The sequence below is a fragment of the Sus scrofa genome, unplaced genomic scaffold, assembly GCF_000003025.6.
Source record: "Sus scrofa isolate TJ Tabasco breed Duroc unplaced genomic scaffold, Sscrofa11.1 Contig26, whole genome shotgun sequence".
In the NCBI taxonomy this organism is placed as follows: Eukaryota; Metazoa; Chordata; class Mammalia; order Artiodactyla; family Suidae; genus Sus; species Sus scrofa.
The window spans coordinates 461,368-533,456 of NW_018085136.1; the positions used below are offsets into that span (position 1 = coordinate 461,368).

At 36.9% G+C, this 72,089-nt stretch overlaps 6 pseudogenes; 1 reads left to right on the plus strand and 5 right to left on the minus strand.

The window, feature by feature from the left end:
• Nucleotides 1-24,887: 24,887 nt before the first annotated feature.
• Nucleotides 24,888-25,877, minus strand: LOC106504621 (annotated as a pseudogene).
• Nucleotides 25,878-27,510: 1,633 nt separating this feature from the next.
• LOC102161499 lies at nucleotides 27,511-33,357 on the plus strand (annotated as a pseudogene).
• A 4,259-nt stretch (nucleotides 33,358-37,616) lies between these two features.
• LOC100512187 lies at nucleotides 37,617-47,170 on the minus strand (annotated as a pseudogene).
• A 2,042-nt stretch (nucleotides 47,171-49,212) lies between these two features.
• LOC100512010 lies at nucleotides 49,213-49,729 on the minus strand (annotated as a pseudogene).
• Nucleotides 49,730-59,552: 9,823 nt separating this feature from the next.
• Nucleotides 59,553-60,574, minus strand: LOC100737473 (annotated as a pseudogene).
• Nucleotides 60,575-68,849: 8,275 nt separating this feature from the next.
• On the minus strand, nucleotides 68,850-69,783 carry LOC106505231 (annotated as a pseudogene).
• Nucleotides 69,784-72,089: the final 2,306 nt, after the last annotated feature.

Here is a 72,089-nt window from a genome sequence, read left to right on the forward strand (position 1 = left end):
ACAGATCCTAAACCAACTGAGCAAGGCCAGGGAATGAACCCACAACCTCATGGTTCCTAGTCAGATTCGTTAATCGCTGCACTGCGATAGGACTTTTTTTTAAGTTTGGTAACCCCACATTTAAAAAAGGTATTATTTCTACATATTAAGAAAAAATTTTACATGAATCTGGGAGGAAATTTCTGAAAAAATAAAAATACATGACTATTTTCCTTTGAATGGTAGTTTTAAGCTGATTTGCTCATTTTCTGTTATTCAGAAGCCTCAAAATAACAAAAATATAAGTGTTTCATGGTAAGAAATCATTGGTAGGTCATTGGATTAAACTTAGTCCTATGCACAGTAGATTTTTCACTCTTTATTTTGATCTATAACACCCAAAGGAAAAACTAGAGTCACCATGCAGAAATCTTGCTTCTAAATATAATAAATATAATATTTAATTGTTTCAATGATAGAGGCTTAATATATAGATACTGGTGACTCTAACATTTTGATTGTTATGCACCTTTCTTTCTTCATACTCCACAAAATAAGCAACAATCTGAAGGCACAGGGGAAAAAAAGCAATAATTAAACACTATGTTTTGGCTTTTAGAGTGGTTTACTTCTTTAGAAATAGCTTCTATAAATAGTTTATCTATTGTCAAGAGTTATTAAGAGTCAGCCCTTTGGATACAAAAATTCTACTTCCTTTTGTTCAATCAATTGTAGAGCAAATGAACTGGAAAAACAGTAATTTCCAGATTTTCAAAAATTTTGATTTCAGTGAGTCAGCAACTATTTACATAGAATTTACACTGCATTGGTAATTTAAAGTAAGTGGGAAGAAGTGTATGTAGGTTATATATACCATTACCCTACTTTAATAAGAACCTTGAGCATCCTTTCATTTGGTTATGGGGGAGAGGGGTTCTGGAACCACCCCACCCCCCTGAGGGATAACTGTATTTTATAGTAATTACAGAAACTTCATAAGCAACTATGATATTTTAAAGGAATAACCATAAATAAATTTTGACATTATTATGTCTCAAATAATCCAAAAGATAATAATAATCCAAAATCCAAAGGATTTTGTAGGAATAGTGAGTACAATTATAGACAATAAATTTAATTAGCATTAGGTTAAAATTTAAAATGAATGACAGTAACATAACCTGCATTGGCAAAAAAATGTACAATTTGCTTTTATGTGTTTCAAGAAATAAAACTATGAAACGAAAAACAAAAAAAAAAACCCCAGTAATCTGTATTTTTTCCCAAAATTTGTGCATTTATCTCCAGAATAGTCTGTTCATTACAATCAGAAATATAATGAGATCACAACCAATAAAGAGAACATAAAATGATTTGGTTGGAAAAACCTGTCTCATATGACTAGTTGAAAAGTAAATCCCAACAATCTGGGACATTTTAAAGTAAAATAATTTTCACATTGATTATATTCAATACAATCTTGTGATGTAGGAGTATTTGTTCCCATTTTACCAATTGTAAACTTCCTGCATGTTGCAGAAAATCTAGGATTAGCATTCAAATATGTACTTTTGATTATAATATTTTGTATAAAAATTCCTATATTCATTTTTCTTTGTGAATTCTAAGATGATATGGCATGAAAATAAGAGGTGGTATATTTAACAGAAAATAAACTGGAAATTAAATCCAATGTACATAAATTGACACTATTTTAAATATGACATACTTAACCATAACAAAATTAAATAATGTCTTCAATTTATTTATACAAGGTAATACATCCACTTTGACTCGAATTTATCATTGGTGCCTGTTTCTTCAGTGCCTGAATCTCTTCTTACAAGGTCTTATATTGCATAAGACCCACCCCACCCCAAAGCCATAATTGTCAGTTAATTGCCTCTTCAAAACTCTATTTGCAAAAACAATTATATTCTGAGTTACTGGGGCTTAAGACTTCAGCCTGCAAGTATTGGATTTATTTGTATACAAGCACACACACAAACATGTTTGCATACATGCATGTGAACATGTGCATAGGCATATGTATGTTTAATCTTAACATTGAATGTATAGTGTTATCTTTCTTCTCCATATAACTCCAATTGGATAGGCTCCAATTGCAATTATAAGTTACCCTCCAATTATATCTGATGAGCCTGAGCAATTACCATCTCATGTATATCAAAATTACAGCTCACTTTGCATGGTGTCATTGGCATCTGACTCCAGATTAAATCACTTTGCTTCATCCATATATCTACACATTTACAGCAAATGAATCCCAGACTTTAATTCAGAGACCTCAGATTCTGTGTTCAAGTTCCTGGTGTCATGACCATGCTATCTGAGAGGATATATTTCTTTTGCTTTTATTTTTTCAATCAAAGCACAGACACTAAACCCATTCTGTATTTCTTCACAGCATACAGAGACTAGACATTAAGATTTATCAAGATCGTATTTAAATTTAAAAATGACAAGACCCGGAGTTCCTGTCGTGGCACAGTGGTTAACGAATCTGACTAGGAACCATGAGTTTGTGGGTTTGGTCCCTGCCCTTGCTCAATGGGTTAATGATCCGACGTTGCCGTGAGCTGTGGTGTAGGTTGCAGACACGGCTCAGATCCCGCATTGCTGTGGCTCTGGCCTGGGCCAGTGGCTAGAGCTCTAATTGGACTCCTAGCCTGGAAACCTCCATATGCCACAGGAGCGGCCCAAGAAACAGCAAAAAGTCAAAAAATAAATAAAATAAATAAAAAATAAAATAAAAATGACAAGACCTATCATCATGGGTTTTCCTGATGGTTCTGACTCATCTTTGGCTCTGGTCTATTGGTTCTGACTTTCTTGAGAACCCTGACTAATGCAGACTTTGCTACTGAGAATAGCTCTAGAGAATCAGAATTTTAAGGATTAATTACCTAAATGTGGTTGGCTGCCTAAGATGATTAAGCATTATTATTATCTAAAAACACTAATGATAATTTCTAGTGATATTCTACTTGTCTTCACTGATAGTCTATGGCATGGTCTGAAAATAGATATATGAAATTATTACAATTGAATATTTGTAATAAAGTAGAAGGAGCAAGGATCTGGGGGGGCTAGATGTCTGATATTTTCACACATTTTTAATCTGGCTAATGAATATAATGAAGTTGACTTCCTGATTCTGAAGTCATTGAGCAATTTAAAGGAATGGAAATGATAAGCACATGGATTCAATTTCCCAACTTAAGAGCCACATAAATAGCTTCAGTTTCAGTGCCTGCTCTTATCTTCAGTAGCTGCAGAAATGAGTTTTCTGAAAACACAACCCAGTATCACTCATCCTTGCAGACTATGTACTGTTAAAATGAGGGCAGGGAGTTCCCGTAGTGGCGCAGTGGTTAACGAATCCGACTAGGAACCATGAGGTTGCGGGTTCGGTCCCTGCCCTTGCTCAGTGGGTTAACGATCCGGCGTTGCCGTGAGCTGTGCTGTAGGTTGCAGACGAGGCTCGGATCCCGCGTTGCTGTGGCTCTGGCATAGGCCAGTGGCTACAGCTCCGATTCGACCCCTAGCCTGGGAACCTCCATATGCCGCGGGAGCGGCCCAAAGAAATAGCAAAAAGACAAAAAAAAAAAAAATGAGGGCAGTGATAGTAGGAAAAAAATGAAATCCTTAAAACTGTTACAAGAACATGTGAAAAGTCCCTGATGAAGTTAAGACATTGATCCTCTAAATTTTGATGTCTATATTTCCTACATAAGCAGTGTTACCATTCTGATTACTCTGTTGGAGATAACTGAAGATAAAGCAGATAACTCTGCAATGGCTGAGGGAAGTGTTATGACCTCTTCTGAGGCAGTCATTGTGCAAATTATTGCTGATTCTCATCAGAACCCACTCCCTCAACCTTTCTTTTCTTCTGGACCTATAACTAGACAGGAGTTCCACAAGCCCATAAAGGTGAGATAGGAAGTATGACCCATGTAGAGGTACACTACACTCTGAAAGAACTGATTTCTCTCATTTATATAGACAGTAATATGGGGAACATGGCTATTAAGGGTGAGGGAAAATGGTGGAAGGAACATAGTGTTAGATTAGACCAAATTTATTCTTTGGGGCCTACTAAGCCAAGATTTTTCTTTCACATTACAAAAGGCAGAATTAAAAATATTTCTAACTCCTGCTTTCCTATCTTATCCATTGGCATGACATATCTTTTCCCATCCCCTCATTTTCAATTTACATTTGTCCTTTGCCCTAAGGTGAGTCTCTTGTAGACAGCATATTGTAGGATCTTGCTGTTTTATCCAATCTGCCACTCTATGTCATTTGATTGGAGCATTCAGTCCAATGACATTTAAGGAAATTATTGATAAACATGTATTTATTGTCATTGTAAACCTTATTTTCCAGTTGATTCTATATTTCTCCTTTGTTCCTTACTTTCTTTGGTTGGTTGATTTCATTTTATTTTATGCTTGTGCTTTTTATTTTAGTTTTTGTGAATGTAATGTTTGGTTTTGATTTCTGATTGCCCTGTTTTTCAAGTATGTTAATGCTTTCCTATATCTACTTACTTTAGTCTGATAGTCACATAGGCTCAAACACATTCTAAAAAAAGTCTATATTTTCTTACTTCTTTCCTCATATTCCATTATTTTGAAGTCCTTTTTAAGCATCATGTGTGTCCGTTTGCTGTACTTTGTGTGTATCATCACTTTTACAACAGTTTTGTTTTCTTTTCTTTTATTTTATATCTATATACTGGCTCATTTAAATGTTTGCTTTCCCATTGCAATTTATCCCACCCTATTTCTTCTTCCTTTTTATTTAGAGAATCCCATTCAATATTTCTTTTAGAATGGGTTTAGTATTGCTCTATTCTTTTAATTTTTGTTTGTGGAGAAAATCTTTATTTCTCCTTCTATTTTAAATGATATTCTTGCCAGGTATAGTATTTCAGGCTGCAATTTTTTTCCACTTTTAGATATTTGAATATATCTTGCCACTCTCTTCTGGCCTGTAGTATTTCTGTAGAGAAGTCAGCTGATAGCTTTATGGTAGTTCAGTTATAATTAATTCCTTGTTTTTCTCTTGATGCATTTAGAATCCTCTCTTTTCTTTATTTTTGCCATTTTTATTATAATATGTCTTGGTGTGGGCCTGTTTGGATTCAATTTGTTTGAGACCCTCTGTGCTTCCTGAATCTTGATATCTGTTTTCTTTATATTTATAAACTTTTAAGACATAATTTCTACAAATATATATTCAGTCACCTTTTTTTCTCCCCTTTCTGGAATCCCTATTATGTGTAGATTGGTGCAATTTTTATTATGCCACAGATCTCTTATATTGCTTTCATGTTTTTTTCATTTAGTTTTCTATCTGTTGTTCTGATTGGGTGATTTCCATTATTCTGTCTTCCAAATCATAAATTCACTCATCTGCATTATTCATTCTGCTCTTTAGTGCTTTTAAGTCAGTTTGAATCTCTGCAAATGTATTTTCTATTTTTTCTATGTTCCTCCTTATATTTTCTAATTATTTCCTAAAGTAATCTGCCTTACTCTTTATATCCACTTTTAATTCCTTCATATTCATCCTTAATTACTATCTTCCTTTTTAACTCAGTGTCTATTAGACTGCAGAGGTCTGTTTTTTTGCTGCTTCAGTTGAATTCTTCTGTTCTTTTAGCTGGGAATGGTTCCAGAGTTTCTTTATTTTCTGTGAGTTTAGGGAAACCAACTATTATAGTCTGGGAGGGCTATTTCTATGGAAGAGCACCCCTTTGTATTTTATGGGTTAGGTTACTATTTATTTTGGGTGTGGTATTTTGGATATTTGTTGTCACTTTCTTCAGTGTGAGCAGTACATCCCCTTGATAGAGTGTTAAGTCTGTTTCCAGGGATAAGGAAACATAGGGCTAGGAAACATGGGTGGGGCTAGTAGTTAGTGCCTGGTTTCGGGGCTCTTGGCAGTAGCAAAGACCAGAAGAACTGTGTCACAGGCTACTCCTAGTTTCAGGACCCTGGGAAGTTGTAATGAACTCAGGAAGATTTGGGCAGTGCCTAGAGCATTTGGCAGTGGCAGTGGCATGGTGTGTAAGTTGCAGGTGAGTGAGAGCAACAAAGGGTGGTGCTTAGTCCTGATGCCCTCCTCTATGGTGCCCTCTGAAGTGATTGGGTCTGCAAGTGGTACCTTTTCACAGACCCTGAGTGGTGGCAGCCACACCTACCTCTAGAGTCAAGAGATAATTGCAGTGGTTTGCCCCTTCCACCTGTGGACCACTCAAAAAGCACCCTGTCCTACTTAGCCCAGGCTGGAGTTGCTGCACAAGCTGCTTCTAGTTTCAGGGTCCTGGGAAGTGACAGTGATCAAGCATGTTTGGGTGCTGCCAGGAGCATTTGGCAGTGGCAACAGCAGGGTGAGTGGGTTCAAGGGAAATGAGACCATCAATGGGTGGTGCTCAGCTGCATTACCCTCCTTTTTTGCCAAACTGTGAGGTGTCTTGGACTAGAGATGAAGCCTCTTCACAGACCCTTGGTGGTGGCAGGACATGCCCCTGCTCTGGTTTCTGGGATAACTGCTGTAGTTTCTTCTCACCAACTGTAGATCATGCAAAAGGCACCACATCATGCCTAGCCCCCTGTGGCCCTTAGCCCACATGAGACAGGAAATCAGGAGTTGAAATATTCATATTAGACAAAATAGACTTTAAAAAATACCATAAAGAAAGACTAAGAAGGACATTATTTAATGATAAAGGGATCAATTCAAGAAGAGTATGTTACAAGCATCAATATATATCCCTGTCATATAGGAGCACCTAGATGCATACAACAAATACTAACAGATATAAAAGGAGAAATTGATAGGAATACAATAATGGTAGGAGACTTTAACATCCTACTCACATCAATGGAGAGATCCTCTAGACAGAATATCAATAAGGCAACTGAGATCCTAAAGGACACAATAGAAAACTTAGAATTCACTACCATTTTTAGGACATTACATCCAAAAACCATCAGAATATTTATTCTTTTCAAGTGCACTTGGAACATTCTCAAGGATTGACCACATACTGGTACACAAAACTAACCACAAAAAATTTGAGAGTATAAGGATTATTTTAAGTGTCTTTTATGACCACAATGGCATGGCTAGAAGTCAACCACAGGAAAAGAAATGAGAAAAAACAACTACATAGAGATTAAAAACATGCTACCAAAAAACCAATGGGTCAAGGAGGAAATTAAAAAGGAATTTAAAAAATACCTTGAGACAATGATAATGAAGAAAAAATCATTCAAATCTATGGGCAGCCACAAAAGCAGTGCTTAGAGGAAAGTTCATAGCCATAAAGGCCTACCCGAGTAAAGGAGGAAAATCTCAAATTTCCAAATTAATCCACCATCTAAATAAATTAGAAAAAGAAGACTAAGATTTCCCATTGTGGTGAAAAGAAATGAATCTGACTAGTTGCCATGAAGTTTTGCTTAGATCCCAGACTTCTCTCAGTGGGATAAGGATCTAGCATTGCCATAAGCTGTGGTGTAGGCCACAGAAATGACTCAGATCCTGCATTGCTTTGGCTGTGGCATAGGCCAGCAGCTATGACACCAATTTTACCCCTAGCCTGGGAACCTACATGTGCTGTGGGTGCGGCCTTATAAAGAAAAGAAAGAAAAGAAAAGCAGAAAAAAAAAACCCTAAAGTCAGAAGGAGGAGTGAAATCATAAATATCAGAGAGGAAATCAATAAAATAGAGATTCAAAAGACAATAGAAAAAATCAATTAAAAAAAACAAAATTCACACTCCTCTGACCAGACTCACCAAGAAGAGAGAAAACCCAAATAAACAAAATAAGAAATGAAATAGGAAAAATCTCAACAGATACTACCAAAATACAAAAAAAGAGACAGAGAAAACTATGAACAAATATACCAATAAATTTGACAACCAGAAGTAACAGACAACTTTCTAGAGACTTACAGCCCACCAAAACTGAATCAAGAAAAATTAGATCAACTTAACAAACCAATCACTTGAAATGAAATTGAATTTATATTAAAAACAAACCCTCCAAACAAAAGTCCTGGGCCAGATAGTGTCACAGGTGATTTCTATCAAAAATACCAAGAAGATATTATACCCATTCTTCTTAAACTTTTCCAAAAGTTTGGAGAAGAAGGAACACTGCCAAAGACATTCTATGAAGCCACAATCACCCTTACACCAAAACCAGACAAAGATACTACCAAAAAAGGAAATTATAGACCAATATATTTCATTAATATAGACAAAAAAATTCTCAACAAAATTTTATCCAACTGAATCCAACAACATATAAAAAGGATTATACACCATGACTAAGTGGGATTCATCCCAGGTTCACAAGGATGGTTCAACATACACAAATCAAGCAATGTCATACACCACATTAACAAAAGAAAAGTCAAAAACAACACTATCATCTCAATAGATGCAGAAAAAGCATTTGACAAAATCCAAACTCGATTCATGATAAAAACTCTTACCAAACTGGGTATAGAAGGCACTTTAACATAATAAAAGCCATTTCTGACAAAACCACAGCAAATATAATACTCGATGGAGAAAAGCTGAAAGCCTTCTTGCTAAATCTGGAACAAGACAAGGATGCACACTCTCACCACTGTTATTCAACATAGTATTGGAAGTCCTAGCCACAGTGATCAGATGAATAAAATAAATAAAATGTATCAAAATTGGAAGAGAAGAGGTAAAGTTGTCAATGTATGCAGATGCCATGACTATATATAGAAAACCCTAAGCACTCCACACAAAAAACTACACAAACTGATCAATGAATTCTACAAAGTAGAAGCATACAAGATTAACATTCAGAAATTGGTTGTATTTCTATATACCAACAATGAAATATTATAAAAAGAATATAAAACCACAATAACTTTTAAAATAACACCCCACCAAATTCAAATAACTGGAAATAAACCTGACTAAGGAAAGTCTTATATGCTGAGAACTATAAAACATTGATCAAGAAAATTAAAGAGGATTCAAAAAAATGGAAGATATTCCATGATCCTGGGTTGGAAAAATTAATATCATAAAAATGGCCATACTACCAAAAGCAATCTACAGATTCAATGCAATCCCTATCAAGTTACCCATGACATTTTTCACAGAAATACAAAAAACAACCAAAAAATTTATATGGAATCTTAAAAGACCTATAATTGACACAGCAATCCTTATGAACAAAAACCAAACAGGAGACATAACTCTCTGAAAATTCAGGCAATATTAGAAAGCCACAGTAGTCAAGACAATGTGATACTGGTACAAAAACAGACATTCAAAACAGTGGAACAGAATAAACAACCCAGAAATCAACCTAGTCACCTTTGGTCAATTAATCTTTGACAAAGGGGGCAAGAATATAGGATGGGAAAAAGACTTTCAGTAAGTGGTACTGGGAAAACTAGACATCTGCATATAAATCAATGAAAACAGAACACATCCACACCATGCACAAAAATAAATTCAAAATAGCTTAAGGTAATGAATGTAAAAAAAGACACAATTGCACTACTAGAAGAGAACATAGGGAAAACATTTTCTGACATAAAACTTACAAATGTTTTCTTAAAACATTAACACAACCAAAAATAAACTAATGAGACCTTATCAAACTGACAAGTTTTACAAAGCAAAGAAAACCATAAACAAAAAATATAACCTATAGAAAATAGTTTGAAAAGATGAAACTGACAAGAGCTTACTCTCTAAAATATACAAACAACTTATACAATTCAGCAGCAAAAAAACCTAATGACCCAATTGAAAAATGCACAAAAGAACTGAATAGACAGTTCTCCAAAGATGGTATACAAATGGACAACAAGCACATGAATAAATGCTCAACATCACAGATGATTATAGAAATCCAAATCCAAACAACTATGAGGAGTTCCCATCATGGTTCAGCAGAAATGAATCCAACTAGGAACCATGAGGTTGCATGTTCAATCCCTGGCCTCACTCAGTGGGCTTATGTTCTGGCTTTGCTGGGAACTCTGGTGAAGTTCACAAAGCATCTTGGATCCCATGTGGCTGTGGCTGTGGTGTAGGCTGGCAGCTGTAGCTCTGATTTGACTCCTAGCCTGGGAACCTCCATATGCCACAGGTGCGGACATAAAAACAAAAACAGAAATAAAACAAAACAAAAATACTATGAGTTACCAACTCACACTGGTCAGAATGATCATCATTGACAAGTCAACAAATAACAAATGCTGGATATATTGTGGAGAAAAGGGAACTCCCCTACACTGTTGGGGTGTGTAAATTGGTATAACCACTATGGAAAACAATAGGGAAGGACCTCAGAAAATTAAATATAGAACTACCATGTGACCCAGCAATCCCACTCTTGGGTACATATCTGGACAAAACTTTTCTTGAAAAATATACATGGGCCTGTATAGTCATTGCAGCACTATTCACAATAGCCAAGGAATGGAAAAAATCTAAGTGTCCATCGACAGATGATCAGATTAAGAAGATGTGATATATATACATGATGGACTGCTACTCAGGCATAAAAAAGAACAAAATAATGCCATTTGCAGCAACATGGAAAGAAGTAGAGTCTCTCATACTAAGTGAAATAGTCAGAAAGAGAAAGACAAATACCATATGATATCACATATATGGAATCTAATATATGGCACAAATGAACCTTTCTACGGAAAAGAAACTAATGGACCTGGAGTTGCCAAGGGGGAAGGGGAGGGAGTGGGATGGAATGGAAATCTGGGGCTTATAGATTCAATTATTGAATTTGCAGTGCACAAGCAAAGAGATTCTGCTCTATAAACTAGGGTTCATTATCTAGTCACTTGCGATGGAACATGGAGCATAATGTGAGATAAATTATTTTTCTCACATTATGCTCCATCTGACTGTGTTCAACTCTCAAAAGTTAGAGTAGTTGTCAGAGTTCCCTTGTGACTCAGCAGGTTAAGGATTTCCCTTGTGACTCACCACTCTGGCATAATGTGGAGCATAATGTGAGATAAATTATTTTTCTCACATTATGCTCCATCATGTTCCATAAGTAGTGACCTATATATGACTAGGTCACTTTTCTGTACAGTAGAAATTGACAAAACACTGTAAACTAACTATAATGTAAAAATAAAAATCATAAGAAATGAATTTTAACATGTTTTATTGGTTAGTTGGATAAAATATGGAGCAAAAGTTGAGCTAATTTGTAATGGGGAACCTGCCTTGGTTTGATGTAAGTAAAGTGGCTCAAAGTCGTAGGAAGACTGAAATGTTAGAGTGGATTTCTCATTCAAGATCTATTCACTCACACTGGGAGTGTGCAAAAGACATACCGTTCACCAGTGAGGTGCAAAATACATTTGAGAAAGGAGCTCCAGCATTCTTAAAAATATCCATGATTGATCTTCTCTATATTCCAGATGTTACAAGGGTTGCAGCTGCTAAACTGGGTATTCTAAATACAGTGATATAATTTAGATCTCAGAGTGGCAGGAACCACCTGACTGTGCTCAACTCTCAAAAGGTAGAGTAGTTGTTGGAGTTCCCTTGTGACTCAGCAGGTTAAGGATTTCCCTTGTGACTCACCACTCTGGCTCTGGTTACAGCTTGGGAATGAGTTTGACCCCTGGCCCAGGAACTTCCACATGCACAGGTACAGCCAAACAAAACAAACAAAACAAAACAAAACAAAAAGTCAAAAAAAAAAAAAAAAACTGAGGTGGTCCTAGTTACTGCAATGGACAGCAAAGTCAGAATAATTTGATTCATACAGATCAATGACATTGGTTAATTTATCATAATCTTCTTAGATATAAAATAGGGAGGAAACCTATTAAATTTTTACTTGATCTACATAATCAGAAAAGATTCAGATCAAGTGAACCAAAGTCTAAGTAAAATTATTAAAATGTATAGTCACAGCTCCTTAATTCTCAGGCTTGAGACAGTTTACAGACCCAGAATATTTTCAATGAATTGTTCCCTTTAAGGAAGCACCCCAACTAAATATCCCAAGTTTATATTTGTAATATTTACCCCAATATTTCTGAAGTGGACCTAAATTTTTTCTATGGTACCTGAACTTGGGAAATGAAACCATCACAATTTTTTGGAAGTACTGAGCACTGACACTGGCATTGATTCCAGCAGGACCCAAAATATCACTATGGCCTTCCAGTCAGAGTAGAACTTTATGGAGGGCAAGTGAACAATAGAGGTTTAGCTCAAGTCTGTCTCACAGTGAGTCCAGTGAGTCCCTGAATACATACTGTGCTTGTTTTCTCAGTTCCAGAAGGCATAACTAGAATAGATACACTTAAGAATTAGCAGACTCCCCACATTGGTTCACTGAACTTTGGAGTGAGGGGATTATGATGGAAACGTCCAAATGGAAACCATTAGAAGTGACTATGCATAAGAATATGGTGTGTCAAAAGCAGCACCACATTGCTCAAGGCATTGCTAGATTAGTGCCACCTGCAAGGACTTAACAGATGCAGGGATGGTAATTCTCACTATATTCCCATTCAAATCTCTTTTTTGACTCGTACAGAAGATAGAAGTTGAAGGAAAACAGTGATTATCATAAGCTTAACCAAGTGCTGACTTCAGTTGCAGCAGATGAGCCAGATGTGGTTTCATTGCTTGAGTAAAATAACACATCCCCTGGACCCTGGCCTGGATGTACTAATCTTAACACTTGTCTTTGAGACCCACTAGGAACCATTTTTTTTCAGTTATCAAGACCAATAAAACACTTCTACTCTCTCACCTAAGGGGTGTATAAACTCTCTGACTCCATGTCATAATTTAGTTTGCAGAGCTCTTAATCACCTATCACTAATAAAAAAAAATACTTTTTCATTATACTGATGGCAAGTGGCTAACTGGTGCCAGTGCAGAAGAAGTAGCAGCTACACCAGTTTATTGGTAAAGTTCTTTCCAATCATAGGATGGGAAATAAATCCAGCTAAATTTCAGGGGCCTTCTACCTCTGGAATTTCTCAGGGGTCTGTGATGTGGAGCATGTTAATGTCTCTTCTAAAATGAATAACAATTATGCATATGTGTGTGTGGTGTGTGTGTGTGTGTGTGTGTGTGTGTGTGTGTGTGTGTGTGTGTATGTGTATTTGAAATAGAGTTTTAACTAAAGAACAACCTCCCCCCCACCTTGGCTAAGAAGGCAGTTGTAAGCCTTTCCAGCTATGCTCATCATTATACCACCCTTCTTGTAATAATGTAACAACTGTGTGCCCTATGTCCAAGCCAGCAGCCTTGCTAATCATGTACCCAACATTGCTTATCAGTTCTGCTTTGGTAAGGTTGCTTGCTCAGTTTCTTAGGGAGGAACACTGTCTGCTTGGGGATGGGCGGGGGAGGTCCAGGATGCTTACATGGGAAAATCAAGACCTTGTAGTGTATGAAAGTTACTGAGAACAAAGACCTGGTGCTCAGACTCTGGAGGTGACTCCTCTGAGCCCACACCAGTGCTGAATAAACCTTGCTTTTCCATATCTCTGACTGCTGTTTGTCTCCTTCCACTGCCACGGTTTTTGTGGTTTCCACAACATTGTTGGTGTGTTTGTGGGAAGCCAACAACCGAGCTGGCCTCTTGTGCCACCGTTGTCAGGGAACTTGGGGACGCCATGGTCGCTGGCCCAGTGACAGGTGGATAGCATGCACCGGCCATTTTGCCAGATCCAGAACCTCACTCGGGCCATGCTGGCCTTGGCTCACACCGCTTTCCGAACAGACTCAGAAGGAGAGTGGTCAGGATGTTGAACTGGTGAGTGCCCCGGGGACACCTGCCCAAGTCAGGACCCACCATACAGTGGAAGGAGAGACTGATCACCTCTCAGTGACCAAAGGGTCACTCAGGTCAGGGTTTGCTCCCTTGGGATCAGGAGGCTTGTCAATTCTGGTGTGTGTGTGTGAGAGTGACTGGAGAGAAGGAGAGCCTGTGCTCCACCATCTTTGGACTATGGAGCCAGAGTGAGTCCTAACCTGCAGTTCCACGGTGACCCTCATATGGCTTATGGTGGCCCTCTTTGGAGGGATCCTGACGTTGGGGTTTATACAGTCCCACCTATGCTAAGAGGCTCCTGAAACATCTCCTCTGGGGGAGCGGTCAGGCGGATGAAGCGATTGTTACCTGAGGCCTTAACCTCGCTGTTTTTCTTGCATCACCATCACAGGGTGGGACTTCACACAATGGGTAAATCAGCTTCCAAGCCCACTGTCTTAGAGTGTATGGTTAAGAATTTTAGGAAAGGATTTTCTAGAGATTATGGTGTTAAACTGAGTCCTGGAAAACTATGTACACTTTGTACCCTCGAGTGGTCCTCCTTTGGTGTTGGCTGGCCTCTGGAAGGGACCTTAGATGTCTTCACAGTTGTAGCAGTATATAATGTTATAACAGGAGACCCTGGACACCCAGACCAATTTCTGTATATTGATCAATGGCTGGAAATTGCCTATTTGAGGCCCCTATGGGTTTGGTTCTGCACCACAGACCAGGGACAGTGTAGGGTGCCACTAGCTCAGTCCAAGAAGAAACCTTGTCTCAAAAAACGGTGCCACCTATTTTTCAAGGGGAACCTGAGGACTCACCCCCTATGCCACCACCTTATGTGTTGCTGGCCCCACCTCCGGGAGCCGAAGGTCTCCAGATGCCAGATAGCCCACCGCCTTCTGTTTTTCCTCCTCCTTCTGCTTCTGAAGTTCCTGAGGCAATATCATCCCTGCCGCCAGATTCTCCAGAACCAATGAGCAGGCATCTCCGGTCAGCTCAGGGAGCAGCCACTCCAGCATTGCATGCCCTTACGGGAGACACGGGGACCATGGCAAGTCGCCTCTGATGGGACCAGACAAGAGGGGGGATGGGTTTTTTATTACCAGCCCTTTTCCACCGCCGATCTCCTCAACTGGAAACACCATACTCCCTCATATTCTGAAAAGCCTCAGGCGCTGATTGATCTCTTAGAATTCATTTTCCAGACACACTGTCTCACCTGGATAGACTGCCAGCAACTCTTTTTTACTCTGTTTGACACTGAAGAGCACTGGCAAATTATAACAGAAGCCCAAAAATGGCTTCAGGCCAATGCAGGGGGTTGAGCAGACTTGGCAAACTGGGTAAGGGAAGCCTTCCCAGAAGAAAACCCCCACTGGGACTATGACACTGAAGAAAGGAAATGTAACCTAGACAGGTACCAGCAGGCCTTCCTACAGGGGGCAAAAGCTGGGGCTAAAAGGCCTACTAATATAGCTAAGACCAGTGAGATACTACAAGAGCCGAATGAAAGCCCAGCCAAATTCTATGAGAGACTATGTGAGGCTTTCCGAATCTACACCCCTTTTGATCCTGAGGCCCCTGAGAACCAACGGATGATAACTGCTTCCTTTGTGGGACAAGCCCAATCAGACATCCATAAAAAACTACAGGAACTAGAAGGATTTGCAGGAGAGAATGCCACTAAACTGTTGGAAATAGCCAACAAGGTTTTTATTAACCGAGACCAGGTGGCCTGCCGTGATGCAGAAACATTCTCTACATTGTAGGGGACAAGGCCCAAGGCCAGGGAAAAGAAGTCCCCTGGAACATGACCAATGTGCTTACTGCAAAGAAGAGGGACATTGGAAAAATGAAGGCCTCAACCGTCCTGAGAAAAAGACCAAGACCCCACCTAGCTGGTATTGATCTGAGCCATTCAGCACCAACCTGATCGGCCTAGCTGAGTCTGATTAGGGGGGACCAGGCTCTCTCCAACTGGGCCCCTGAGAGCCTATGGTCAGAATTCAAGTAGGGGGCCACCCCGTAGACTTTATGGTTGACACAGGTGCCAAACTTTCTGTGGTTACAACCTGTAGCTCCCCTCTCAGGGAAAGAAACCATCATCATTGGGGCCACAGGTAACCAAACCCACAGGCCCTTCTGTGGTCCTCAACGATGTCGATTAGGAGGCCATGAAGTAATACATGAATTTCTTTACCTGCCTGACTGCCCAGTCCCCCTGATGGGAAGAGACCTGCTGGCTAAAATGGGGGCACAAATTTCCTGTTCTACTGATGGATCGGCCCAACTCAAATGGACAGAACCCCCCTCTCCTTTAATCATGGCTCTTGCTGTAAAAAGGGAAGAGGAATGGCACTTGTACTCTTCCCCTTCAGAAATGGGGACCATTCCCCCAGAACTAGAGACTAAATACCCATTGGTTTGGGCTGAAAGAAACCCACCAGGACTGGTTCACCTGGATAGGCTGCTTCAGCACAGACTGTTAATAAAATGTCTGTCCCCTTGGAACACCCCTTTACTGTCCATAAAAAAAACAGGAACACAGGACTACCGCCCAGTTCAGGACTTGAGAGCCATAAATGAAGCAACAGTCACATTACACCCGTCCGTCCCTAACCTGTATACCCTGCTAGGACTGAGCCCCTCCACTGCTGAGTCGTTTACTTGTCTGGACTTAAAAAACACCTTTTTTCTGCCTCTGGGTGGCACCTGCCAGTCAGCCCTTATTTGCTTTTGAATGGAAAAATCCACATACAGGGACAAAGGAACAGCTCACCTGGACCAAACTCCCACAAGGATTCAAAAACTCTCCCAAGCTTTTTAGCGGAGCCCTAGCTGCTGACCTGACTGAATTTCCTGGACAAAAATTGAGCTGTGTTTTGCTACAGTATGTTTATGACCTCTTACTAGCTGGCACCACGGAGGCTTAGTGCCCAGAGGGAACAAGAGCTCTCCTTTCCCTACTGATGGAGGCAGGGTATCGGGTATCAAAGAAAAAGGCACAAATCTGTAAAAAACAAGTCAAGTATCTGGGATTTAACATCATGCAGGGTGTACAAATGCTGGGGACTGAAAGAAAGCAGGCAGTTTGTGCCATTCCTGTCCCTACCACCCGCCGGAAGGTTCGTGAGTTCCTAGGGGCAGCAGGATTCTGCCAGATATAGATCCCTGGGTTTTCAGACTTGGCCAGGCCTCTGTATGAGGCTCTAAAAGGGGAAAAAAAGGCTCCCCTTAAATGGGGACCAAGCCAGGAGGCAGCATTTCAGACAATCAAGACCAAACTCACTGAGGCTCCAGCCTTGGGGCTTCCTGATGTAACCAGAGAATTTAATCTTTTTGTTCATGAAAAAAAAAGTGGGATGGCTTTGGGGGTCTTAACTCAAGAATTTGGGCCTTGGCAGAGGCCAGTGGCATATCTGTCTAAACAAATTGACTCAGTTGCGGCCGGATGGCCTCCCTGCCTCTGAGTGCTGGCAGCTACCACCTTGTTGGTGAGAGAGGCTGACAAGTTGACTCTGGGACCAAACCTCAATGTTAAATTCCCATACTCAGTTGTAACCCTAATGGATACCAGGGGCCACCATTGGCTCACACATGCATGAATGACTCAATATCAAGGGTCACTATGTGAAAATTCACAGGTAAAACTGGAGGTTGTACAAACTCTGAACCCAGCCACTTTTCTGCCAGATGAAGCAGGGCCCCCAGACCATAACTTCTTGGAGGTACTAGATGAGGTGTTTTCCAGCAGGCCTGACTTGGCTGATAAACCACTCCAAAATCCTGACCTGGTTTTATATACTGATGGCAGCAGCTTTATGGAGGATGGAAAAAGGATGGAAGGTTATGCTGCGGTATCTGACTTAAAAGTGATAGAAGCAGAGGTGCTTCCTCAAGGCTGGTCAGCACAGAGAGCAGAATTATGGGCCTTAATCAGAGCACTGGAGCACAGCCAAGACCAGCAAGTTAATATCTATACCAACTCATGGTATGCCTTTGCAACTTTGTATGTTCATGAAGCCTTATATAAAGAAAGACGATCCTCACTGCTGAAGGAAAAGGGATTAAAAACCAGGCTGAAATCTTAAAGCTCCTAGAGGCAGTATGGGAACCTAAAGAAGTTGCAGTTATCCCCTGTAAAGGCCACCAAAATGGAGACAACCCAGTGACAAAAGGAAACCGTAGTGCTAATGCAGCTGCCACACAGGCAGCCTGGAGACAACAGCCAGACAAACCTAAGGTCTTGCTGGTCCCAGAAGTGCCAGCTGTCCCCAGATATTCTCCAGAGGAAGAAAAATGGATAAAGGAGGAAGGAGGAACTAAAACTAAGAGGGGATGGTGAGTCATATAGGACCACCGAGTTTATGTTCTGGAACAACTGGCCTGCAAACTAGTCCACCAACAACACGAGCTAACCCACATGGGCAAAACTGTCTTAGAGACCCTACTGGGCCAGTATTATCTCATTGTTCATCTTCATGCACTCTGCTCCTCTGTCTCCCAAAGATGCATAGCCTGTTTGCAGAATAATGCCCGCCAGGGGACCAACAGACCAGCTGGGGCACAACACTGTGGACTGTCTCCATTTGAGGGTATCCTGAGAGACATTATTCCCAGATATGGAATGCCTCTGACCATCAGGTCAGATAACAGACCGGCATTTGTGGCGAAAACAGTACAACAGGTGGCAAAAGCTTTACAGATCCGATGGAAACTACATTCTGCTTATCACCCTCAAAGTTCAGGGAAAGTAGAACACATGAACTGGACCCTTAAACAGATCCTGGCAAAGTTATGTCAGGAAACTGGCTTGCCCTGGATAGACATGTTGTCAGTGGCCCTCCTAAAAGTGAGATGTTCACCCCGAGTGGGAATAGGATTCTCACCATTTAAAATCTTATATGGAAGGCCACCTCCACTAATCAGTTTAAAGGGGGGAAACACCAGGGAGTTGGGAGACTTGGAATTACATAAACAATTACAAGGACTGGGGCTCACTATTTCTCAGATACATAAATGGGTCACAGACAGAATACCTGTGTCCTTAGGTATAACAGTACACCCACAAAAGCCGGGGGACCAGGTGTGGATAAAGGAGTGGAAAAAGGAGCCTTTGAGGCTGGTATGGAAGGGCCCCTATACTGTAATTCTAACCACCCCCACCGCCCTTAAAGTAACAGGGATAGATGCTTGGATCCATCATTCCAGAGTTAAACCGGCTGGCCCAGCTGACGACCGTGGAGACTGGGAGACTGCCCTCAATCCAGAGAGACTTCTTCACCTGACAACACAGAGGAGGAGATGACTATCTCAAAGCCCTGCTCTGACCACACCGGAAGCTGGTCAGTCAATGCACGGCTGAAGCTTGAGGAATCAGCTGCCTGGTAAAATAAACTGCCTTACCTACTTTCCACAAGAGACTTTCTTACTGTTATATACTGTTATCTTATATCCAACATGTATGTTTGCTGCCTGTTGCTGTTAATCTGATCCCCTTTGGTTCTGCCAGGATCCATTTCCTCATGTGACCCATGCATTCGCGTGACCTGATCAGATCAAGGGGTTACATGAACTTTCTTTACTCCACTCATTTCTCCTGTTCCAGAGAAATTCACAGAAATTGTACTCACAACAGGACCACTTATTCTATCTGTCAACAGGGGGACCAATATACTTTCTTTGTTCCACTATACTCACCAACTGAGGAATGGTTAGGAGTCCAGCGCTCTCCTAAATCAAGGCAGCTAATGAATCTGACCCAAATTACCAACTCCAAGTTGCCAGTGTCAATACTTTTTGATGCCTGTGAAGCTGCAAATGGGTCATGGACTTCTACTAGACCATGTGGTAGCCCATCATGGGAAAGAGAATATAGGCTCCAGCATAAATATATGTGCTGGGGGACCACCTGGAGCAGTTGCCAGGAATGCACTTACTGGAACTGCATAGCCTGGGCAACCTGGAATAAGGGAGACAAAACAGCTGTCCTTCAAAAGGGTACGGCCCCTCCAGACTGTCAGACTAAAGCTTGTAACCCAGTTAATTTCACTATTTTCAATTCCAGTGAGCCCAAATGGAAGAAGGGTTTCAAAATAAGCATTCGCATTGATGGAAGAGGTCTTGACCCTGGAACTGTGCTACATTTCCAGAGAATCACATTTGTACTCCAAGCTGCCTCTCACAGGGTCTTTCATTCCTTTTATGAAGAGATAAGAAACACCCCACCTCCCATTCCAGCCACAACTAAGAACTTGTTCTTAGCCCTGGCAGAAACTATTGCACAAACTCTCAAGGTCTCCTCTTGTTATGTATGTGGGGGAACAAACACAGGAGACCACTGGCAAGCCAGAGAACTGAACCCATAATGAGACTCATAATGAGACTACATGCCCCAGCTCACCAATGGGGTATGGCTCTTCAGAACTGCTATTATAGGGAAAAATTGTCTTGTGAGGTGGGGAGGATGGTTTAATGTTTCAGTTGGAAGCCTAACATGTTTAGGCCTAAGGTTTTATAATCTGACTGCCCCAAAGACTCAATGGTGGTCATCCTCCAACCTCTCAGAGCCCAAGCCTAATCCCCTGTCTAACTTTTCCCACCTCCTACAAGCACAGGAAGATATCAGTGCTAATATCCAATGGTGGGCACCAAAGGGATTATATTGGATTTGTGGAAAAATGGCCTATTCCATACTCTCCCCCATTGGGCTGGGGCATGTGTACTGGGAACAATCAGACCTTCCTTCTTCCTGCTCCCGCTATCACTAGGGGAGCAACTGGGAGTGCCTATATACAGGGCACAGGGTGCCCAGAGAGACCAGAGGTCTCTCCAAATTGGAGACTGGAAAGATGATGAATGGCCCCCAGAACAGATAATTCAATATTGTGGGCCTGCCCCTGGGCAGAGGATGGCTCTTGGGGATATTGCACCCCTATCTATATGCTGAACCGCATCATCAGACTACAGGCAGTTTTGGAACTTATAACAAATGACACTGTAAGGGCCTTGACTATATTGGCCCAACAACAAACTAAAATGTGCAGTGCAATCTACCAAAATCGCTTGGCCTTGGATTATTTACTTGCTTCTGAAGGAGGGGTTTGTGGAAAATTTAACTTAAGTAATTGCTGTCTACAAATAGATGACACTGGAAAGGTGATAGAAGAAATTGCTGACCGCATGACTAAACTAGCCCATGTGCCTGTACAAACTTAGAAAGGATGGGATACAGACAGTCTCTTAGGTAAATGGTTCTCTTGGTTGGGAGAAATTAAGACAATGGTTGGAATAATCATGGTTATACTCGCAGGGTGCCTACTTATTCCCTGCCTTGTACCTCTCCTGATAAATGTTATAAAAGGTTTTATAAGAACCATGGTTGAAAGAAAAACAGCCTCCCACCTGCTACTTATCAGAGGCTACCAAATGGTTATGACTGATGTTGATCTCTAAAGGGTGCAGATGCACCATAAACATCAAGAGGGGGGAATGAAATAGAGTTTTAACTAAAGAACAACCCCCCCCCACCTTGGCTAAGACGGCAGCTGCAAGCCTTTCCAGCTATTCTCATCACTATACCACCCTTCTTGTAATAATGTAACAACTGTGTGCCCTATGTCCAAGCCAGCAGCCTTGCTAATCATGTACCCAACATTGCTTATCAGTTCTGCTTTGGTAAGGTTGCTTGCTCAGTTTCTTAGGGAGGAACACTGTCTGCTTGGGGATGGGCGGGGGAGGTCCAGGATGCTTACATGGGAAAATCAAGACCTTGTAGTGTATGAAAGTTACTGAGAACAAAGACCTGGTGCTCAGACTCTGGAGGTGACTCCTCTGAGCCCGCACCAGTGCTGAATAAACCTTGCTTTTCCATATCTCTGACTGCTGTTTGTCTCCTTCCACTGCCACGGTTTTTATGGTTTCTGCAACACATTCACTTGGTTGCACAGCAGAAATCAGCACAATATTGTAAACTAATTATACATTAATTTAAAAAATAACATAAAATTACCTGCTATATCTGGTGTCATCTACAACAATGAAAGAAGCACACATCTAGTAGATCTTTCTGGATTTTGGAGGCAATTTATTCCATATTTGAGTGTGTTCCTATGGCTCATGTACCAAAGGACCCTAGAAGCTTCTAGTTTGGAGTGTAGCCCACAACAAGAGAGGGTTCTGCATCAGGTCCAGGCTACTGTGCAAGCTGCTCTATCAGCTGGTCCATATGTTCCTCTAGAACCAATGGTACTCAATGTGTCCATGGCAGATAGGAATGCTATTTGAAACCTTTGGCCAAGCTCTTTAAGATGATTATATTTCAAGCCCTTAGGATTTTGGAGAAAGCACCTTTCATCCTCTGTAGATATATACTCTTCTTTTTAACAGTGACTCTTTGCCTGCCACTGGGCCTCAGTAGACAATGAACACTTGAATATTATTCAGTGAGTTACAATAAACATGTTACCTATTATGAACTGGTATTATATGACCAAAATGTTAAAATAGGAATTCTTCTTGTGGCCCAGTGGATATGAACCCAACTAGTATTCACATCCTTGGCCTCATTCAGAGGTTTAAGGATCCAGCATTGTAGTGAGCTCTGGTGTAGTTCACAGATGTAGCTCAGATCTAGCTTTGCTATGACTGTGGCATAGGCCTGCAGTTATAGTTCTGACTTGCTCCCTAGCCTGGGAACTTCCATATGCCTCATGTGGGTCCCTAAAAAAATGTTAAAAATATTTTCCTTAAAGACATATATGAATTAAAATTAAATTAAAATAAAAACATAATGTTAGATATTTATTCTACATTTCATGTTTCTTTAGTTTATTTCTAATATGAAATTTCAACTTGTCATGCTACTATGGCAAAAAGATTTTTTTGACATTGTTGGTGGATCAATATTGATAGTAATAGATTTTTTGTGTTTGTTTTCTTTTACTGAAAGTTTCTAATGTGTCTATTTGAAATCTTTAATTTTTTAATGTTTTATTAATGCATAGCTAAAGCATAATAAAAAGTGTATATCAGAAGCTCATAATTTGACATAGTTTATATGTGTATACACCGGTGAAGCCAAGATGAACACTTCTATCATACCTCAAAATGTTCTCATGCTCTCCTTTTTCCCCATTTCCCAAGCCTCAAAAATAATGATATTGAAATTTAATTCCATTGTGGCCAGAGAATATATTCCGTGTTATATTTTAATATTATTTTTTAATTAGTGCTGTTTTTGGTCTATTTTGTTGAATATTTCCTTTAAAAGATGCACATGGGAAGTTCCCATCATGGCTCAGTGCTTAACAAATCCAACTAGGAACCATGATGTTGTGGATTTGATCCATGGCCTTGCTCAGTGGGTTAAGGATCCTGGTTGCCATGAGCTATGGTGTAGGTGCCATATGTGGCTCAGATCCCAAATTGCTGTGGCTCTGGAGTAGGCCAGCAGCTACAGCTCAGGTTAAACCCCTAGCCTTGGAACCTCCATATGCCAGGGGTGCAGCCCTAGAAAAGACAAAAAGACAAAAAAAAAATGCACATGGCATTGTGTTGTGAACTGCAGACTAAAAATTTTAGGTCATGCACTTTGACTCTCACTTTCAGTATCTAATAATGTGTGTGATTTGTGTCTTTTTTTTTTTTTTTGACTTTTTGCTATTTCTTTGGGCCACTCCCGCAGCATATGGAAGTTCCCAGGCTAGGGGTTGAATCGGAGCTGTAGCCACTGGCCTACGCCAGAGCCACAGCAACACGGGATCTGAGCCACGTCTGCAACCTACACCACAGCTCATGGCAACGTGGGATCTTTAACCCACTGAGCAAGGGCAGGGACCAAACCCACAACCTCATGATTCCTAGTCGGATTCGTTAACCACTGTGCCACGTCAGGAATTCCCGAGATTTGTGTCATTGTATGATTGCTGATGACATTCAAATTGTGATCTTGAGTACTCAGCAAAGAGACTTATTTCAGAGGAGACTCAGGTTGGGAACGAAATGTCCATATATAAAGCAGTTCAAAAATCTACTATGTATGAGTATTCCAAAACAACTAAAATGAACATTGTAAAATAGAAAGAGATTGGTACAATTTTTATGTATAAGAGTAATATATAATATAGGGAACAATAGAGACACCTGAATCACAGATCCCCAAACCCTTTAAGTATAACTTTGTAAATCTATTTGAATTTGATAACATCTTTATATCATTTGTATATGAGCTTTGTTTTTTGTTCTAGTGCTCTTTCATTGTCAGAAGTCTAGATTGGATTTTTGACAAAGGGATGGAAAGATTTCCATTGTTGAAGAGGATAATTTGGAATGATGAAGTGCTATTAATGTTCTCTTAGCCAAAGTACGCACATAGATAAATTGAGTCAGTCTATAAAAGATGATAAAAAAATGGATACAAGAAGAAATGATGTATAGGGGCCTTTATTATATAGATATAACATGATTTTCTAATGATTCCATAAATTTCTATTATAATAAATAATATTTATTAAAATATTTCTCAACATGAACTTCATTTGCTTTCTTTGCTTAGAAAAATAGTACAGCCATAAGCATTATAATACACATAAGTTATTTGTATTACTACTTTTTTACACTTATATCCTTATGCATTTATCCACTTTTTTTTCCTGTGAGGGAGCCACTTAGTAGTTAGCCTATAGCATCTAAGAGTGTTTTGTTTCTTTAATAATGTTATGGTAGTGTATAGAAAGGCATTAATACAATATAAAAATGGCATAATTTCAATCACAGAACATCCTGCCTGTCACATCGTCTGGTTTAGTTACACATTTCTATACACTAGTTTACTGTTGGAGGGATTCATCTTTAAATTAAAACATTGCCAAATAAATGAACACTTCAGCTTTAAATCTGAGGACATAAGGCTCTACTAAAAGGAAACTACATCACTATCTTATTAAAAATTTCAAAACATTGCTGAAAAGTAGATTTCAATTAGGACTACATACAAATTAAATATTTGAAAGAATAATATGTATTATTTCAAATGTCTCACAATGCTGATAAATTTGGAAGAAATTTCCTCATTGCCTTTCTCACATCTTTGTTCCACAAACTTTATAACATAGGATTAAATGCTGGGGTCAAAACTGTATAAAAAAGAGAGAGTAGTTTATCTATTTTATCTATTCCTTCATAATAATTTGATTTAGGTTTTAAATAGGTGACAGTGGCTGATCCATAGAATACAAGTACAACTATGATATAGGAGAGCAAGTGGAAAAGGCTTTGGTTCATCCTGATTTTTATGGCAACTTCAAGATAGTGGCAATAATTCTGATATATAACCCAAGAATCAACATAAAAGGAAGAGTGACAAATAATGTAGCAAATCTATAGACCATCATCTCATTCACAAATATGTCTCCACAAGCCAGCTTCAATAATGGGGGCATATCACAGAAGAAGTAATTGATTTGGTTAGAACCATAAAAGGGCAGAGAGAAGATGTGACATGTTTGTCCTATCTGGACTGGAGCTCCACTGATCCATGAGGCAACAAATGGCTGGACATAGACCTTGAGGTTCATGATTAGAGGGTAGTGTAGAGGGTTACAAATGGCCACTTAGCAGTCATAGGCCATCACAGCAAGAAGGAAACACTCTGTGACTCCCAGCATAAGGAAGAAACCACATTTGTGTAGCACAGGTTAAAAAAGAAATAGTTCCTTTCTAGGTTCAAAGGTCCATGAACTTCCTGGAAATAGTGACAGATACATAATGGATTTCTAGGAAGGAAAAATTACTGAGGAAAAAATACATGGGGGTCTGAAGAGTAGCATCTACATTTGTTATTAGAATAATGATGCTATTCTCCCATAGGATAATAAAATAAATGACTAAGAAAACCCTAAAAACAGACCAGTGAAATTGGGGGATATCAGCAAAGTCCAAGAGAACAAATTCCATCATTATAGTAAGATTTGTTTCTGTAATTTTCAAATTATTTTCTCTCTGTGGATTTACATTTCTTGACTGCATTTTCTTCTTTTATAATTGGATTGAGACATGGGCTTTCATTGTAGTAAATTCTTACTTTGTCACTCTTGTGTTCTGTGACTCTGGGAGATCTGATGTGAAAGCAGAAGCTATAAACTCATCTGCAGAAAAAATAAATTCAATAAATAAATTGCTTAAATTATGTTCCATGTTAGATCTGCAATTTAATTACACCAATATGAGCCCTATTCCTAGATATTTTAATTTAAATTGTGGTATGAGAAAAGAGTATTCAGATGACTTTTTTTGGTCAAAACTCAAATTCGACCATTACTTGACCACTTCCATGATTTTCTTTATCAATTATTCTGGTCCATAACATAATATCTATCCTATAACATCTAATGCAATGTTCTACTGACTATTTATATATCTTTTATACCCTTGACATTAAATGCAGTGATTCAATCTGAAAAGAACATAGCACAAGGCTCTGTCCAATATGTTACTCCATAGATGCTTCTGAATTAAATTAAAAATAGACATTACAATTAAATTTAGAAGTGAGAAAGGATTATTTTAAGAACATAAAAGCCAATTTTTAAATTTTCTTCTCCCTTTAATTTTCCAAAAATATTCTTTTTAATTTTTTGAATTAAACTAGATCACATTGCTGAAAAAACACAACTTTTGGCTTTAACTAATTTTAATGCTAATAATATTTGGGATAATGTTTTATTTCAAGCCAAAATTAAATTTCCTAAGAAAAAGTTAAATTGATAAATTGTAGGAAGAACTAGAGAAACAACCCCCAAGCTGGAAAGGCAGCTATGTGCCTGTCAGAGACACAAGACATATCATGAACTCAATGTGCCACAGTGGGAACTCCAGAACCTGTGAATTTTTACATTTAAATAATTTCTTGCAGATCATAAATGGTGAAAAGTCCATCAAAAAGACCAATTATAAGTATTCTACAAGGTTAGTTTCATGTGCTATTATTACTTTTGTCTCTAAATATTTAATCTTTTATTTCCCTAACCAAGATTACTTCATAAATAATCCCTATTTTTGAAAATCTAATGGAAATAAAGAATGATTGGATAAAACATCCATAAATTTGGTAATTTCTACTTAATTACATACTCATTCTTGAGTAATCTTAGAGCATGATTACTTACAAAGTATCCTAATATATTCTAACTCTAAACTTGATCTACCATTTAACCTTAACTTCATTAACACAAAATTTAGTTCAGTAAACTAACCAAACAGTAACAGGAATGAAGGGATTTTTCCTAGTAATTACATTCCATAGAGTCTTCTTTACTTCCTTATTCCTGAGGCTGTAGATCAGAGGGATCAGTACGGGGATCACCACTGTGTAAAACATGGAAGCTAGTTTGCCCTGATTCAGGAAGTTGCTGGAAGTAGGTCTAAGAGAAGTATAGATGGCAGTGGAATAGAACAGAAAAATAGCTGTAAGGTGAGAGGCACAAGTTGAAAATATTTGTGCCTCCCCTCCCTTAAATGCATATGAAATATGGAGAAGAGAATGTAGGAGTAGGAGGTGAGGGTCAACAGCAGAGTCCCAACCATATTCACATCAGCAAAAGTGGAAAATATGCTTTCATTCAGGTGTGTGTCAGAACATGACAGTTTAAAAATTGGAGGGATGACAGAAGTGATGGATGACATTGCACCTGCAGAATGGCAAGCTGCTTATGTAACTTGTATTAAACTTGGAGTTCAACAGTCCAGCAGTAAGAGCCATGCCTGCCATTTTTTTATATGCAAACTGTCCTGGACATATTCTGGGTGTAAAGTAGAGAGTTGCATTTGGCCATATAATGGTCATAGGCCATTCATTCAAAAAGATGCATTCTGTTGTGGCAAAGGCTATAAAGAAAACATCTGCAGGAAGCACCTGGCAAAGGAGATGCTTTTCTTTTCTGATAATAAGTCTACCAGCATCTTTGTGTTGATACTGGATGAGTAACAAACATCCACAAAGGACAGTTAGCCAGGAAGAAATACATGGGTTTGTGAAGGTGAGAATCCATCCTGATTAATAGGATCACTCCAACATTCCCCCAAACTGTAAGTGCCTAAATTACACACAAACGGAAAGCATAAAGAGGGTAAACTGTAGCTCCAGTGTGTCTGCTAATTCTAACAGCAAGTAAAGTATCATTTCTTCTGGCCATTTTTTACAAATATAGTGTGCCTATATTTACTTTGGGTGTAAATATTTTATCATCTAAAGTTCATAAGAAAGGTAGAAATGTTAATGATGTTAATCACATAGAAAAAATTCTAGGATAATAGAGCATAGTAAATAGAATGACTGAAGTAAGAAGAAAATTAGTGGACAAAAGAATAAGCATTGGGATTTATTAAGCAATTATCTGTATTGAATCTGGGTTGTACGACTCTAAAATCACTGATGTTAAGTCCACATATTTCCCTTCTGTGTCTGCAAATGCAATACATAACTTCTATTCTATTCCTTCTAGTTCACATCCAAAATTCAAAGTAGAACTATCCTTGAAATCTTTCTCATTCTCCCAACAGGTATGTGTATTTAACTCAAATGCATTTATTCTTATCTTCAAGACCATTCTTTATACTCCTCAACTCCAAAATCCATGCATTGCTGCTCCAAAATCAAAAGCAGCAAAAATAGCCCATTTTAGATAACTGATATTTTGACATCCATAATGATTTTCAGAATATTTTTGAAATGTTTTTAACAGTGAACCAACAACGTTCTCATTACAAAATACACTATCAAAAAAATGCTATCAAATTAATGCCACAGTAGCACTAGCAGACACTGTACCTGTGCAAGGCAGTGAATGACAGCACCAGATACCAAAAACATCTTCCCAGGTCTTACTTGTGTAGCCTTTTCTTTTTCTTTTTATTAGATTCACTGATAAATCAGTTGAGATGTAAAAAAAAAAATGGAGAAGAAAATTTTCATCTGTTCAATGAAATGAAAATACTGAAAAATCATGATATATATTTGTAAAAACTTGAGACACATTCTGGGTAAATACCCATGCTGCCCTTTTATTTTGTTTTCCTTAAAGAAGATTGGGGAACCATGAGGACTAGATTATAGGTTTTAATTGAAGAATCATTTCTCTAAATATGGAAATTTCAGTCTCAAAATGAAATGAATATAATCACATGGAATCAAACATTACGTGGGACTTGCAACATAAAGGAGTTCTTAATCTCTAAGGTAATCTCAGTTATTTCAAAGATTTTGGCCAAAATTTAAAAAATAATAATAATTTCAATTGGCTATTGACTTACAACTTTCTTTGTAACTTTATCTTATTCCAAAAAGGTACATAGCCCACTACCAAGTTATTATTCTTCCCTGTATGTGCATGTGTGTGTGTGTGTGTGTGTGTGTGTGTGTGTGTGTGTGTGTATACCCCTCCCTTGTCTGTGTAAATTTAACCTCCAATCCAGCTCATGAGAATTGGATGTTAATTACATCTATTGTTTTAAAAAATATGATACCTTGAGCAATTAAGACAATATGTAAGAAAATATAAGTTTTTTTAATATCATTTCAGAAGTAATGTTGGTTGAATTGTCTGTGATTCTGATCTTACAAGGAGATGAAACACCTTGTAGCAGTGGCTGAGGGGAACATTCCTAGAATGGGGGTCAGCACTGACAGAGGATTGCTTCCTAAGCTTCAATGCTGCAGTCCCATGGTACACATGACACATGGAAACCGGGGTCACTCAGGAAGAGATGCAGGTTCAGACCCCACCTGTGGTAGGAGAGGGATGGCCACAACAACCATTGACTATGAGAAATGTTTCAAAAAACATTGACTATGAGAAATGTTTCAAAAATGCCTTCATCTTTAAGGGAGAACTGTCAGAATTCTGCTTTGTGGGATTATTTATCCCTTGGGTAAGTGTCCTGTCCTCTGAAATTGGAAATGTCACCCAAGAAGCAGAAGCTAATATACCAGCCCTGTGGTATTTGTAATACGCTTGAGGTGGAAAATGAAACAATGGGAGAAAAGTGACTGTATCAGTCTATCCCAAGAAAACTAATTTGAACTACACCTAATTTGAATTATAGGTTCTACAAAGTGGAATAATCTTGCTATTATAGGAAGAGTTAGCAAGAAATATTTGGTATAAAATCAGGAATACCTGGTTCTCTAGAGACTGTTCCTGGGACAGTGGTAGCAGCTTTCTGCCAGATTTAATATATTATGAAATCTATTTGGAAGAGATAACAAATGTACCATTTACAGAATGCTTTTTAAATAAATTTTATTGAAGTATAGTTGACTTACACAGAATTCTTAACTGAAGCACAACACTGCTGCTCAGAATTTTCATAGGAACATGGAGACAAAGACTAAATCCAAAGAGCTAGTTACTAAAGATAGTTGGCAATACTTCTTACTTTTTAAGTTGGTAATTTGTGGACAAATAAGCTCAGCCAATTCTATGATAAATGTTCAGATAAAGATAAATTCTCAGGACAATTTCCTAAAGAGGTTGGGGGACAAGCCACACAACACCATCCCCTGCACAGATTAGGGAAACCTGATTAGTGATCATTTCTGTAGTTTCTACAACCCTTTGGTTAATGTGGCACTTAGGCTATCTTCCCACTAGTTGGCATGCAATTCAAATATTAGCCTAAGTCCAGTTCCTTCATATTTCACCCAGAAATTTTGTAGATTTGCTTGTCATCAGAAAATTGACAAACTGATGGCTAGACTCTCCAAAAAGAGGAGAGACAAAGCCAAAATAAACAAAGTAAGAAACAAAAAAGGAGGAATCTCAATAGATACTGCAGAAATGCAAAAAATCACAAGAGAATACTATAAACAATTATATGCCAACAAATTTGACAACCTAGATGAAATGGAAAACTTTCTAGAGACTTACAGCCTGCCAAAACTGAATCAAGAAGAAATAGGTCAACTGAACAGACCAATCACAAGAAATGAAATTTAATATCTAATAAAAATACTGCCTACAAACAAAAGTCCAGGACCAGATGTGTTCACAGGCAAATTCTAACAAATGTGCAAAGAATAACTTATACCCATCCTTCTTAAACTTTTTCTAAAGGCTGAAGAAGGAACTCTCCCAAAGACATTCTATGAAACCACCAGAACCCTAATTCCAAAATTGAAGATACCACCAAAAAAGAAAACTATAGGCCAATATCTTTGAATAATATAGATGCAAAAATTTTCTACAAAATTTTAGCCAACCAAATACAACAACATATAAAAAAGATCATATGCCACAACCAAGTGGGATTCATCCCAGGTTCAAAAGAATGGTTCAACATATGCAAATCAATCAATGTCATACAATACATTAACAAAAGAAAAGTTAAAAACCACATGATCAACTCAATCAGTCCAGGAAAAAGCATTTTGCAAAATCCAACATCCATTCATGACCATAACTCTTACCAAAGTGGGTATAGAGGGCAAGTACCTTAACATAATATAAGACATTTATGACAAACCCACAGCAAATATAATACTCAATGGAGAAGAGCTGAAAAAAATCCCTATAAAATCTGGAACAAGACAAGGATGGCCAATCTCACCATTTTTATTCAACATAGTATTGGGAGTACTAGACACAGCTATCAGAAAAACAAAATACAACATATCCAAATTTTAAGATAAGAGGAAATATTTTCACTGTATGCAGATGGCATGATACTATATATAGAAAACCCTAAGGACTCCACAAAAAAATGCTCAAACTGGCAATGAATTAAGTAAAGTATCAAGATACAAGATTAACATTCAGAAATCAATTGCATTTCTGTATACTAACAATGAAATATTAGAAAAGGAATACAAAAATGCAAGACCTTATAAAACCACACCCCCCAAAATTAAATACCTTGGAATAAACATAAACAAGGAGATGAAATACATGTTCTGATAAACTATAAAATATTAATCAAGGAAAATAAGAGGATTCAAAGAAATGGAAACATATTTCATGCTCCTTGGTTGGAAGAATTAATATCATAAAAATGGCCATACTACCTGAAGCAATCTACAGATTCCTTGCAATCCCTATCAAATTACCCATGACTTTTTTCACAGAACTATAACAAATTATCCAAAAATTTATATGGGACCATAAAAGACACAGAATTGCCAAAGCAATTCTGAGGATAAAAAACCAAGCAGGAGGGATCACTCTCCCAGACTCCAGGCAATATTACAAAGCCACAGTCATCAAGATAGTGTGGTACTTGTACCAAAACAGACAGATAAACCAATAAAACAGAATAGAGAACACAGAAATAAACCCAGACACCTATGGTCAATTAATCTTTGACAAAGGAGGCAATAATATAAGATGGGGAAAAAAGATAGTCTTTTCAGCAAGTGATGCTGCGAAAACTGGACAGCTTCTATTAATGCTGAAAAATGTGGGTTTTCATTGAGAAAATATGATGCTTTGTCACTTAAGGAACTATCACTGAGACACAGGCCAAAGCCAGTGAGGTGGGCCGTAAGTTCTGGGAAAAGACTAGAATTTGGTTCATGCTGGAGCCACTGCTGGCCCTGAAGAACAATGTGTGGAAGATCCCATGCTATGACCCCGAGCCCATGGAGAAGCTGAAGAGAGCCCTAGCATGCAGTGCTGGCTCAGAGATGGAAACCCAGCTCCAAGTCTCCTGGGACAGCATCCTTAACACTGAGTGGACTGGGTGCTTGTGGATTGTGGGTTCTTCATGGAGGGGTGTTCCTATGATCAATTGGGGTCAGCAGAAGACCCCCCACAAGTAGCTTACAGGGATGGTCAGCACAAATTACTAGAACTTTCCCAAAACCAGAGAATGAACACCAATATCCAGAGAAACATATTTTGTACAATAATGACTAATGAAAGATTTTTGGACATGTTTGAGAAACTTCTGAAGCTTGGACTTAAGGATTATCAGGATAGAGAAATCATTCATGTCCTTGTGGACTGTTGCCTTTGGTAAAAGACATACAACCCTTTCTACACCTTCCTGGTGGGCAATTTCTGTGACCACAAGAGGAGTTTTCAGGTGACTTTACAATTCAGTGTATAGAACAAATTTCTGGACTTAGAAAATTTGCCAGTCACTAATTTCTCTAATTTGGTTCATTTGCTTGCCCATTTGTTGAAAACAAAATCACTATCATTTTCTATCTTAAAGGTCATTGAATTCAGTGAATTGGACAAACCCAGGGTCCACCTTTTGTGAAAAGTGTTAATACACTCTGTTAATGGAAATAGAAGTTGAAGACCTTGGTTTAATTTTTGCAAGGGGGTCCAACAAGCCTGTGCTGGGCCTGTTGATGGAGGGCTTGAAGCTGTTCATTGGCTACTTCCTGATGAAAGGTGGTCAGGTGCTGGGGAGAACCAGTGCCTAAGAGGCCAGAGAGCTGGAGCTGTGGGAGAGAGCAGAGCTGAGCACTAGGGCTCTGCAGGGTGGGGCTTCCCTAATGATGTAGTCTGGGGCCCAGGGAAGGGGGCCTGCCTGAGACTACTGTGTGTACAGCTTGGTGGAGCTATGGCACAGTCTCTTGTACTTAAAATAGTATATTCTGGTCAAGGCTATATGTATTTTGTGTTTTGAGCCATTTTAAAATAACTAATCTCTAGGAGGAGGGAGAGAGGGAGGGAGAGGCAGGCCCTGGGCCTGATTCCTTAAGTGATGAGACTGGGCAGGGGTGTGCCAGTTTCTCATGGTTTTCATAGATCAAATAGGCCTCTAGATAGTATAGTTATAAAGAAATTGATGTGTTTTTATCTTTTTTATATATTGGTTAAAAGTTTAGAAACCATCTTTTAAACATGCCTGGTGTTTCATTTATCATTCCAAGTATCTGGGCTATAGTGTTTGGAGAAGCCTTGGGAGCAGGGGATTGGGGGAGTTCATCATAACTCACCTATAGCTCTGATATGGTCAAGGCCCTCTTCCCTGTTTGTGTCTGTCTCTCACACTTCTTGACGCCAGGTTTATATGCACTTTCCTGAATGACCTCAAAGTCACCTAGCAGGTACTGGCCAATTAGTGAGTGAGGTTTGCTGATCTGGGCTCTGGGAAGTATAGATGTGCATAGAGAAAAACCACCTGGGGGGTGAGTGTTTCATCTTGTGAAACACCTGACCACCAAACACATAATGGATCAGCACAAAGAAGTAAAAAGTGCTCCTATATTTAACCATTTGCCACAAATTCACAAAGGTCTAGTTTTTCCTATGTTAGCATATGATTCTCTCTCCTAAATACTAAGGACCTGATTTAAATGTCACCATCAGTTGAAAAAGTCACCTGGATGTGAGTGTAGTATAATGAGCTCTATAGATGCTCGTGAACCAGGAGTGTGTGCACTAAACCTCAGTCTGGCTTTCCTGCAGAAGATAAACTTCTGTAGATGGAGTCCCATTTTTATGTCATCTTTTATTATTAAAACATTAAAAAAAAGTCTTTCTCCTTGCCATGGAATTTATTGGTGACTTAATTCATTGCCTAGGTTTTACATTTATTATATGGTAGGTCATCAAAAAATATTCCCTCTATAGGTGTGAAACCTCCCTTTTACAACAAAATATCATGGGTTTCCACATAGTAACTATACTTTCAACTAGTTGACCTAAAGCTACTGTGAATTAAGAATTTCTTAAATATATAGGTTTGTAATTTATTACAATAATTCACATTTGAAAAATATTTCAGAATGCTTAGACAATCATTGCTTGGTGTATATATGAATTTTTGGACTTAATTATGATGCAGGTTGAGAACAATGTACACATTTTGAAAAAAGCTGTCTTTGGGGGATTTATCATTAAACTAGGGGCATAAGAAACTTTTAATGCACTAAAATGTGTTATTAATGTCTATTTTATATATTTTTAGAGTGCCAGTGCAAGGCGTTTTTAAAGAAGAGGCTTGTTGCTAGTCAAAACACTGCACTTTATCTTTTCATTTTCAGGATGTTGCCTTATCACGTGGTTTAGGCTGCACAGTATAAACAGTCTCCTTCCCTCACTCCCTCTTTGCCCCCACACAGAGAGAAGGCAGATAGGCAGAGGATTCTTGTTGGCAAATATGGGTGAAATTTGTACAGATGAGTATTTTTATAACTTTTTCTCTGTTTTAAATTTTTTTCAAAATAAATGGGTTTTTTTTTTTTTGGCTTTTTTAATGGCCACACCCACAACTTCTGGAAGTTCCCAGGCTAGGGATTGAAGCTGAGCTGTAGCTGCAGGCCTACACCACAGCCATAGCAAGGCATGATTCAAGCTGTGTCTGCAACCTACACCACAGCTCACAGCAACTCTGGATCCTTAACCCACTGAGCAAGGCCAGGAATTGAACCTGCATCCACATGGATTCTAGTTGGGTTCATTAACTACTGCACTATGAAGGGAACTACCCTCAAAATAAAGAATTTTTATAAAGCACACACCAAAAAATATGGAGGACATGGATGAACCTAGAGATTATCATACTGAATGAACTAACCCAAAGACAAATATCATATATCATATCTATGTGGAATCTAATTTAAAAATAGTACAAAACAACTTTTTTATAAAATAGGGACAAATTCACAGATTTCAAAACCAATCTATGGTCACCAGAAGTGAAACCACTGGGGAGAAGGAAGAATTGGGAGGGCAGGAATAACATTCACACTACTGTATAAAGAGGATTATTAATGAGAATCTACTATATAGCAAAGGAAAATATACTCAATTGTTTGTAATAACCTGTATGAGGAAAAAAGAATGGATATATTTATATGTATATCTGATTCATTTCATTGTAAACCTGAAATTAATACATTTTAACTCAACCATACTCCAAAAAAAGTTAAAATAACAAAAATAAATTTAAAAAATATAGAGTACTTGTAGCAATCAAGTGAGTTCAATCATGTTGCTCTAATTCTTTACCTAAGAGGATCATTTTCTGCTGGGGATTATACATTTCTAATTGCAAGTGCCTAAGCTGGTGACAGCAAATACAACCATAATAAAGTAAAAACAAATATACAGACAAAATAAAATTATACCCCATGTACTTTTATATATTTTAAATAATGCAACGTAAAAATCCCAAAGGCTAATGCTATAAAGTAGTTGCTAATTTTGTCCTTGAAGACCAGAAATTCCCATCATCTAGTGTGATATGTCAGTTTTAAGCTATACTGATTATTTGAGACTAATGTTAGAAATTAACTCATGAACCTGAGTGTCATGGTTCCTGTGTTTGACTTATTTCTGACCTCACTGACAATGTCATCAATAAGTTATCTTTTGATGTTGTCTACCTCGCATGACATGCTCGCTCTCCCCCACTCCACACTGTATGTCAGTAGCATTCTATATGTACAGAGATCGGGCACAAAATGACTTATTTATTTCATTTTTTGCAATGAAAGCTTTTGAGAAATGGTGTCATTTGGAGAACAGTAATCATTTTTTGTGTTTGTAAAAATATTTCAGTACAAAACACACTGACTAAAAATGTTAAAAGAAGTATTTGTGGTTATGATTTTATAAAAAAAAATATTATTTTCACAATAATTTTTAATATAAGAATATTTCAGGTAAAATTATTCTATGTCATATTTGGTTGAATATGAAATTTTGGTTTGTATATGTATGTCAAGTGTGAGAAGTAAAAAAGTAGAATTCCCTTTTATATTTTTTTCTTCAGTCTGTTTTGCCACATGGGCTATTTTGAATATATCTGAGCATTTTATGTTTACTTTTTATTTTCACCAAAGTTTTATTTCTTTCCCTGTGGTGTAAATTTATTTTAAATCTAAGATAACAGCTAGTCCAAAAAAATGTTGATAAACAGGTGGGTAAAATGTGGCAAAAATTTATAAAACTTTTAACAGTTGAAGAAAAGATATCAGTGACAAGGAAGATGATTTACCTGACTCTTGACAACCATCCAAGAAATGATTCCTCAAGCATTCTTCCATCATGAGCTACAATGTTTTCTCTTCCATATTTAGCAATTCTGGAAACCCTTCACTAACTCTACTAACTCACATACTAAAAATAATTTTTATTGATATATAATTTATTTACAAAGCTGTGTAAGTTTGATGTGTACAGCAATGTATATACATACTGTGGTGTGACCCTAAAAAGCCAAAAAATGCAAAAAAAAATATTGAGTATATTTTCCTGTGCTATAGTGTAGTAGGTATTTGTGGTGATCTATTTTATATATAGTGTGTATATTTTAATTTCCAAATACTATTTTATCCATTCTATTTCTCACAAATATTTTTCCTACCTCTGTGAGTATATTTCTGTTTTTTAAATGTTTGTTTGTTTGTTTTATTTTTAGGAATACCTGTGGCATATGGAGGTTCTGAGGCTAGGGGTCAAATCCAAGCCACAGCCACAGCAACTAGTGATTCTGAGACCTTTCTGCAACATAGACCACAACTCGAGGCAATGCTGAACCCTCCACTCAAAAAGTGAGGCCAGGGATTGTACCCACAACCTCATGGATCCTAGTAGTATTCACTTCCATTGCACCACAATGTAACTCCAGTTGTGTAAATAAGCTTATTTGTAGACATGTTGCCCTAAAATGTGTTTACTTTCAAATGATTATTTTTTACTTATATTAGTGGATTTTCTTTGAACAATGAATACATTTTTCTACAAGGAAATTTAAAGTTGGTATGAAGAGAATTAAGGGGTTTTTTTCCATTGAAAATAATTGATTTTTTTAAAAAACTATTGCCCCTTCACTTAGCAGGAGAAAATAAACCCTTAAATAAGGGTATGTGTCATTTAAAATTTTCATTGATTTGATTGATTGACAAGGGTTATCCGGAAATCTCTTCAATGCCTCCTTGACACCCTTGTTCCTTAATCTATAAATGAGGGGGTTCAGCATTGGTATAACTAGGGTGTAGATGACTGAAGTCAACTTATAAATGTCTAAGGGATGGTTGGTACTTAGTTATAAATACATGAAGAGAAGGGTGCCATAGAACACAGTGACAGCCATCAAGTGAGAAGCACAACTGGGAAAGGCTTTTTTAACCCTCTAAGGAATGTATCCTCAAAATGGCAAGGATGATGTTGAAAGAGGATGATGTTAGAGCAATAATCAGAGAGAAAAACAAATTGGCCCCAAAAAAGGTAAACACTGCTTTTTCTGGAATGTAGGTATCAGAACAGGACAAGGCTAACAAAGGGACATTATCACAGTAAAAATGCTTGATCACATTGGATGAGCAATGCCACACAGAGGACACACAAGAAGAGAATGTCAGGGTGGTGATCAGACTGTAGGGACACCAGGAGAAGGCAGATCTGTGGGTAAACCAGCACCAAGTAGAGCAGGGGCTTGCAAATAGCCACATAGTGGTCATAGGCCATGACAGCCAGCATGAAAATCTCACCCATGATAAACACTAAGAATCCACCCAGCTGGTCTGCACACCCGTAGTAAGATATGGTTTTCTTTGTAACCATGAGGTAAACAGCATTTTGTACATTACTATGTACAAAGGCTCAAACAGTCCAATTTATTAATAGAGATGCTAGAAACTCTTGCTTAAGTTGTATCACCACCACTTCCACTTTGCACTCAGTGGACAGAGATGTGAGTGACTTGGAAAAGACACAGAGTAGATACCATCTCTGTTCTGAATCTGATTTGAGTTGATAATTTGCCAGATACCTACTGGCTCTTCTCATACAGAATCAGTAATGAGGTATTTGGTGTTACCTACCTGAACACAGAGATAGACTGAGACTGCTCCTAAGGCCTTTGTATGAAGGGTGCTAATGGGTTTTTTAAGTGTCTGAAAGTCCATGAAGACCTTCACACTGAATCTCTGTTCATGGCCCCAGTCCCTGAACATGGAAACAAGAATTCACAGGTACAGGTCTGAATTCCCATGGAAAGAAACACAAACTGAAGGCTCGTTAGTCAAATCTCTGTGAAAAAATATTACCTGAAGAGTGAAAATGTGGAGATAGCCTAGGAAGGTGCTTAGGTAATATACTGATCAACTTAAATGCAATGACTCCACCATTTTAAAGTTTTCAATTGTACCCTATATTTTCTGAGAAGCATTGCTGATGGCCCTGGGATGGAAAAAATCCAGCAGTTATAAAGCATATGATTCTGGCCCCAATGTTCAGGTAAATGTGAATATTGGAATTAATGCTGAATGAAAAGCCTCCATTCTTGTGTCAAGAACAAATATTGGTGTATTTTTCATAAAAATCAGATGATATACAACATAAAGTCAAAATGGAAGTTGTAATATAGACACCGAATAACAATATTTTGATCAAATTATTAGGACTCCTATCATATACAGGGTACAATTTCTAGTTTTATTTAAAATTATTTGGGTGGAAAATATATTTTTTCACACAATCCTGTAAGCTTTTTTTCAGCATATGAGAATTTTGTCATTAAATACCAATAAGACTTAAGTTTACACTTGTGTGCTTTTTTCTATTCCATAACTTTATAGAAGAAAGAATGTGTCTAAATAACCTGCTTTTTTATGAGTACCTTTTAAAATAATACCCAGGAATTAGTAGAAGTTCAAAAGTTATTTGTAAACTGACCTACTGATGGAATGAATGATGCATACATGAATGAATGAATGAGTACAATATCTATTCTAAAAGTATGAAATTATTAGGTTTTCTATTCCCAGGACCATAGTCTTTCTTTAATGTAATTTTCACTCTGATAAAGAATCAATAGGAAGCAATGCTGTGTAGTTATGCTGCATGCCACACGGGAGAAAATGGAATCCTCCTGCACTGTTGGTGGGAATGTAAGCTGGTACAATCACTATGGAGAACAGTATGGACGTAGCTTAGAAAATTATACATAGAACTACCATATGACCCAGCAATCCCACTCCTGGGCATATATCCAGACAAAACATTCCTTGAAAAATATATATGCACCCTCAGGTTTATTGCAGCACTGTTCGCAATAGCCAAGACAAGGGAACAACCTAAATGTCCATCCACAGATGATTGGATTAGGAAGATGTGATCTATATACACAATGGAATACTCAGCCATAAAAAAACATACAAAATAATGCCATTTGCAGCAACATGCATGGAACTAGAGACTCTCATACAGAGTGAAGTAAGTCAGAAAGAGAAAGACAAATCCCATATGATATCATTTACATCTGGAATCTAATATATGGCACAAATGAAACTTTACATAGAAAAGAAAATTATGGACTTGGAGAATAGACTTGTGCTTGCCAAGGGAGAAGGGGAGGGACTGGGAGGGTCTGGGATCTTGGCGTAAATAGATATAGAATTTCACCTTTGTGGTGGATTAGCAATGGGATCCTGCCGTTTAGCGGTGGGGACTCTGTCTAATCAATTATCATGTATCATGGTAATGTGAGAAAAAAGAATGTATACATGTATGTGTAACTGGGTCATCATGCTGTAGAGTAGAAAAATACATGTATATAAAAAATGATAAAAAAAGAAACAATAATAAGTTGCGTATCATCCTCTATAATATTTATTACTTTGAGTAGGGGCACAATGGTTCTCAGTGTTAATATCTAAAAATGTTGCAGAACTTTTTGGCTTTAAAATAAAGTAACAGACACATTGCAGAGAAAGAATGTTATAGAAAATACAAAGATTTTTTTTACCATCTTTAATTTACTCATTACAATGATTTAAATCCTTGACCTTATTTCCAGAGTTCAGATGTACTTTTTTAATAATGATTTTCATTTTTCCTTTATAGCTGATTTACAGTGTTCATCAATGTTCTGTTGCACAACAAGATGACCCAGTCACACATGCAGGTATATATTCTTTTTTCTCACATTTTCATGCTCCATCACAAGTGACCAGACATAGTTCCCAGTGCTATACAGCAGAATCCCATTGCGTATTCTTTCCAAAGGCAATAGTTTGCATTTATTAACTCCAAATTCCCAGTCCCTCCTACATCCTCCTCCTCCTTGATGGCAACCACAATCTTTTCTCCATGTCCTTGTTTTCCTTTTCCATGGAAAGTTTCATTTGTGTCCTATATTATGTCCCAGAGATAATTGAAATCCTATGGTATTTATCTTTCTCTTTCTGACTTACATCACTCAGGATGAGTCTCTAGTTCCATCCATGTTGCTGCAAATGGTATGATTTTTTTTCATTTTATGGCTGAGTAGTATTCTATTCTGTATATATATCACATTTGTTAATCCACTCATCTGTGGATGGACATTTAGATTGTTTCCATGTCTTGGCTCTTAGGAATAGTGCTGCAATGGACAAATGAGTGCATGTGCCTTTTTCAAGGAATGTTTTGTCCAGATATATGCCCAAGAGTGGGATTGTGGGGTCATATGGAAGTTCTATGTATAGATTTCTAAGCTACGTCAATACTATTCTCCATAGTGGTTGTACCAGTTTACATTCCCACCAACAATGCAGGAGGGTTCCCTTTACTCCACACCCCCTCCAGCAGTTGTTATTTGTGCATATATTAATGATGGCCATTCTGACTGATGTGAGTTAGTACCTTGTAGTAGTTTTGATCTGCATTTTTCTAATAATCAATGATGGTGAATTTTTTTTCACGTGCTTGTTGGCCATCTGTGTATCCTCCTTGGAGAAATGTCTATTCAGGTCTTTTGCCCATGTTGGCTTTATTGCTGTTGAGTTGTAAAACCCATTTGTATATTTTAAAGAATATGCCTTTGTCAGTTGCATCATTTAAAAAGATATACTCTTGAAGGTTATATCTTTTGTATCTTTTGTAATGTTCTTTGTATGTTGTCTTATATGACCAAAGACACTGCCTGTACAAGACTCAGCTGACAACACTGTCATTCCTCATTCCCTTACCAATTCTGCCAATTATCTCATCAATTTAGTATTCTATAACATGGTAAAGATTTTTTTAAAGAATATTTATTTTACAATTTCCATTGTTATTAATGCTTTATTTTACAAATTGATCTTTCATTTATAGCTTAGTACTCACTGAATAAGAGGTATTTTCTATTTCCCAAGTCTTCAGTATCCTATTTAGTAAACATAACTTGGTCAACCAGACAAAACTCTAAGACAATAAACATCACTGGATCATTAAATTTCATTTTTCAAGGTTTTTGTAAAACATTCACACACATAAATAAATTTGCTGAAAAAAAATGACAGACAATATAGTTGTGTCACACAAAGAACAGATTTATCTTATGATTCATTATTTCAAATTAACACATAATTTTATATAAATTAAATTTCCATTGATTCAACCTCTCCCATTCTCACTCCCTCTACCACATCTAGAGGCAAACAACTATTAAATAATTTAATATTTTTATGTTTTCTAAATCATTTAACTTATATTTATTGTAGTAAAAACACAAATTAAGATATCTATCCTCAATGATTTTTTAAGTATAAAATAAAGTGATGTTAACTGTAGATACAATGCCATATAACAGATCTCTAGAATTCAATCATCATACATAACTGAAAATTTATACCTATTGACTGTAAACTCCAGTTATCCTTTTCCCTTTGATTCTGGCAACCACCATTCTACTCTGCTTCACATAAATGCTATCAAGCAGTATTTGTCATTCTGTGACTAGATTTTTCCCTTGGCAATATGTCTTCAAGTTCCAACCATAGTCTTTTTTCTTAAAAATGCTTTACTATTATGTTCTTGGATACTATATATATATATATATATAATATTTATTTTAATATATATTCAATGGACACTAAGTATCTACAAATTACTAAAGTCAAACCCCTAACTTATACACAAAAATTAATTCAAAATGGATCAACAACCTAAATAAAAGTGCTAAAGCTATAAAAATCTTAGAAAAAATAAAGAAGTACATAATCATGACTTAGATTTGGAAATAGATTCTTAGACATGATGCCAAAATTTCAACCAACAGAAGAAAAAATAGATAAATTGGATTTCATTAAAATTAAATATTTTGAGTATCAAAAGACATTATCAAGAAAGTACAGGAGTTCCCATCGTAGCTCAGTGGTTAGCAAATCCGGCTAGGAACCATGAGGTTGTGGGTTTGATCCCTGACCTTGCTCAGTGGGTTAAGGAGCCAGAATTGCTGTGAGCTGTGTTGTAGGTCACAGATGCAGCTCAGATCTGGTGTTGCTCTGGCTTTGGCATAGGCCCACAGCTGTATCGCAGATTCAACCCCTAGCCAAGGAACTTCCACATGCTGCAGATATGACACTAAAAACAAACAAACAAACAAAAAGTATATTAGTGCATTAAAATGAGATGATGAGACTAGGCAAGATGGCAGAAGAGTAGGGGGATGCACTCACTCTCTCCCACAAACACAACAAACAAACACATCTACATGTTAAACCATTGGCACAGAACAGCAACTGGATGCTGGCTGAGGAACTTAAACCACCAAAAATGGCAAGAATCTCTTGACATAACTGGGTAAAACAGAAAAGAGGAGAGTGAGAGAAGTGTAATCAGGTCCAGACTGGCTCTCCTGAAAGGGAACTGTGAAGGTAGACATGAGATCTGAAAAGCAGAGTGGGAGCCCAACAGATCATCTGAACTACTGGTACCATCACCAAAAGCCAAAATGCCCAGGTGGGGGCTGGGCACCAAGACCTAGGCTCCAGAGGTTACACCCTGGAAGACAGCTGGGATTTATGGTGTGAGACAGTCTGAAGGACTAGGAAGTGATGTAACATGGGTGGAGGGAGCAAGATGCTAAGGGCAGGGGAGTGGAAAGCCACAACGGAGAGAACCTGGGAGAAGGTCTGGACCCACATTAGAGACAAGACACCAGTGTTGGGGAGGGGGGAGGAGGAGGGGCAGGCCACCATAGAATACTCCTTATATCCCAGTGAGCATGCTTGCCTTCCAGCTAGCTGAGAGCAGTGCTTCCCAATGCATCCCCCACTCCTACCCCATGCATGTCTGACCTGAGGCTGCCTGCCATCTGGGAGGAATGGCAACCATTCATGGGAAGCCAACCACCTCTGGGGCTTTCCCCATCCTGGCCTGCCCACACATGGAGGAGCTACACTCCCGTGGATAAGCTGCCCAGCACTGTCCACCCCCTGGAAAAGCTCTGTGGCCCAGAAGGGCTGGGGCAGGCCCTTCCCAGCCACAGGAAGTCTGCCTCCATCATGGTGTGGTTCTGCCAGTCCTCCCACCCTAGGGAAGTATTCCTTTGCCTACAAGTGACCCAGCTAGCCCCACCTGCCCTCAGGAGATGCTGTGCTCCAGCAGAGCAGCCATCCAGCACCACCCACCCCCTTGAAGATCTCTGAGGCCCAGAAGCACCAGGGCAAGCCCTGCCCAGCCACAGGAAGTCTGCCTCCATCATGGAGTGGCCCTGCCAGTCCTGACCACCCTGGGGAAGCACTCCTTTGCCTCCCAGTGACCTGGCTAGCCCCACCCACACTCAGGAGACACTGTACTTCTAAGAAGCAGCCACCCAGAACTGCCTGCCCCTGTAAGAGCTCTGTGGCCCAGAAGCACTGGGGCAAGCCCTGCTCAGCCATGGGAAATCTGCCTCCATCACGGTGTGGACCTGCCAGTCTTTCATGCCTTGGGAAAGTTCTCCTTTGCCTTGGAGTGACCAGGTAGCCACAGCCAACTTTGAGAGGTGCTGCAATCCCATGGAGCAGCCACCCAGTACCACCTGCCTCCTGGAAGAGCTCCATGGCCCAGAAGCACCAAGGCAAACCCTGCCCAGCCACAAGAAGGCTGCCTCCATTGTGGTGCTGACCTGCAAGTCCCCACTGCCCTCAGGAAGTGCTCTTTTGCCCTGAAGCAAGCCAGCTAGACCCACCAACCCTCGTGAAGCACTGCACTCCAGTAGAGGAAGCCACCCAGCACTGCTCACCCTCAGGGAAGAGCTCTGCAGTGAAGGATTGCCAGGGCAAACACTGCCCAGCCACAGGAAATGTGCCACCACCACGGTGTGGTCCTTCCAGTACTGCCCATCCTCAGGAAGTCCTCCTTTGCTTTAGAGTCACCCTGCTAGCATGCCCACCCTCAGGAAAAACCCTTCTGCCTCAAAAAGGCCAGCTAATACCACCAGCCCTCAGGAAACACTCCAGAGCAGTGCCAGGGCAAACCCTGCCCAGCCATAGGGAGTGCACCTCCACCACAAAAAAGAAAATAATAAGCAAGATGAAGAACCTCAGAAACCATTCCCAGTTAAAGCAACAGGAGAACTCACCTAAAGCAGTCAACAATGAAACAGAACTCTGCAGCCTGACAGACAATGAGTTCAAAGGGAGATAGTGAAAATACTGAAGGAATTAAGAGAAGATGTGAACAGTAATGCAGACTCCCTCAGAAAGGAACTAGAAAATATAAGAAGCCAAGAAAAACTAGAAAATTCATTTGCAGAGATACAAACTGAGCTAAGGGCAGTAAAAACCAGAGTGAATAATGCAGAAGAACAAATTAGTGATGTAGGAGATAGAATAATGGAAATCACACAAACAGGACAGCAGACAGAAAACCAAATGAAAAAAAATGTGAAAGCAATATGATACCTATGGGATGATATAAAATGGGCCAATTTACACATAATAGGAATTCCAGAAGAAGAAGAAGAAAAAGAACAGGGGATTGAAAATATATTTTAAGAAATTATGGCTGAATACTTTCCAAATCTAAAGAATATTGGTATCAAGATACAGGAAGCAGGGAGTTCCCGTCATGGCGCAGTGGTTAACGAATCTGACTAGGAACCATGAGGTTGCAGGTTCGGTCCCTGCCCTTGCTCAGTGGGTTAACGATCCAGCGTTGCCGTGAGCTGTGGTGTAAGTTGCAGACGCGGCTCGGATCCTGCGTTGCTGTGGCTCTGGCATAGGCCGGGAGCTACAGCTCCGATTCGACCCCTAGCCTGGGAACCTCCATATGCCATGGAAGCGGCCCAAGAAATAGCAAAAAGACAAAAAAAAATACAGGAAGCAGAGAGGGCCCCAAACAAGTTGAACCCAAATAGACTCACACCAAGACATATTATAATAAAAATGGAAAAAATTAATGATAAAGAGAGGATCCTAAATGCAGCAAGACAAAAGCAAATCATTTATTATAATGGAATCCCCATAAGGCTATCAGCTGATTTCTCAACAGAAACTCTACATGCCAGGAGGAAATGGCAAGAGATACTTACAGTGCTGAAAGGAAAAAATATGCAACCAAGAATACTCTATCCAGCAAGAATGTCATTTAAAATAGAAGGGGAAATAAAAATTTTTTCCAACAAACAAAGCTAAAATAATACAGCAATACAAAACCCATTCTAAAAGAAACATTGAAAGGGCTTCTCTAAATCCAAAAAAAAAAAAATAAAAGAGAGAGAGAGAGAGAGAGGAAGAACCAGGATGGAGGAAACCACAACAGAGAGAAGTCACTCAAATAAGCCAGCATACAGATCTAATCTTGAAGATGTTTAAAACAAAATAAAATTAAAAAGAAAAAAGAGACACCAAAATCATAAAATGTGGGCAAGTGAAGTAAGGAAATAAATAGATTCTTTTTCTAATTTTCTTCAAAAAAAATTTTTTTTATGGTAATGAAGTTTTTGAACCTACAGTACTATCAGGCTAAAACACACAATTATAGGAAGGGGTTAACATACTTAAAAAACAGGGCAAGCACAAATCAAAACCAAACATTACATTCACAAAAAAATGAAAAGAAAAATACTCAAGCCGAAAATAATTGGAGACCATCCAACCAAAATAAAGAAAGGAAAAATGAAGAGTGAATGCTCCAATCAAAAGACACAGAGTAGCTTATTGGATAAAAAAGAAAAAACCTTCAATATGCTGTCTAAAAGAAACTCACCTTAGATGGCTACATTGCTATCATATGCCACTGCAGCTAAGAGAAAGTATTTGGTGGTCCCCAAAGTGATAAAGTGAAACAGCTGTGCTGCACACCCAAGATATAAATGGTTGTATTCTCCGATAGGAAACTGAGCAATATTTTTGGAGTAACAACTGAGGAATTGCAGGCATCCAAGAATGATAACACACTCAGAAAATAGTACATTGGTTTGTGGAGATGAGAATCTCTAAGGACCAGTATAACCAATCCCAAATTTCCTACCAGTGTAAATAGATAGATTGCTAGAAAAAAGAAAAATAGGAAGACTTGGCACCTTCAAAAATCACTGGTTAATCCTATCAGTATAAACATGGTGACTTCAGTCATATTTTCCATCTGATTCCTGTATAAATCTAGAACTGATGTCAACCATGACATTTCAGATTTCACTTATAGAATCAAAGCAATGTTTTTGAAAATACAAGCCATCCTTTTAAATCATTTGTTGGTTTATTTGAGGAGCATATTGATAACTTGACAGTGCCAGAATAGGCAGTTATGAATAAATTTTGTCCAAGTGACTGCAATGCCCTGTTAAATTAAATAAATTAAGTCACTGGCTAAAATTCTCAGATAAAAAAATCTAACTGAAATTGGTTAATTTACAGTTGATTTTCTGTTACATTAACTGCAACCTGGTATTATACTTCATAATCTAAAAATTCACAAAGATAAGTGAATATAAGAATCTTCAATTTCAGAAATATCATAATGGAAAAATACACATATGAATATAAATCCTATATTTTCTACAGTGTGCATGAAATGTCTTTCCTTAAACTTCACAATTGTTAAAAGGGAACTAGTACATTCACATCCCAAGATTGTATAGTATTTACATTTAAAATGTATCAAAGTTATTTGATATTAAATATTCCCAGATAAGTAGAAATTAGGATAATTTAGATTTACATTTCAATTTTCTGTACAGGGAAGCCTTTTACAAACAAACAGTTGTAAATCCTCTTTTTTGTCTATTATCCCATCCACCAGTACTTATGGAACACTGTCCTTATGCTTTCAGACTGTTTCTTATTCAGTGAACTATGAAAAAGAAAACTGCATTTTAAAAAATTGAGGAGAAGTTCTCACTGTGGTGCAGTGAGTTAATGCTCCAACATTGCCACAGAGCTACAATGTAGATCACTATTACAGGTCAGATTTGATCACTGGTCAGGGAGTTAGTGCAGCTAAAAAAAGAAAAGCAAACTTAGGCATTGTCTGTACCTGGACCGAATGTCTTCATCACTGAAAAAAAATATTAACTATTTTACCCACCATATTCAGGAGCGAGATTTTTTTTTTCATTTGTAAAAACAGAAAAAAAGTTTTATTTGAAACTAGTTTGTATAAAACAGGGTTATACATGAGGTTTTTGTTGTTTTTTTTTTCAAGTTTGTAATAAAACAGGATGAAATAAAAAGAGCAGTAATAGAAATTTCCCAAAAGGCAATCCATCAAAACCAACTGGCTGCCAAGTGACTGCAGTGCCCTGTTAAACTTTGAGTTTGGACACTAGCTACATAAACATTGTTCTTCTTCAATGCTAGGTAATGACATCATGGATACATTAACAAATTTTCTATAAAGTAAGACACATTGATGTGGAAGTACACCTGGTGACTTTTTATCTCACCTATGAGGACAGTTTTTACAAAACCACACAGGGAAAATGGCAATCGTAAGGTGAACTACACATCTAAAATATGCAGAGATAATAGAATTACATGTTAAAGTATCAAGATATACACATTTTAAACCATTTATACAAAACTGGTTAGGTTAGATACAAATAAATGTTTCTTATGATAAAAAAATTCACAAAATATTGGAAGCATTCTATGATGAAAGTGGAAGAAAAAGTGGTGTGAGTGGAGCTTTGGGGAAACCTCCCCCCAACCAACTGGGGCTTTAAAGGACTGAGTATAGCACAATTTCACTGTAGACAAATGTCCACAGCATATCAGGATGGGGCAGAGACAAAAGACATCAACCCATTTCTAGAGGGCTAAGAATTGCACATTCAGAGAGGGCAGGAAGGTCAGCTCTTCCTGTTAGTGGTAGGAAGGAGTTTCTACAGGGTGAGTGCTGCTCCTTTCTACTAGGAGCCCACTGATTTTGCTCACAAGTGGCATTTTGTGTATTGACTCAGGACCCAGTCACTCTATCTCCGTGAATAGTTGGAGTGCAGAGATACTGTGCTGAGCCCATCCTTCTTTTGCCAGAGCCTTGCTTTGCATGTGAGGCTTAGTTGGCATAGGGGTTGGTTGCCTGTATTTGTGTGCTATCTTCATATTATCTTCCTTTCTCTGATTTTCTCCCTTCCAACATCATTGAGGAGAAAGCCCTAAAGATGCAGGTTGGGTGGTGACCCTGTTTCCAAAGTCCATTCACACTAGCGTCTGGCCAGGCTGAGCCCCTCAGAACCAATTGGTGAAGTCAAGTACTTCTTGATCCTGGGGGCTGAGTGGGTCCTAAGTGCCCTCATGGATCAGTAGAATGAGACCAGTGAGCCAGCAATGGAGTTCAGGTCTTGAAGTAGTTGAGAGAGATGGTGGGTGACAAGGCTGAGCTCACCTTGTCATGCTCATCCTGCAGCTGCTGCAGTGTAGTGTCTCCACCTTGCTCATCTTCTTGTTAGCCACACAATTAGGGACCATGCTCCTGAAGGGTGGCAAAGCCCAGATTGGACCGGCTTGATGCTGTTGTGCTCATGTTCCTTCTGGTGTGCCAAGGTGGCAGCTGGCTGCTGCTGCAGCAGGCTGTAGCTGAAGCTGCTGAAGTTGAGACTGTTTTGCAGTGCATCAGTTCACATGAGGACCAGTGCTGTTGCTTCACTTGCTTAGGCCTTGACTTGTGAGCACCCCCTGAAGCCTGGCCATTGGGCTTGGGGCTAAGCTGCAGCACCTGCTGTTGAATGCTCTGCACCACCCCCATGGCAGAGAAAGGAGAAATTTATCAGAACTGTGAGCTTAATTTTCCCTATGGTGTGTCAAAGACCAAAATGTTTTTAAAGGATTGCAAGTAGTTTATATTCATGACAGGAAACACATTATATTTTTATCATATTGAGATTCTCCAGACATCAAGAAGGAATCAGAAAATCAGCTTAAAACAATTCCTAGAAGAAAAAGAGAGCTACTTGTATTTATTTTCCCAGAATCTTCTTCCCAGTAACATGTGAACAATTTTTTAATATAAATAATACATAATTTTTAAAATGTGGGAATGTTGAATGAAAAAAATACCATTTAATTCTTAGAGAATTCGAGTAGAAAGCATAATAAATTGAATTTTTGACTTATTTGTACTTATAAACAACTCACACATTAATCTTGTAAACACAAATATACACACATCTTAAAATGTCTAGTTCAGTTTAAATGGTTAAATTAATGAAATTATATAAAACCATCAATTAATAATATAAATATCATCAAAGTATTATTTTGGTATCCCCAAAACTTCAGATATGTTTAAAAAGGTTCTCACTCTCTCTCAATCCCTTCATTTCTCCTTCTAGTTCTCAAGAATTGATGGGTTATATAACAACTACTACAATGAATTATTTATGAGAGGAACTAAGCAGAAATTAGGCAAATAGGAATGAGCACAGTGAAAACAAGTAAAAATACACAATTTTTAAAAAACATATAGATAAGTATCTACTAAAGTACTCATCAAAATATATATATGTTCACTGACATATGGGGGCATTTTAGCTTCACTACAATTCTAAACTTTATTTAACTGATGTGTCGGAGACAGCACAATTGTGGAAGATAAAGAACATTATATTTTGATTCTAAATCCTTATATTAAAATATCAGATTTAGCACCTAATGTGACCTTGGAAAGGTAATCTTATGCTTCAAAAGAAAGAATAACTAGGATTGATCACAATTTTTGTGCATGTTTTGTTCAACTACACGAATGTATTGTGATTGCATAGTATTTATTTATGAAATACATTAAAATATGTTATGTAAAATAATGTTTTTAATTATATATGAAGGATGCATACATATGAAATATGACTTCCAAGTTTCATTATATACAAAATATTAATAGAGAATTAAAAATAAGTTTTTTTATCACATCACTGAACAACAAATGGGTACCAAACAAGAAACAAAGTATTTATTATTTTACTAATTTTTTACATGACATTAAATTATATTAAAATGCCTTTTTCATGAGATTAAAACCACTGGATCCAAATATTCTATGATATTAGGCATCTTAAAAATACAACTCTGCCCTTGCATTGACTTTGGGATAACAGTGAAATAATAGTGTGTTTGCTTAAATTCTTCTGGCAATGTTGCCCTTGATAACTTCCTTAATTTTTCTGAATTATCTGTAGTGCAAGATGGTGATTTATGAATGAAGGTATATTTTAATCCAAATTAAATTGTTTCCATTAAACAATTTCCTACTTCACTTTAGGGAACCTAAAGGATAATAGTCAAAAAGTAGAAGGTCTATTCACTCACTGAACATACTCTACAAGCAAGCATTTCTGTCAATCGGTAATTAAGGAACTGATTGTATTTGTGTCTTCCTGATTTCACTTTAGGAGAAAGAAGCTAGAAAGACAAAAATAGAGATGGCAAGTTTTTATAAAACTTGGACATTCTGGGAAACTATAATCACATTAGTTCCTCAACCCTCACCAAGTCAGAAAACAAAGTACAATACATCCATAAGAAAAGTACAACCAACGCCAAGCCTGAGAAGGAAAGCTGTGATACCAGCTTCCATATGCTATTAAGTAGGCACTAGGTGTTAGAAATTTTGCATGATTTATCTCATGTAATATGCACAGCAAACCTCAAACTAAATATAGATTAAAAATGAGAATTACCTGACCTATAACCTGATCAATGACACAAAATCAGTTACTACTGGGCCAGGATTCAAGCCCAGGTTTCTCTCCCTCTAAACGTTAAGCTATTTCCACTTGACCATATTTCAGACTCATTGTGATACACTGTTGTTTCAGAAATGTTATCCCTAGAAACAACACAGCATCTTCATTTATTTTCATTCTTTTATAAAGCCACCAGTTCAAGTATACCATCATATTAATAAAAACAAAAGCAAACAAACTAACAAAACCCTAGAGTGGCTTCTAGATCAATTATATAACTAGCAACATAAATTCAAAATTCACTTATATACTTCCATGAGAAAAAATTATGATCCCTAAATATCATATACCCAGTGGTTGGATGATAGTTAATTTTCTCTCCAGTTAAGGTTTTTTTCCTAAATTTGAAATTTATCTGCTTATTTTCACTGCTGACTTAAATTACCTTCCATCAAGGAAATAAAATAAGATATCTAACTTACAAATCTGTTGACCTAAGCATGTTACGAGTCTTTCTATTTTCCCTATTATATTTCCTGAATTTTTCTCATTTAATTTTTATTCAATATGGGTTAACTACAATTTTCTGTCTTAGATTAAGAGTCTAAAGCACATAATCTAGTTTAAGATTCAATGTTGTAACTTGGGTTATATTTTGTAAATGATTTAAAAATTTACAAATTTTACTGTGGAAATGAACTGCTCATTTAATTATACTGTGCTATGGATAATAAATATTTGGAGTTTTATACCATGTTTTCAAGCTCTTCCTGAAATCTACAAGGAAGCTCCAAGGAGAAAACACACTAATTATCTCCTAGGACCAAAAAGTAACATGAGGATTTTTTTCCCATGGTAAACAAGAGAATGGTTCTGAAGCAGGAACTACATGATAAAATGATTATAAGAATGGACTTTGGCCTCAAGTATAAAATGATTCTTCAGTGGAAAAAGAGTATACATAAGATTGGAAAATAAATTTAATGATATGGCACATAGTCCTAGTTCTGACACTGAAAAGCATGTTTCATGGTGTTGATAGTTTAAATTCTCTGAAATTCAGTTTCTTTTTCCTAGGAATATAACCTGTTTACTTCTTTCAAAATTCTACCATATGCATAAAGAAATAATACAAAACCATGAATTATGGCATAATTCATAATCATATATATATATACACTCATTTAAATTTAAAGATGCTACACTGGTAAGTGGTATGAAAGACATTTTAAAGTTCATTAAGTAGTCAATAGGTGAAATAATATAAATAGGGAGGTCTCATCATGGGTCACTGGTTGAAATACCTGACTAGTGTTTATGAGGATGCAGGTTCAATTCCTGGTTGTGGCACAGGACCACAGCTGCAGCTCTGATTTGACCCCTAGCCTGGAAACTTTCATATGCTGTGGGTGGAGCCCTAAAGAAGACATAGATTTATAGAAAATACTAACAACAGCAATGGGACAGTATACAGATAACTGTACTATTCTAGGTAATAGAGTGTTAGAATATTAGAGATCTGGTAGAGATAAAGTTCAGCATCTGAACCTAGTACCATCATGATCTGAGGACACTTTAGACTTATCCATAGAGTAGTACTAGACTACATACTTAAAGGGATTCTTCAAAAAGATTGTGAAAAATACATAGACACTTTGGCTGCATTCTCAGTGATTCTAAATTAGCAGATAGGGAATGTTGGCCATGGCATCTGGTTCTTACAAAAAAGAAAGAAGAAAAGAAGGAATGAAGTAAGGAAAGATAATATTGATAACAACCCATTTGTAGAAAAGAGATCTATTCATTAAATGTATTCCCAAATGATCTGTATATTCAATTCAACCTTAATTAAACAAGTATTTCTGCAAAAACTGGCATGGTGATTTATTCCTCTGGTATTTTATATAATGCTTTCTTTAATATAATAATAAATCCTCTTTTCTCAACTATGATAATAATAGTAAAATTTCATAGAAAATATCCTATATAGGTGATGATGAGGAATATCAACAGTAAAATTAGACTATCCAATATGTTCTGCTGTTTTGACTAGTGGAGTGACAGTGAATCAGTTGTTTAACCTGTCTGTGCTCCACTTTCAACATCTGTAAATTTCAGCATTGGGATACACTTATTGAGGAATCTCTCTGGATGCTGCAGATACAGTGTTGAACAAAGTAAGCAAGAATCCTGCACTCATTAAGCTTACTTGATAGTGTGTGTGTGGGGGGGGGGTGGCAGACAGGAAAGAAAATGCATTAGAAAAATATATGAAAAAGATGTTAATGGAGATAACTGTTGTGGAAAAAATTAAGGATGAAGGGGAAAGGGAAGAGAGATAATTTTAAATACAATGGCAAAGGCGTTTTTCACTAAGAAAAGAGCAAGGAAAAAAAAACATGTAGTTGTCTATGAAAAGAAGGTTTCAAAATGAAGAAAAGAGAATAGCAAAATTGCAGGCAGTATCCAGACTGAAGTGTACTGAAGAGTTAAGATGACATGTGCTCAAAACAAAGTTAAGTACAATTAAGAGAATAATAAGAAATGAGTTCATAGAGTTAAGGAGTTGGGACAAGATCATTTTGGACCAGTGAGCTCTTGTTAAAGTTTTCATTTTCAATCTTAGTGTGATGAGAAGTCTTGTGGTATTTGTCAAGCAAGTGATAATCCAATTTACTCTATATAACAGTACTGCTCTGGCTTCTACATTGACATTTGGATTCTACAAGGATATGGCCAATCAGAGACAAGCCAGGAAGCTGTAACAATAATTCTAAGACTGAAATAATGTTCCCTGGGTCAAGTCGGTAGCAGAAAAAAAAGTTAAGTAGACTCCAACTGCATTCTGTCTTGAATCAGGATATCATGCTGAGAAATTGGAAGTAAGATGTGTGAGATAAAAAGAAAATTTCAGGATTACTATTGTTTTCTAAGCAGAAAACTTAAAATGTTATGTTTTTTATGCTTTTTACAGGGAAATTTTCCTTTTTTCACCAAATGCCTTTTCAAATAACATAGAGAACATGATAAACAAAATGCATCTCCCAATAAAGATCACATATTAAATAGATAGTTAATTCAAGGTGCAATATTCCCCACCTTTTCTAAGTTATCTAGAAATACTTTGCAATGTCATTGAATACTCATTTATTTATATTTATATAATGTTTAAGAGATCATAATGCACTTTTGGTCATGAAATTATTTAAGTGAAGTTATACAACTTGTGACTAATACTGTGTGCTTTTGTTTTTAAAAGAAAACAGAGTTACATATGTTGTTGGGATGTATTTATAGAGCATTTTTATTGTTAGGTTGCTTTTAGAGATTTAGGAATATTTGAAAACATGTCAGTTGTGTGTAATGGTGTTGTTAGTGAAGACTTTTCTATTGAATTTTCAAAATGTTGTAAATGTGATTATTTGAGTGGCACCTCTCTCACTATCCAATGTTACTTTGCATTTAACTATTCTCTTTCCAGATTTCTGAATTCACATTTTTTAAAAAATGAATAAGTTTTTTGAAAAAAACTGAAAAAATAATTCATTTTGATTAAGACACTATTACCCAACAAGATGAAAATGTTCTACAGCTTTGTAATCAGCTGTGCAGATCTCAGCATACTTTTTTCAGTGGGTCATCTTATATCTCCCTACCAAAATGAATTGTAAAACATCCATTTTTGGAGATGAAAGGGAAATCCTGAGCAAGAACCTAGGCAGCAGTTCATGAAATTTGGGTGTGAACTAAGCTTCTAAATCATTGAGATCACTGGGTGGAATGGATATTTAGAGGAAGATCAACATAAGTAAGGACAATAAGTGTGAAGTAGAAAGACTGAAAAATCCAGCAGTTCTCTGCTGACAAGTCACTCTCTAATGCTACTTTGAGATATCTGCCTTCTTAAGAGTCTAGAGGGAGGAGAGTAAAAAGGATGCAATTTTTCTACTTCCTGTCATGGGGATTGCCCATAGCCAAGGAAAATGATAAAAATGTAACAAAAATTTTACAATGCCAGGGACTGGGATGTAGATTTAATGGTCTCTGCAGCCAGGTGTCACAAACTGGTACACAACCCTCAGTACATCAGATCAGGTGATTGGTTAATATCTGTTCCCCACAAATCCTTATAGAGGATAGTCAATGATTGATTGTTGATTTCATTTTATTTGTTGGGGGCAGAAACTGAGAGACAAATGTAAGAAAGCTTTCTTTCACTGTTACAGTTCATTCTAGAGGCTGAGCCAGGAATGGACATCAGTTTTTCATACAAACTTCAGTTTCCAGTGAGGTCTAGTCCTGGCACTTGCAAACTGATCTGGTGCATGCTGGTTACTCTGCATGCACTAAGTGAGCATGTGCCACACTATATGCAGGCAGGTGTTAGCATCATATGTGACAAAGATTACCTCTGCAGATAGAAAGCCTGCCAGACTGAGTCTTAATTTAAAGAGGTAAGAGTTATTCCTGTCCTTCTGAGTCAGATAGGCTTAGGGAGAGAAGTGCTGTATCAAAATAAATTAAAGTAAGATTTATACTCTCTAATGTCTGTCTTGGAGACACTCTCTGGAGCTGAAGGCTTCATTTAGATTTCATAAAGTTACAGTGCTTAATCTCAGTAGGGTTATCAATTATGTCATGTATTATAAGCCCTCTGATCAAGACAGTGAACAACAGTTTCTATTCAATACCCTGAGAAATAGTGGAAGTCAGTGACTGATACCAACACAATGATGGGAAAAATTGTCCAGACATTCTATTCAGGATTTTTTTTTGTCTTTGTGCCATTTTCCTGGGCCACTTCCATGGAATATGGAGGTTCCCAGGCTGGGGGTCAAATCAGAGCTGTAACTGCTGGTTTAACTCCACAGCCACAGCAACATGAGATCTGAGCCATGTCTGCAACCTACATCACAGCTCATGGCAATGCTAGATCCTTAACCCACTGAACAAGGCCAGGGATTGAACCTGCAACCTCATGGTTCCTAGTCAGATTTGTTAACCACTGAGCCACAATGGGAACTCCTATTCAGGGTTTTTTTTTTTAAGTCTTTGCGTGAACAGTTAGAAAGATGATATGCCATTGCCTCATGTGAACATGTAAATATTGCTGGTTCCTACATGCAAGTTATCTTGTTAAGGTAAAATATGTTATTATATATCTAAAGCCTTTTGAATATTGTCTGGCACATGGTAAGTGCTTAGCAAGGTATGATACACTGTTATATCTATAAATTATTTGGAAGCAAGCATAGCTGTTTCTGTTTTTAGCATGCTCTAATTTTGTCTTGTTTTCTATCATATTTTTACTAAATAGCACTTTGGTGTGACACAATAAAAAGCACATTCTATTGTAAATTTATTCAGACTACATGCTACATTAAATAAAATGACAAGGAATGTTCATGTCAAATAGAAATAGTTTAAATATTTCATATTGCTCATTGATTATATTACACATGTGAATGACATTATATTCATCATTTCTAAACTGTATTTTAAGACAATAGGGTAGTCTTAATTTTGGAGAATTTAGTTAAATTGACTTACCATTTTATCAACTTAAGTTTTATCAAAAACTCATAGAATCTGTTGACCATATTTGCCTACACAAACCAACAGGATACATTTCCATATCATATAAATAGAAGTTACTGAAAGCAAGGTAAAAACATAGTTAATAAAAAACAATAGAATAATGAAAAGAGCCTATAAATACATAAAATGATATAATGCTTATTAAAGATGAGAGAAGTGCCAAAAAATCATACTATTAAACTATTCTAAGCAAAACCCAGTAGCAATAGCTGTAAATATAGAATTTAAATAACATGGATATCAGACAAAAAATGTCATAATAATTTGAAATGCCATTCATATATAATATGTGAATTTTCTAATAAAATAGAGAAAGGTAATTCACTTTTAAAAGATTTGAATAAGTTAATTGATAGTTTTGAATTAGACAAATATTTTTAAACATTTAACTACTAAAAAGGAATTCATAATTTTGCACTTTATTTTTAATATTTAAAGTGTTTAAGGAAAATCATCCAATGTAATTTTACAAGGAAAACAATGCAAATTTCATAAAAGTTAAAAATTTATAATTTTTATTGCTTGAACAAAAACTATCTAGGTGCAAAAGTTTAAACAAAAAATAAAAAATAGTGGTAAAAGGGAAACGTGTCATTTTATAGCCTTTAAATAGCAGAGTAAATAAAAACTGCAATTTCAGATTATATAGAAGAAAATATTTAGGGAGTTGCCTTGTGGTGCAATGGGTTAAGGGTCCAGCCTTGTCACTGCAGAGGCCCAGGTAGCTGCTGTGGCATAAATTTTCTCCCTGGCCTAGGAGCTTCCACCATGCCTCAAGCATGGCAAAAAATAAAATAAAATAAAATTTAAATAAAGGAAATTTTACACTCAATCTGACTAAAATGTATGAGTTGCTGAAAAAATAAAAACTCATTGTAAATTTCTAGCTTTTAAACTTGTCTCTGTTAAAAATGGTAGGAGGAGTGAGTCAAGCATTTAATTCAATAATTTATTTTAATGATTATAAAAACCCATAGAATGCAGGATAAAGGCAAGGAATTTTTAAAAATACACAGAATTTCAACAAAGGATCAGTTTACTGAAGCTTGTTGATACATCATATAAAGGTAAGGTAGCCACCAAAGAAATAGTACTGCATGCAAAATTTTAACTTGATGAATTTATAAATGTTTCAGACCCAAAGCACTGCAAAATGAGTCTCCAGTTTTTTCCCATGTACCAAGAACCATTTCACCTTAGGTTTCAATAACAAAAGAATAAATAAAATGTTAAATTTGTAAGTCTATATGGAAAGCTACTAAAAAGTACATAGGAAATGAGAGAAATATCACTTATGTATATAATATGTATGTATATACATAGAACTGTCAATCTAGACCTCGTACAAAGCTGTTAATAACTGTTAGGGCTTTGTATTAACTTAAAGTTTTCAATGTTTTCCAAATTTTCTCTAATGTTAATATATAGCACTCTAACACCAAAACTATGTAGTGCTGGGTTGTTCCTTAGCTATTTGTGTTTGCCCTTTAAATCAAACAAAAGTAATTTATAAAACTCAAGTGAACATTCTTTAAGAAGAAGTCAGGGAGCATTAAAAATAATGCAGAAATGTGAGTGTTCTAAGGATAATGAACAGCATTTATTAGTACTACATTAAATGCCTTACAGACATTATCTGATTTAATCTTTATAATAACTTCATGCACTTTGGAATTATTATTTGTATTCTAAAGTTGGGGAATCCTGAGGCTAAAACTTTCTGTGAGTTTTCAAGTGTTATACAGCTAAAAGTGTAGAGGGTCTAGAATTTAAATTCTGAAATGTGTGGTACCAAAGCAAGTGTTCACAATCACTATGATATATTGCTTTGTCATAGAATAAATAAAATAATTTCTAAAACTGTTCTCATTACTCCTCATATGGAGGTCTTTTCCATAATGAAATTCTCTGAAGTTGGAGTATAAATGGGAATTTGTGTGATATAGATTTAAAAATGACAATTGTATGTTTTAATTTTGAAATTAAATTGCCCTTAAAAACATGAACATTTAGACCATAGATTTAATATGTTTCCTAATTTCCAATACTTGATGGATTTCTGCAGTCAAATGCTCAGCCACTGAGCTATACCCCCTATAGGGGGTATAGGGGTATAGCTGTATGGATTTCTATAGGCATATTCCTAGAAATTAAAGTATTGCATTTGGTTGAGAAAATGATGTTTTTAATAAATACAAAGGGATACAACTGTTTCTGAAAAAGAGACCAAGGAAATATACTATAAGGAAGAGGGGGAAAAAAGTTGAAATCAAAAGATTAGAATCACTGTCATTTTAATTGTGTGGATCCTGTTCTTCTCTGCATGAGTCCGCTGAAAGTATTTTTTAATTCTTTGTTTCTAAGACTATAAATGAGTGGGTTCAGCATGGGGATGACAATAGCATAAAAAACAGAAGCCACTTGATCCTTTTCCAAGGAGTAGGACTGACTTTCTTTTGAATAAGTAAAAATTGTAATAGATGGTGACTCCCAGGAGGTGGGAGGCACAAGTAGAGAAGGCTTTTTGCTTTCCTGAAGTGGAAGTAATTTTCAGGATAGTAGACAGGATAGACACATAGGACACTACAATTGTGATAAGAGATGCCATTATAGTGGATCCAGCTGCAATGAATATCATTATTTCCATATCTTTTATGTCAGTACAGGGCAAGGCTAAAATTGGTGATGTGTCACAGAAGAAGTGATGTATTACACTGGAATCACAGAAATCCAATCTGCTCATGCAATGCACATTGACAAAGGAGTCCTGAAGCCAATTGAATAAAATCCCAAATCTATTGAGCAGCAGTGTCTTGTGGACATAACAACATGGTAATGCAGAGGATTGCACATAGCTACATTGTGGTCATAGGCCATGGAAGAGAGAAGAAAATATTCAGTGGCACCCTAGAAAACAAAGATACATCTGGGTTAAGCAGTTTATGTATGAAATATACTTCATGGAAGTCAGTAAATTATCTAAGGTTTTAGGTGTGATGACTGCTGAGTAACTGAGGTCAAGGAATGACAGATGGCTGAGGAAAAAAATACATCAGGCTGTGAATCTGGAAATTCAGGCAGATTATCAACATCATCCCTGCATTGTCCAGCCCAGTAATCAGATATATCAGGAGAAATAGCATAAACAGGACCTTCTGGATTGCTTCAGAATCTGTCAGTCCCATAAGGATGAAGTCAGATGTGTGTGTGTTATATTTCCACTGATAGTTTTCAGTACTGTTGAGAAATCTAAATTGATATTTAGCAGAGATTACTTCAAAAATGTGGTATTTATATGTAAAACATGACATATTTCCATTAGCTTCATGTATGTAGAAAATGACAAGAGAGTTGTACAGAATATAAAAAGAAAAATCTTGATTGACAAATGTAGAAATTGGTATAACTGGCATTTGGATTTAATGTATAATATAGGCTAATACATTGAGTATATAGAATATGCATGACTGTTCTGAATGCTTCCCTTTATTAAAGCATTTAATTTCAGTGATAGTTTTATACCATGGGTAGTATTATTAGCCACATAATTTAGATAAGAAAAAGGGAACAGGTATTTGGGTAACTTATCTGGTTCTGTAATTCTACCAAAATAGATTGCTTCCATATAGTATGCTTATTTCACTATATTCTTATTTATAATTAGCTTCAGTAAACCTGAAGGAAAAAATGCTATATATGTAATAAGCAATGATGTAATAGTTTTAATCCACCATGTCCTGTCCTTTAGGTGCAATATTATTATTATTATTATTATTATTAATACTTACATTTTCACTTTATTTTCTTTTTTAACTTTTTAATTTTTATTTTTTTATTATTATTATTTTTAACAGGTGCAATATACCAATGAAAAGGAAATTTCAACCTCAGTGGATGTTAGTGGGGTGTGTTAAAATAGTAAACCACATATTGGTATTAATTTCAATAAAATGGGCTATTTTCATAGTTTGGTTATTCAAAATCAAATTTCATTCAAAATTATATTTTTAAAATACGAACATTTCTTGTAGACCGATTACCTCAACTCTGCATTTCTAGTTCCAGAAATCCTGGCATTATGTAAGATAAGGTCTAAATAGTATCTGTATGAATATTATTCTGATAATGTATTTGATTCTAAGGAAAACCTTCTAATTTTGAAAATAATACTTACCAGGAGTCAAAATTTTTGCAAAAACAGTTTTTCAATATTTTTCTGTCTAGATATTTGTCAACCTCAAAATTTGCACACAAGTAAGATATGAAGACCATTTAAATAGAAAATTCCTGTAATAAACATTTTTCTTTGAGGTAAGTTATTTTTAAATTTTAGTGCATTCATTTTTTTTGATTCTGAGGGAAAAATAAATCAACCTAGAAATTGTGTTCAGCTCCTGACCAAAGGTAAAATTTTCAAGGAAGCTATGTTTAAAATGAATATCAAAGATCAGCTATGTATGTAAACAGATAAGATTATGTCTGGCTGCTCAGCCTGTTAATTCTGGGGTAACTAATATACTGGGGCTTGATGATAATGCAATATTTGATCATCCCAGTGGACCAATTTCCAAGGAAGATTACTTGACATGTTTTTAAAGAAAAAAATTCAAGGGCTCCATGCAGCTCTGCTGGGTTTTGAGAAGTTACTTGTCTTTTCCCTTAGTAATCACACAGTTAAGAGCCTAATGATTTGGTCTTCCTTTGAGATGTCTAAATGGATGCCTGTGGTAGTAGGGAAACTCTCTCTATGGAAATATTTAATTATTCTAGGAATGAAACCACCGGTAATAGAATGATATATTTTTCTTAATGAAATTTTATATTTAAATTTGTGATACTACATGGGAGGAAATGTGTTCATTAAAAACATAATGCAAAGAAAATATGAAAATAATTCAAAACTGTTGAAACACTTTGATACACCTCAATTATTTTTGTTCATAAAATATTTTTGTATACATATAGATTTGCATGATTATTACTGTATTCTGTATTAATCCTCAATTTATGCCTAAATTTTCATAATATACTATGAGCAGTGTTACATTAGCCTTTCATAAATCCCATAATTTGTAGATATTTTGTTAATTCATGATAAATTGTTATGTAGATTTAAATGGGACTCTTACAGGAAAGTCCACTCATACTTCACAGTTTCATGAGATATCATATTGGTGTGGATAAAGGAGCACCTTTTGAATGTATTGTAACTTTGATGAAAGGCAGGCCTATTCATTAAATGTTAATGCTGCTGAAACAGGCTTATTTGGAGATTAAAAAGCCAGCATAAATTTATTTGAAAGTAGTTAATTTTGAGGGCTAAAAAGTTAAACCAAATAAGAGTCTTATGGTAATTTTCAGTGTAAATGCTACCTCCAAAGCCATGGTGATTGCAAAATTCTCAGGAGCAATTGTTTCTTCCTGAATATTTTCTCTACATTTTGGTCATGTCAAGTGCTGCTTATGATTTTAGGCTATTATTATAATTTTTTCAGACTTGTCCACAGCATGAAAATTTCTGAGACCAGAGATTGAACTGCTCCACAGCTGGGACCAAAGCCACAGCAGCAAAAACCCCAGATCCTTAATCCACTGAGCCATGAGGGAATTCTGATTTTTGGCTATACTTATATCATTTATTGTGTCATGGAGGAAACCAAAGTCTGATCAGAGATGTTAAATAACTTCTGACTTAATGATGACATACTTTTATACACTAGCTCATTGCAGTTTTAACTATGCATATATATACATATTTCTTTCTTGGTTTATTTATTTACTTTTTTCTTTCTTCTTTAACTCATGTAAGACTTTTTTTTTCCTTTTTTGGATATATGCTATTTTTTCCTTTCTAATCCATTACTTTTTATCTAAATTTTATCATTCTTCCCCTACTTTACTAGGATTATGGATAACAACAAACAATTTTCCCTCTACTCTTTTTGTTTTTTGACAGAGACCCACCCATTGTATTGAAAGACAGATTAATAGGAGAAAAATAAGCAGAAATTTAATAACATTTATATCCCCTGTATACATGGTGATAGCAAGAAATCTGAGTGACTCCTTCAAATGGCCCAAGCCACCACCTTAAACACCATATCAAGCTAAAGACAAAAGATGATGTGGGTATGGGAGACAGGAAAAAACATAGAAAAGATGATATGTTTGTCAACGCAGGTTCAAGTCCAAGCCTTCTTCAGTAAGAAGAGTTTCTAAATATTTAGTTATCCTCTTCTTCACACAGAGAGAGAGAGAGAGAGACATCCTTGCAAAGGAAGATTTCCATTTTAAATGTAAATATCTCTTACAAAAGGGTAAATTCTACTTAGTTTTCAGAACATCTCTTATGTCTGTTTCCTAAAAATAAGCAGCTCAAAGTAATCCTTATGCCATAGAGGCATATTTTGGCATAGCAATGCTTTTCTGCTTCAAGTTGAATACATTGTTATTTCTCTAGCACCTAGTAATATCTTTTTATTTCCTTTTTATTACCTGTTTGAAAATATAGGAATTTAATATATACATTATTCATTTGAGTGTTGCTTTAAATTTGACTTGTATGCAATTATTATATTAATTAGTCTTATTGTGGCATAATAAATATATCACCTAAGTTAAATTTTTAAATTTCCTATTGTTTAAGAATAATTCAAGATTTTTAAAAAATTAGGTTCAAGCTAAAAGATATATTTTTATTCTTTTTTTAATGTAATTTCCCAGGCTAGTGGTTGAATCAGAGATGTAGACACCAGCCTATGTCACAGCCACAGCAATACCAGATCTGAGCCATGTATGCAACCTATACTGAAGCTCATGGCAACACCTCTGAGCCAGGCCAGAGATCAAGACCTCATCCTCAGAAATACTAGTCCAGTTTGTTACTGCTATGTCAGAACACAAACTCCCTATTTTTATTCTTTAAATATAACTTTCATATTGGACTGTGTTGTAGTCAGAAAATGTTACTCCTTTAATTTAAATTTGGTAAAGTTATCGAAATTTATGGATTAATCAATTTATCAATTAATTTGTGAATTCATTAATTGAAATGAATGGATTTAGATTTATGGATTAATCAACTTGTATAACTGACTCACAGATGCTGGGAAAGAAAGAGTCAAATGTTGATATGCATGTCTGGCCTAATCAATTATATTATTGTAGATTATAAATTCACAGCTGGGGAAACAAATAAATACAAAAAAAATAGTAATATAACATGTTAGGAGGTGAAAAGTATTATAAAAATAAAATATGAAACAGCTTGAAGGAAGAGGATTCTGGAGTTAGAGCATGAGGAACCAATCAGAAATATGTTAAGGAAAGGATAAATACAACCCTGGAATTTGAGCAAAGATTTGAAGGAGGGAAGAATTATTCAGGCAGGTACAAGTCAGGGGGGTGGTTCAGACAAGGGAACATCAGTGCAGAGGCTCCATGCATTGGATAGGGTATGCGGCCTGAGGGTCAGAGAGTACTAGGTAGTAAAAGTTTTATGTTGGGGGAGGTGTGGCAGGAGAAACAATAATGAAGTATCTGTGTGTCTATGGTGATAAGGGCTTTGGAGGAAAAAAAAGAGCAGGGTATGGATAGAGACAATTGGTCCTCTTCTCTTAAAAACAAATGTTGGAGTTCCTCCTGTGTTGCAGTGAATTAAGAAACCAAGGGCAGCATGCAGTGGCTCTAATCATTGCAAAAGTGCAGGTTGGATTCCTGGCATAGTGCAGTGGGTTAAAGGATCCAGTGTTTTGCTGTATCTGTGGCTCCTATTCAAACTTTGATATCCCATGGGTGTGGCAATAAAATTAAAAAAAAATTTCTAAGGGAAATTTCTTCAGAGTCTTCAGACTGAAAGATATGAAGTAAAAAATTTAAAAAAAATGCTGGAGGAGGTGAGAATCAGGCAAATGGTAGAGTAAAAACTGTGTTCTATAAAATTAGTTACTCAATCCTAATGTTTTGCATCACTTTATTTTGGTAAAAAATGTGTGAAAAAAATACAATATACTGGAGATTGTATTTTGACTCACTTTGATAAACCTTTGTGTTTTTAGAATTTGTTATACTGAATAAATATAAAACTAGCTATGTTTTCTCTAATATATTCATGTTTTAATACCAATAGTTCTATATTTTTTCAAAAACGTATTTTTATTTCTTATTTATTTCCTTTAGCTATTTTTAGATTCTCAGCACATTTCCCTTTCCCATATTTTGAAATGCACATATCCTATGTAAAATCTTAATTTACTTTACAGTACTTTTTGTAATTCAGATAATATCTGGAATTCATTTCTGAACTGACCTCTAATCTTTGTATATGGTTAAAAGAGTGAGTCTGACTCTGCCTACTGTCAAAAAGTCAATTTCATTTTACTTTCATTGAGTACATTTATTCTTCAGGAATTTCTACAATCCTTCTTAAAATAAGAGAAATTAAGGCATTTTCCTGTTGTGCAGCTGGTTAAGGATTCAGCATTGTCACTACAATGACTTGGGTTGGTGCTGGGGCATGAGTTTGATCCCTGGATCCCTGGTCTGGGAAATTCTGCATGCTGTGGGAACCACCAAAAAAAGAAAAAAATCCATAATTTAATTTTTTTTCTTTATTTTGATATAAAAGATGTCATAAAGTGGTGAAGTGGAACATGAACTTGAGGAACAAAAATGTTAACAGGTAGATTTCAAGGGCACTACAGTTTAAATAGACTGAAAAAACACTCAGTATTTTTATTTTGAAGACTGATGAATCAAACATTTTAAACTGAATATCTTATAGCATAATGAAACAAAGAAGAAAACATCCGGGTCATTTTACACACTGTGATCACTTTGGGGACATTGTCCCATTGTTCTAAACATTACTGGGTTGATCATCTGGCCTGGTCAAGTTCAAGAGTCTGGAAAAAGGAAAACTGGAGAAAATGAAAAGGTATAAATGGCCCATTCTGGACAGATGTGTATTACAGTTTCTAGAGGGAAAGTATAGAAAAAGTATCTTGAAGATAGAATGATGGAAGTTACACCAGGCATAAATATGAAGAGAATATTGAAAACTGTATGTGAACATTTAGTCATAACTTTGGACAAATAAATTATATTTCTACTTATGTTGAGTGAGAAAAGAATGGCATGTTTTTGCTCTTAGAGAGAGATGAGCAAGGATACATTAGAGCATAAAAATAACAATTAGACACATAATTTTACTGATAGTAAAGATTACAAAATCTTGAAATTATCTGCAGAAGAATACATATTAAACACAAATGAAAATAAATATAATACATATAATTAGACCTTGGGGAATATAAATAAAGTTCAATAGTCATGATGTTTCAGACAATTATAAAAATTGAGCAATGAAGTTATAATGCATGAATGAAAATCATTGGAATAAAAAGAAATGGAAATATAATCAGGTTAATAGGTCTCCATGATGATGAAAAACCTTGAGAGCAACCAATCTGAATTAGACTCTGCTTAGAAGGAAAAAAAAAATCATGTAGACATAACAAAGGAAATGACTGATAAGACATTATCCTCAATATATCCCTAGAATAATGCATAGTATGTTTCAAATTTTCACTTACAATGGTTCATAACATAGTATATTACATTATAGAATGAAGTTTGTAGGAGTCAGACACTTGTGAAAAAAGAATTAAAAATTTAAAACCAAATAGATATTTGTGCACACAGAGATACTTTCACATGAATTATCTTTAGCTACTTACTCCCAAGACTGAAGGCTGATTGTTTTCATAGTAGGTTTGCTTGTGATGCAGGGTATATGAGAAGGCTTAACTACTTGACTCCAAGGGTTTAAAATCATACACAAAATGTATAAATCTATGCATACTCATTTCCATAACTTAACCATAAGGAACAATCATGTGAAAAGAAATCTGTTGATTACTATGACATTTTAATATATAAATGGATTTTTGCAAGAATTCTAGAAATAGAAGTTTCAAATAAACTAATGTGTTTTTGGACGACAAAATGCACACACCTCTCCAAATACCAAAGAAAGGACTAAAGTCGAATCCCTGCCCACGAATCACTGTGCTTCCACAAGCAAATAAAAAGCAAAGGAAGTATGTAATTACATATTGTGTATGTAATACATTAGCAATGTGTTGTGGAGAGCAAATTTTTCTGTCAGAGAGCTTACATACCTGTTGAAGAGATATATCATAAACATACACTTTCTTTTTAAAGCACCTCATCAAATTCCTTTCAAAATACATTTTAAATATGATGGCCAAATCCTTTGGTTACTACTCAGTGTTTCATGCTCAGTAAAGGCAGTACTGAGGGTTACATCTTTTCCAGTGGTCATTTGTAACAGTGCCTGGGAGAGTTCATTAAATGAGATTTACATTGTCTCTTTTTAAGGAAAAATGAAAAGGAGACAGTTTCCCCTTTTAATACTATAGACTTAATGAAGTTTTTTTCTGCTGTTTTAGAGAAATGAGAATCTCTACAGATCCCTTCTAAATGCCTCAGGAATTATGCTACTGCTAGTACTTCATTTATCTATACAAACACACACATAGACACATTCACACATTTAAAAGTTTATCAAGTCTTTGAACTCAGGGAGGCACATCAAGGTGATGAAGAAATTAAACTGTTGTTTTTGATGGACAATCAACTCCACTTCATGAATGCATTGCTTTTCTGTATAATCAAAGATCATGTTTCAGAGATAAATGATTAAAATTCTAACTATTATGGTGAAATGAATCTACATGTTCAAGCAATGTCTCTATATTACCCAATGTCTCTTGTTATCACTGGTCACCCCTGGAATAACTTCAACAACCCACCCCTTCAATCCTAGACTTACATTTGATTTTGTTAATACTGCACTTTTTCTTTTGCTCTCTAGTTTTCAGCAATAATTTCTTGTCAATAATATTTGAGTCATTATCTCTTCATCTGCTAGTTTACTACTACTCTCAATGTGTTGATGGTTGAGAAAACAATATCAAAAAATATGAAATGTCATTAAATACTTGTCTAACATACTTTAGTGTGACAGCATGCTCACTCAATAATGTTCAGGGAAAGATTCAATTACCAGTCATTTGATTTCTTTTTTTTTCTCTTTTGTCCTTTTAGGGCCATACTAGCAGTACATGGAGACCCCCAGGGTAGGGGTCTAATCAAAGATGATGCTGCTGACCTAACCACAGTCACAGAAATGCCAGATCCCAGCCACATCTGTGACCTATACCACAGCTCACAGTAATGCAGGATCCTTAACCCATTGAGCAAGGCCAGGGATCTAACCCACAACTTCCTGGTTCCCAGTTGGATTCCTTTCTGCTGCTCTATGACAGGAACTCTAAGTTGCTTTCTTATTTGTGCATGTGTGTGTCTGAAATGAACTCTTAAAATAATGATTAAGTATTCCGTTCACATTAAATAATAATTTGTTTCTCACATTTTAAGACTCTGTTTTCAGTTATTTTGTGTTATTCTTTTTGGAGTTATTCTAGTATTTTTCTAATTGTTGGAGCAATAGAATGCTTGAAACCAGCCAGATTTGCTTTAACTGCAACATTAAGAGATTTGTCATTCAAAATGTTTTCTTTGTATGACTCTCAGGAGAGCACTTTTTACATCTTTATTCCTCAAACTATAGATAAGTGGATTCAGCATTAGAATGACAGTGGTATAGAATACAGATGCCACCTGTGCTTGGGTCAAGGATGATGTGTTATCAGGCTGCAAATATGTGAAAATCAGGGACCCATAGAAGATAGTCACACCCATGAGGCGGATGCACAGGTTAAAAAGGCCTTCTGTCTGCCTGATGCAGACTTGATCTTCAGGATGGCTGAGATAATTACAATATAAGTGATAATGATGAAGAAGAGAGAACCAAGAAGGGTGAACCCAACCAAAACAAAAATCACAATTTCAGTGCTAAATGCATCCACACCAGACAAGGCCAAAAGAGATGTGATGTCACAGAAAAAGTGATTGACGCTGGTATCACAGAAAGCCAAACTGCTGATCACACAGATTGATATCAGAGAATTGGTGAAGCCTACTGTATATGGCATTGCTCCCACCAAGTTACACATTTTCTGGGACATAATCACTGAACACAATAAAAGACTGCAGATTGTGACATAGCGGTCATAAGCGATTGATCAGAAAAAAAAAAAAAACCACTACACACCAAACCCACAAAAAAGTACATTTGAACAAAGCAGCCAACATAGGTGATGGTTTTCTCATTTGACTAGAAATTCACCAGTGCCTTCGGTGTTAGAGTAGAGGAATAACGTATGTCAATGAATGCTACATTGCTAAGGAAAAAGTACATAGGTGTGTGAAGCTGAGAGTCAATTCTGATTAACATAATCAGTCCAAGGTTCCCCAAAACAGTGAATAGATAAATAAATAGAAACATCAAGAAAAAACTGACTTGTAGCTCAGGGTGATTTGCAAATCCAGAGAGGATGAAGAAAGTCACTTCCGTGAAATTTTTCCCAGTCATGTCTATCAACTCAGGACTTTGACTTACCTGCCAAATAACAAAAATGGAAGTTAAGAGAAGGATGCACGTCTGAAGACTTGATAATCACCATAGACTTTGACTCCCACAATGGGAGCTTGACCAATGGGACTTGAATGTTAATGACATCAAGTTAATTGAGAACTTATATATAATTTTTACTCTTTGAAGAGCTAACACATGAATTAAAAATTTTCAAATTCACAGTTGTGTGTACTTGGTTGCACTCAAAACAAAATCTATCTGGAATGATTTTTTGAAGAGATTCCTTCTACGATCTAACAGCCTCTACCCTAGTATCACTGGACTCCAAGTTACACACTTTGAAATTTACCTTCTGGAACACATTATACTGTGTTAGAAAATATAAAGGTTATTTAGGAAAGTAGGATCTTTACTTTGTGAATTTAATAATACTTTTGTGTGGCAGTCTTAAAATTTCAGCATTTTACAGCTACTTTAAAGGATTGCTTTTGGAATGGATAAGCAATGAGATCCTGCTGCATAGCACTGGGAACTATAACTAGTCATTTATGATGGAGCATGATAATGTGAGAAAAAAGAGTGTATATATGTATGTGTGTGACTGGATCACCTTGCTGTATAGTAGAAAATTGACAGAACACTGTAAACCAGCTATAATGGAAAAAATAAAATTACTATAAATAAATAAAGGATTGCTTTAAGAGCTTAATAAGGTTTTAGGTGGACATATTTAATATCTCCTTGGAATCAATAAAATTTGAAACATTTTGTAAAATATGTACATATACACATATTTATGTATTATATTAATATATAATATACACTATAAATTTATAAATTATATAAAACATATATAAAAGGAAAAAACACTGCTTATTTTACATGTTAAAGCTAAAATTCTCTAGTTTTTTTCTATCACCTATCTTTTCTTTCAATTGGTGAGATATGACCAAATGAGGAACTTTATATCATAGTCAAATAGTTTTGTATGTGTGTTTAGTAACCATGTGTGTTTCCAACATGAAGTGCATGGTTATCTATGACCTAAGGGGATAACTAATTCATTGCAATATGGGACTTTCCAAGTCAATGTTAAAAAGCTTACAAACAGTGAAATAAATATGATTTGTTATATCTAAAACAAACAAAAAAAATATATAAGTTGATTAATTAGAAATTAGAGAACCTACTTGTTTAGTTATATTGACATAAGTGGGTGATAATCAGAACTGAAACTAGCATGACTTGTTTTTTTCTCTCCCGTTAAGGCACTGTAACCTCTGGCACTTTGCTAGAAAGAAGTAACTGTTGCTGCCTCCCCACTGCCCCTTCCCCCCAACTCCCACATCAACCAGAGCTGATCCTAGGCCCTCTTTGGCAACTCAGCACCCAGATCTCTCCTTTCCCAGGACAGGAGCCCACGGCCTTGGATCAGCATTGCCTGGATAGTGTAGGGGGCTTTGGCGTGCCCAGAAACCAAAAAGCAGAGCCACAAGAGGGCCCCCCAGCCTGCCTTTCATGGCCAGCCCCACCCTCAGTGAAGCCAGGGAGTGATGCCTCTGGGGAGTGACCCCATCACCCAGGACCCCATCACAGTTGTGCCCCCCATCCTGCCCATCTGTCTCCTTAGTGATTCTGCCAGTGTGCACCTCCAAGTTGGCAACAGCTGGCCCTGTACTGGACAATGCAAGGTGAGGAAACGGCCAGACCTTTGGGCCTTGCTAGGAGCATGGTGAGTGGGGGCACTGGTGGCACTGGTGGAGTGCACTGCCCAGGGAGCAGCTGACCTGACCACTGGAGTTAAAGTGGAGAAGTGCAGCCCAGCTCTCTACAGGTATGTGCCACACCCTGGCAGAGCATGCTTAGGACTCACCTGAAGCCAGCCAGAGCCTCTGCCACCACAGGTTATTGGGAGCACTTGGGAGCAGTCCCTGGCCATGCAGGGTAATGTGTAGACCAGCAGGGTGCCTGGACTGTGCTCTGCCAGGCTCCAGGTCTGGGATTCCCAGCCACTACTCATCCTTCCCGAGCTGCTGAAACTAGCCTAATGTTGGCGCAAGTTTATTTCAGACATTTATCACTCTGCTGGAGTAACCCAAGATTTGATGTAATATTAAGTATATTTAATCACTTAGTATCTCTCATATACAGTGTTACTATTTGTCCATTCTTTCCTTTAACCAGTAGTTAGTCAATGGCAGCAGTTTGTCTTGCCTGTCATTGAAGGTACTTTTCTTAAAACTTATTGGAATATACAAGCTTTTGTAAAAAGAAAAAGTTTCTCTGTGTTAGAAACACACACA